The following is a 72,089-nucleotide window of genomic DNA, read 5'->3' as shown; positions in this document are numbered from 1 at the left end:
AACACTCTAAGTGTGAAGAAATTAATGAAGAATTTGATTCTCAGAACCCTACGACAATTGTACACGGTGTCTGAAGTCATCATTCTTATACGGTGGGTCATGCCAGCACCAAAGTTGAAAATCTTCATTTTTGAAATTCCTCAGTTTTGAAATTCTTCAGTTTTTCAAATTCTTCAACTTTGCAAAATCTTCACTATTTCTGTTGTTTTTCTTCATTGGCTATATATATATGGGTTTATCTCCTCTACAGCATTCACTTATGGCTATTTCTTCAAGTTGCATTTTCTGCTAAGTGAATGTGATCGGACCCTTCCCCCTTTATGCTATACTCAACCCAATCTATTCACAAATTCTTCATGTGCGTTCTATTTGAAACTCATTCAAAATCTTCACTGTGTCCTTGTCAGCTGAAGAATTTGTGAACGGAACTTAAAACTTATCTTATCCAAATTTTCGGTTTTGCCGCTCAAACCGTCACGTATCCCACGATAGACTTATCTATTCACCCACGATCTAACACGATCTCCACTTTTCAGTATGTGGGTGACACATGTCATGCGGATGAGAAGGGTCAGGGGCACGTTCGTCCTAAATCTTTGGGCGAACAGTTTTTAACTGCGACTATAAATACCCCTCACCCCTTCCTCACTTCCTTTACTCCACTCGACCGCTCTCTCTCTCGCTCGAGCTTCTCAAACCCTAGCGCCACCACTACTCCATCGTCGCCGGTGAGGAAGAGCTTCACTGCCTCAACCTCGTCGCCGTCGTACTCGCGCCGGTCGTGGAAATCTTCACTCTGCCGCTGCCGTAGCTGTCTTCCTCCGCCGAGTTAGGGCATGGAAGATCTACACCAACGAACTTCACTGTTCTACTTCTCAGTTCATCATGTTCTTCATCAAGGGTAATTAAAAGTTACTTTTACTGCCCTTTTTGATTCAAATTTTCACTACAAAATCTTCGAAGGTGTTTTATTTTTCAAATCCTCACACACAAAGCACCTCACTAGTCATCTGTTCTTGATTCGTTTCTCTAAGCATTATTTTTCTTCAAGATTCCTCAATTGTGTGGATCCTCGATCTATACAACTCTGGAACCTAAGACAAAGAACACTTAGTGAAATTCTTCAAGTCTCATCTAGTCAAATTCCTCAAACTTGTTCTTTTTGAAAAACCTTCTGGGAACGCATATGACCTCTCCAAATTCCTCGCAACTATACTCTGTTCACAGGTACTCATGTCCACTGCTGAATCACTAGGTTCTCATCAACTTAACTCATTTGTAGCGTTCCTCGAAGAAAAGTTGCATACTTCTTCAGAGAATTCGATTGTTCAAATTCCTCATCTGAAGAATATGGCAGACGGTAAGAAGCCGCAGAAAGGAGGAAAGAAGCCTGAGGTCATGACTGCTTTTGAGATCCCTGAGGACATCTATGCTGACTATTGCACACCTGATGAGGCCGAGTTTGGAAAGGAAAACAAAACTCAGTGCAAGGTGCGCATACAGAGGATTGAAAGGAGAGATGGGCAAGAGAATGGAGGGAGCATAGATATGTAACTCCGAAGTATATGAAGAAATTCGCACTAAATCCTCCATGCCCAAGAGCTCCATTGGCACCTGGTCAAGAAGCTGACCCCACCAGCATCAAGCGTGGTGAGGATTTTCCTGAAGAATGGGCAAAACGCCAAGCCAAGTTGGCGTGACAAGCCAAAGAAGCAGTGAGGAAATTCAATGAAGACTCTGCTGCTGCTGCTGCCACTGAGGCCTCTGTCAAGCCTAGAAAATCAATGGCAAAGAAGCCCGCTCACAAGCCAACTGCTTCACCAACTATGCCCTCACGGCCAAGTTCCTCAGCAATGCCCTTACGGCCAGAATCTTCAAAGCCCTCACGACCAGATTCTTCAAAGCCCTCACGGCCAGTTCCACATGCTGCTCCTGCTCCTCCAAAATCCTCAGCTCCTCCCCCAAAGTCCTCAGCTGCTCCGGCAAAGTCCTCAACACCTATACATCTGGCCACGTGCCAAAGAACTACATGCATCTCTATTGCCTCTGGTGCCTCAGCGAGTTCCTCAGATGCACCAAAATCTTCATCAGGTCCCACTCTGCTAAAGACAAAGGCAATGGCTGGTCGAGGTCCTCGGGCAAGTCTAAAGAAGAAACAGGTTGCCTTCCAAGTGCCATCTGACGATGAAGCTGATGATGATGGACTTGCATAAATCATCAGAGACAGACAAGAAAGGGCCGCTAGAGCCAAAGGCACAAATGTGCCACTGCTTTTGGATCCAAGGGCGATCCTCGATTACATTGATCTCTCGCACAAGGATCCAAATACTCCTATGCTTGATTTCAATTTGACTCCTGGTCAAAGTCACTTGCTGACCCATTTCATCACTGAAGAGAAATGGAAATTTGAGAAGGCCAGGCAGATCAAGAAGGCTCAGTTCAGGAAAGAGAAGTTCCTGAAGAAAAACATTGTCAATATGACAACTGATGAACTCCTCGAGATCCAGTCTGAAACCAAAGCCCTCAGCGATGATTTCAATGCTTACTATGCCGATTGGCAAGGAGCCAAAGTCAGGTTTGTTAAACTGACTAAGAAGTTCACCAATGTTGCAGCCCCATCGCAACAAGAAATTCCTCAAGCTGAAGCTTCTGCTCAGCCAACTGAAGAACATGCCAGCACCGCTGATGACTTTTAGGCTGCTGATGAAAATGCTAGTTCCAGGGCTGATGACTCCATTCCAGCCGCTGAAGAAATTGCCAGGGCATCCACTAGTGGTGCGCCTGAAGAAACTGAAGAAGTCAGGGCAACGCATCAGTTGCACCTTGTCGGGGAAAACTGATCCTCGAACACCTATGGGGCCGGCGGACCGGACCCCTTTCGGTTCGGCGGGGGGCGGAGATCACACGAAGAGCAGATCGAGGCGAAGCACACGAGCAGTTTACCCAGCTTCGGAGCTCTCCGGAGAGATAACACTCCTACTGCTGCTTGTCTGGTTCTATTATCCTGTGTTCTTGCTCTAGAGAGAGCGTAGTGTCTTTCTGGGTTACGAATGAGTCGAACCAACTGAACCTCCTCTATGTTGCGCATGGGCCTCCTTTTATACGCTAAAGGGGTCACCGACAGGTGGCAACGCAGAGAAGGGCACAAATGTAAAAAGTGAGGTGGTTGGTACAGTTACTTGTACAGTGCACCCTACCTAACTCTGACGGCAGGGGACAAGGGCATTAAATGCCCGTCTGAGTCGCCCAAATAGTGCCGAAAGGGACCGTTAGGGGTGTCACCGTTCACCACGATGGCGATCTTGTCAGCTTCGCATGCCACAGCGCACCGCTGGCTGCACAGCCTCCCGCCACGCGCGCCTGGAGAGGCCCCCAGAACGACACGTTGGCGGATGAGCTGGAGCGTGGGCGCAGCGTGGCCGCCTGCCGCGGCAAGCGCCTTGCCGCTGCTGCTATCTTGTCGGGTCCGGAAGCTCGTCGCGCACCGGGCTTCGAGGTACCTTGGTTGGTCTTCCCGGCAAGCTCCTCTTGTTGGGGCCTTGTTGCCTTGCCGGAGCGCGTGGCGCGTCGCGACAAGTTCTTCGAAGAGCCTTGGTTGGCCTTCCCGGCAAGCTCCTCTTGCCGGGGCCTTGCCTCCTGAGCTTAAATACTTTATTCTTGAATGGCTCCAAGGGAACCATGGAGGATCTTGGTGTTCGCCCAGCAAGCCTTGCTGCGGGGTGTTGCAACTGCCCGTGCACAAGTTCGGGCTACTAGGGTACCCCTATTCTAGTACACCGACAGGAGCCCCCGGGCCTGGGCCAGACACGGTGCCGAGCGCTGTTGGGCCAGGCCCAAGACAGGGCACGGGCACACGCGGACTGGGCCACACCGAATCTCGCTCTGTATCCACCGCGCTCTCCCATAACGGCACGCGTTGAATGCGGCATCGTAGGAGAGATCGTGGGTGGTTGTTTATTCGGAAGGGCGAAACGTCCGCCCCGTCCCTCTTTATAAGCAGAGGAAACAGGGGCAGTTCGTTCCCCCTCGCTGGTTGCTGCTACTTCATCTTCAAGAAACTCCGCCGCTCCCCCCTTCTTTTCGAAGCCGAGAGAGCAGCGCTCCGCCCCCCATTGCCACCAGCATCACCACGTCGTCGACCTCCCTCACCACCTCCGCCATGGCCCCGAAAGCCGACAAGGGAAAGGGCGTGAAGTCGGCCGAGGCGCAGCGGCTCGCGGCGCTGCGGAAGGAGCGGGCGATCTTCTCCCCTCAGCTCGGCGTGCAGGAGCTGAGGGAGTACTTCTACCTCTTTGGGCGACGGAGACGCGGGCGCATCCACGCACGAGGGTACTCCCAGCCGCTGCTTCGGAGCGGGCTCCAAACGGGTACCCATTCTTCGCGCTATTCTTCTATTGCGGGCTCTGCCCGCCCTTCTCGGAGTTCTTCTGTGATATCATGAACACATATGGATTCCGGCTTCTTGACTTCACCCCCAACGCTGTCCTGACCATGGCAGTTTTCGCACATTTGTGCGAAAACTTTGTCGGAGTCCACCCTAGTGTTGCCCTTTTCCGCCACTACTTCATACCTCGGGTAGAGAGAGGAGAGCCGCTTGCCGGAGGGATTGCCTGGATCTCGAGGGTCGGCAAGAAGGAGGCGTACTTGGAGGGTGAGCTCCGCAGCAAGTGGGATGAGTGGAGAGCGGAGTGGTGCTGGATCGTTGAGGAGAATCCGCAGCCCTTCACCGCCGTGCGCCAAGCTCCAATAGTGCGCGGCAATGACTGGAGCAACGTGGCCCCGGAAGATGAGAGGCTGAAGATCGCCATCACTAGGATTCTTCACCTCAGGCTTGCTGGGCTTACTGTAGGTGCTGTCGGGGCAGATTTCCTCCGCCGCCGCATTGCCCCCCTGCAGGAGAGGGGGAGGCCCGCCTGGGAATTCAAGAATTCGGCGGACATCATGAGGCTGCGGCCGGGCCTCAACTACAACTTCACCGTCTTGGAGCTGGATGCAATGCTCCTGGAGTTGTTCAAACGCGACCCCCAGCACCCATTCACGCTGCCGAGGGGCGTAGTTCCATTGTGCAACAATTCTTCGCTTGACCGGATCCGCGCCATGATGCCGTTGTGCGATTCACATGGAATCGTTCCAACCTGGCAAGAGCCTGCGGATCACGTCGTGCAAGCGTTCTTCGACAACTTGGAAGAGGTGCCGGTCCACGCTAATGAGCAGAAAAGCCTCACTCGTGACACCACCGACGAGGAGCTGCAGCGCATCGCCACTAGGGCGGAAGAGGTTGCGGCCGCAGCTGCCGTAGGCGTGTTTGGGTTCACTGTGGAGGAGGCGGAGGCTGCAGAGGCGGCAAACCTTGCCGAGCGCGCGGAGTTCATTGGCGAGGAAGAGCTTGCCGGTTCTGAAGCCGAGCCGAGCGAGGCCGGCGAGGAAGAGCTCGAGCCCTCAAAAGGCTTGCCGCAGGCGGAGCCCCCGGCCCCGCCAAGAAGGCGTCTTCGCAGGGCCGCAAACGTAGCGGGGCGGCAGCCGGCTCAACAGCCGCCAAGCCGTGCGACACGCTCTGCCGCGGCAAGTCATGTTACCGTGGGAGCGCCTCACGCAGCAGCGACAACTGGAGCAGGATCTTCCCGGGCCACCGCCACCGCCCCCGCCAAGCGGGCAAGGGATCCTACTCCTCCGCCTCGCCGCACCAGAGGGGAGCCGGACTTCGATCTTTCCGCGCTCAGCTCCGACGAGGAGGAAAAAGAGTAAGCTTCTTTGGTGCTCTTATAGTTCTTCAATTTTGCTGTTTTTATCTTGTATCTGACTTGCTTCAATATGGACTCCTTTCTTTTCAGGACGCTGGCCCAGAGAGCAGCAAAGAGGGCCAAGGCCGCGGTGATCATCATCGACGATGACCCCACCGTGTCAATAGGGGGTGGATCCGAGGCCACCTTGACGGACCCGGCAATCACTCCTCAAAGCAGCGCCCAGCGTAAGTTCATAGTTTTTTCTTTGCTGTCGGGCGCGCATGAGTGCTTTTTCCTTTGTTTGATATCCCGCTTGTTGATTTGTGCAGGAGCAGAGCAGTCACATCAGGAGCGCCCGAAAGCTGGTCCCAAAGTGCCACCTGCTTCGACTGCGCCGCCAAGGGAGGAGTCCCCGGCAAGGGAGCGCTCTCCGGCAAGGGGGAACTCTCCGGCAAGGGGAAACTCTCCGGCAAGGGACCGCACCGTTGATCCTGCGGCGACCGAGGCTGCAACTGCAGATCTTGGCACAGGTAATCCTCTTGCCCAGAATCTTTCCCTTGGGTTCTTCTTCTTCTGATTTTCTTCCCTTGGATTGTGGATTGATTTCTCTCCCTTCTTCGTTCTTCAGACCCATCTGCGGCTGGGCCAATGGAGACAGAGGGCGCCGGCGAGGAAGGGGCCGGTGTTGACGAGGCTGCCGGCGAGGAGGCCGCCAAGGCTACCGCTGCGGAAGCCGGCGAGGGGTCGGGCGATCGCACTGACGAGCCTGAGGCCGCAGGAGCGCCAGGCGCTGCACCGACCGCCGATCCCTCTGCCGCTTCTGCGGAGCCGGGCTCTGAGAAGCCCCGGCCCGGCGCCTACTTGAAGGTCGGCGACAATATCTTCATCAAGCTACCCTGGGCGTCGAGCTCCAGGGCGCCGGTCGAGGGGGAAACTTTCGACGGGGAGGTGCTCGCCTCTGCTGGACTGTCGTTGGTCGACACGCCCAGCAGCAACAGCGGCGAGCCTGAGGAGGAGCAGCTGCTGCGGAAGCTGCTGTCACTCTACCGCGCCCGGCAAGCCAAGCTGGCCTCCCGGGAAGCGCTTGTCGCGAAGGCGGGAGTTGACATGGAGAAGCGCGCGGAGGAGCTCCGGGGCCACAATCAAGAAGCTCTCCGGTCCCTGGCGCAGGAGCGGGAGCGACTCGACGAGGAGCGCACGGCCTTCCTTCTCGAGAAGGCCGAAGCTGAGGAGGAGCAAAGGCTGGCCGCCGAGAAGCAGTCCGCGCGGGAAGGTGAACTAGTGCAGCGGAAGGCCAACCTCGACAGCTACGAGGAAGAGCTCGCCGAGCGCGAGCAAGCACTTGGCGGGGCGCTCAAGGAGGCAAAGGACGCTGCGGCAATTGCAGAGGCCGCCAAGAAAGAGCTGGAGGAGAAGGTGGCGCAGCTGGAGGCCAACATTGGGAAGAGCGGCGAGGAGCTTGCCGCGCTCAAGCGTGAGCGTGAGAAGGATGCTGCCGCCCACGGTGAGCTGCAAGGTCTTCTCGCTGAGAGGGGCAAGGAGCTCAGCGCCGCCAAGGATTCCAAAGCAGACCTGGAGCTGAAGCTGGCCACGCTGACGCAGACGCTGGAGGCCGCCAAGGAGCGGGAGAAGACCTTGTCGGAGAAGGTCAAGGCTGACGCGGCGCTGCTGGAGAGCATTGCAGTTACCCAGAACTCGTTCAGAGACACTGTGGAGCACTGGACCGAGGGTCTGGTGAACATTGCCGCAGTCATCAACGAGGAGCTGGCGCAGCTGGGGATGGAGGACTTTGGGTATCCTTCCGACGAGAGTCTTCAACCCAGCGCCAAGCTCAGCCTGTTCTTCAAGGGCGTGGCGACGGCACTCCAGCGGCTCCGGGAGAGGATCCCGAAGCAGCTGGCCGACGAGTCGCGCAAAATCTGCGCCGGGGTTCTCCAGAAGGTGCTGATGAAGGTGGCCTTCCGCAATCCAGGCCTCAGCTTCACCAACGTCCTCAGGTCCTTGCCGCCTGACGCCGATCTGGATGCACTCAAGGCCCTTGTCGCACCCATTGTGGACAAGGTGAGCGAGATCAAGAGGGTCGAGGGCGGACGCATAGACTAGGCCGTCCATTTCTTCTTTTCCCTTGCCGCTGCTAATCATGTTATGAAAACATTCTGTTAGAGCTGCGACAAGTTATCTTGTAATATAACTTTATTTCTGTTATCAATTGCTATGTTATTTCCTCTACTAGATTCCTTCCTTTGTATGTTTTTACCCTACGCTTCTAGGGAACTTGTCGGCGCAGGCACCCGAGCCGCGAGCGCTGAGTGCGGAACTTCAGCAGCCTGCTGGCGGCGCTGCTTCCGACAAGAAACCTTGTCGCGACTAGATGCAGCACACTTAAGCTGTTGAGCGGACTCGAAACAAAGTAAGGGCGCAACTAGCCACGAGTTGGTTCCTCCGCGCACAGGTTTTCCATACAAAGCAGGGTTGTTCGAGGAAGATAACTCAAAAATTTAAAAACTGATTGCTCAAACTTTGGCAACTTAGCTTTTCTGTCGTTTGCTTCCCGGCAAGGCAAGACTTTGCTTGAACGACGCCTGGTCCATACCACAATCTTCTCCTCCCCCCCGGCAAACTTGTGTGCGAGGGAACCTTCTTTTCCTTTGTTGAAAAAAGAAGAAAGAAGAGAAAATAATAATATGGAGCTCTTCGGCTCGTTACTGCTTACCGGATGTAGGTGCTGCACAAAGTGTCAGATAATTGCAGGCAAGAAAGAAACTAATGCACGAAATGGACAAGTTGTGCGGAGCACATGGGGTTTTACTTATGCACGGGATCTGCGTCCGGCTTTGTACAAAGGATTACATGCAACAGCGGCAAGACTTGTACAAAAGGTGGTTGCCGGAACGGGTTCCGGCAACCGCGCCCTACGGGAAAAACTTATGAAGATGTTCTATGTTCTAGGAGTTGCTCACCGGAACGCCATCTTCGGTCTCAAGGCGGACAGCGCCGGGCCTTGTGGCTCGTTTCACCCGATAAGGGCCTTCCCACTTCGGCGTCAACTTGTTGGAATTCTTGGCGGACTGAATGCGCCGAAGAACAAGGTCGCCTTCCTCGAAGCTTCTGGCCTTAACTTTGCGGCTATGGTAGCGGCGCAAAGCTTGCTGGTATCGAGCAGCTCGTATAGCAGCCTGAAGACGATCTTCCTCAAGGAGCAGCGCGTCGTCTTGTCGCAGCTGCTCTTGCTCAAACTCATCATAAGCGAGCACTCGAGGCGATCCGTATACGAGTTCCGTGGGGAGAACTGCCTCTGCTCCATAGACTAGAGTGAAAGGTGTCTGGCCAGTGGCTCGATTTGGCGTCATTCTGATCGACCAAAGAACCACCGGCAGCTCCTCGATCCAGTTTCTTCCGCACTTGCGCAGCCTGTCGAAAGTTCTGGTCTTAAGCCCGCACAGCACTTCAGCATTTGCCCTCTCTGCTTAACCATTGCTTCTCGGATGAGCAACAGAAGCGAAGCAGACCTTGGCGCCGAGGTCTTGGACGTACTGCATGAAGGTGCGGCTCGTGAATTGTGTGTCGTTGTCGGTGATGATCCTGTTAGGGATCCCGAAACGGTAAACAATTAACCTGAAGAACTTGACTGCTGACTGTGCTGTCACGTTCCTCACTGGCTGCACTTCCAGCCACTTTGTGAACTTGTCGATTGCGACGTACAAGTACTCAAAGCCCCTGACAGCTCGGGGGAAGGGACCGAGGATATCGAGCCCCCAGACCGAAAATGGCCAGGATAAAGGGATCGTCTGGAGAGTTTGAGCTGGCTGGTGTATCTGTTTGGAGTGGAACTGGCACGCTTCACACTTGGTTACTTGTGCAGTTGCATCCTGGAGGGCTGTCGGCCAAAAGAAGCCTTGCCGGAAAGCTTTGCCGGCAAGTGCCCTTGCGCCTATGTGGTGGCCACATATGCCTCCATGTATCTCTGCCAACAGCTTTTGTCCATCTTCCCGGCAAATACACTTCAATTTCACATCGTTGAGTCTTCTTGTGTACAGTATGCTATCGACAAACTGGTACATACTTGACTGCCGGGCTACTCTTTCCGCTTCTTCTTGCTCTTCGGAAAGTTCTCCTGTCTGAAGGAAATGGACAATTTGCTGTGCCCATGCTGGAGCTTGTGGCTCGATAACAAGGACTAAAGGCACATCTGCTGTTGCGGGAACATCCGCTTCTACGGCAAGGACTTGCGGCCCTGCTGGAGCTTGATGTTCCCCGGCAAGCTTGCCGGAGCAAAACTTGTCGGGAGCGTCTGCTTCAACGGAACAAACCATAAGGTTTGCCGGAGCAGACTGCCCCTCAGCATTCTTGGTGTTGATCTTGGGGACTTTCTTAGCGGCGGCTTCGGGGAGCTCTGCCGGAAAGTAGTCGCCAGAAATCAACTTCCTCTTCTTGCTTTGTCCAGTTGAGGGTGTTACGGATGGTTGAGTCAACTTGAGCACAAAGATCCCTGGTTCCACAGGTAACCTTAGTGCGGCGCACTTTGACAGGCCATCAGCAATGTCATTCTGAGCTCTCGGGATATGTTCCATCTGTAGGCCGTCAAAGTGCTCTTCTAGCTTCCTCACTTCATCAACATATGCTTCCATCAATGGACTCTGGTAGTTCTTGTTCACTTGGCGGACGACAAGCTGTGAGTCACCCCCGACAATGAGCTTCTTGATCCCAAGGTCTGCTGCGACTCTGAGACTGGCAAGCAATCCTTCATACTCTGCAGTATTGTTGGTTGCTTGCTCCTTGGGAAAGTGCATCTGGACTACGTACTTAAGGTGCTCTCCGGTGGGTGCGAAAAGCAGCACGCCCGCACCAGCGCCTTGCAGCGAGAAGGCACCATCAAAGTACATCAGCCACTCTCTGCTTGCCTCTTTGACGGGGATGCTCATCTCTGGAATTTCTTCATCTGGGGTTGGTGTCCACTCTGCTATGAACTCTGCCAATGCTCTGCTTTGGATAGTTGAAGTGCTCTCAAATTTGAGGCCAAAGCTTGACAGTTTCAGCGCCCACTCGACAATCCTGCCTGTTGCTTCTGGATTTTGCAGTATCCTCTTTGGCGGAAAGCGAGTGACGACTGTAATTTCATGTGCTTGGAAGTAATGGCGCAGCTTTCTCGAGGCCATGAGGAGGCCGAAAAGCAACTTCTGCACACCAGAATACCTTGATCTAACCCCCTGCAGAAGGGAACTGACAAAGTAAACTGGACGTTGCACCATTCTCTTCTGCATCTTATCATGCTCCTGCGCAGATCCATCTTTGTTGGGACCAGAGCTTGTCGGCGAAGCCCCCTGCTTGTCGCTGGGTGCATTTGCATGGTTGCTGGCTCATCATCTGCCTCTCTCTCCGCCACTAACGCAGCACTAACCACTTGATTGGTTGCCGCTATATACAGCAGCAACTTCTCTTGCGGCTTAGGTGCGACAAGTGTTGGAGTGGAGGACAGGTATCTCTTCAAGTCCTGCAGCGCAGCCTCCGCCTCCGGAGTCCATTTCATTGGACCTGCCTTTTTCAAAATTTTGAAAAATGGCAGGGCGCGCTCAGCAAACCTAGAGATAAACCTGCTGAGAGCAGCCACGCAACCGGCAAGCCTTCGTACATCCTTGACGCACTTTGGTGCTTCGATCTGCTCAATGGCCTTGATCTTGTCGGGATTGGCTTCAATTCCCCGCTGAGACACGAAGAACCCGAGAAGCTTGCCGGAAGGGACTCCAAACACGCACTTCTCGGGGTTAAGCTTGAGGTTGATCTTGCGCAGATTTGCAAATGAAGATCTGATGGTATCCTGAGTATGCATCAAGAAATGAAAGCAAATCACATCCGGCTGTGGAGTCAACAATCTGGTCAATGCGCGGCAAGGGAAATGGGTCTTTGGGACAAGCTTTATTAACATCAGAGAAGTCAATACAAAGTCTCCATTTCCCGTTAGCCTTGCGCACAACAACAGGATTGGCCAACCACGTGGGATGGAGCACTCCTTTGACAAGGCCTGCTGCTTCCAACTTCTTGATTTCTTCTGCGATGAATTCTTGGCGCTCCACTGCCTGCTTCCTGACTCTCTGCTTGACGGGCCGCGCATGAGGACATACGGCAAGGTGGTGCTCAATTACTTTCCTGGGAACACCGGGGATATCGGACGGTTGCCATGCAAACACGTCGACATTCGCCCGCAGGAAAGCAACGAGCGTGCTTTCCTATTTGGGGTCAAGAGTGGCGCTGATGGTGAAGGTACCACCGGCGCCATCCTCCTTGGCGGACACCTTCTTGGTCTCAGGTGGAGCTGCCATTGCCTTCTTACACTTGCCGGTGGAGCTCGATGGTGCGTCCTCGACGGTAGCGCAGCACTCCGAAGAGGCGCGCTTGCCGGAGTGGGCATCAGAGCTCTTGCCGGACTTGGTCTTCTTCTTCCCACCGGGAGCTTCAGCGGCAAGTGTCTTGCGTTCTGCTGCGGCTGCTGCTTCCCGGTAGATCTTGTCGGCACAGATAAGAGCATCCTTCTTGTCACCAGGGACAGAGATGACGCTTATCGGGCCTGGCATTTTCAGTACGTTGTACGCATAGTGAGAGGCTGCCATGAACTTGGCGAGTGCCGGACGGCCAAGGATTCCATTGTAAGGTAATGGAAAGTCGGCAACGTCAAACGTGACCCTCTCAGTCCTGAAGTTCAGCTCGCTGCCAAATGTTACCGGCAACGTGATCTTTCCCTTCGGCTTGCTCCTTCCCGGGTTGATTCCTTGAAATGTACCGGTCTCTTCGAGCTCGCTGTCAGGGATCTGGAGTTTCTAGAGCACCGCGGAGGAGATCAGATTCAAGCCGGCCCTGCCGTCAACTAGCATCTTTGTGACCTTGAGGTTGCGGATTGTTGGTGAAACCAACATCGGCAAGCACCCGACCGCAGTTATGCGATCAGGGTGGTCCTCAATATCAAAGATGATAGGCGTGCTGGACCATTTCAGAGGCTTGCGTGACTCGACGGGTGGTTCTGCTGCATTAACTTCCCGCACCCATTGCTTGAGCTGGCGGTGCGAGGTGTGCAGAGAAGCACCACCATCAACGCACAAGACCTCCGTGGCTTTCTGGAACTCCTGCTCATCAGTCTCCTTGTCATCCATGTCTTCATCGTTGTTGTCATCTTCATCCTTGTCGCGGCCGCGGGGAGGTCTGTCTCCTTGCCGCTGCTTGGCCTTGCCGCGGCGTCCTCCTCGGCCGGGACGTTTCTTGCCGGATCCCCCAGCACCTTCCTGGGCCTTCTCTTTGTCGCGCCGCTCGTATTCAGCTTTCTATTGCTCAACAAGCTGCTCGACTTTCTTACAGTTCTGGAGATCATGGCCCTTGGTGCGGTGGATTTTGCAATACTGCTTGTTGGTGCCGTCCTACTTGTCGGCGACCGCCACCTCCGCGGCAACCCCCTTGCCGGAGTCACCAGCTTTGGCTTCCTTGGCGCCACCACCGTTGCCGGACTGCTCAACAACTAGCACCTCTTTGCCTTTCCTCCTTCTGTTGTTCCGCCGCCGGTTTTTCCTTGCCGGGGCAGCATCTTCACTGTCAGATCCTCCCGTTCCTACATTCTCTCCGGGGAGTCTCCTCCCTTCCTCAGCGCGTGCACACTTGTCGGCCAGTGCATATAACTCACTGACGTCCCTGATCTTGCACATCGCCATTTCCTCCCGCATCCTGCGGTTCCGCACGTTCTGATGGAACGCGCTGATCACCGCGGCAGGGTGGACGTCTGGGATGTTGTGCTGCACACTGCTGAATCTCTGAATGTACTTGCGCAGGGGCTCTCCTTCCTTCTGGGCGAGCAGATGAAGATCACCCTCCTGGCCATGAGGCTTGTGTCCGCCTGTGAAGGCGCCGACAAACTGATGGCACAGATCAGCCCAAGAAGATATGGAGTTGTCCGGCAAGTGCATGAGCCAGGACCTGACGTTGGGCTTGAGTACCAGCGGGAAGTAGTTGGCAAGGATCTTGTCATCTCGTCCCCCGGCAGCCTGCACCGTGATGGTGTAGATGCCGAGGAACTCTGATGGATGTGTCTTGCCGTCGTACTTCTCCGGTACGTCTGGCTTGAAGTTTTTCGTGCTAGGCCACTGGACTTGCCGCAGCTCACGAGTGAATGCAGGGCAACCTACCGCGTACGGCAGATCGCCTGGTTCCCCTGGCGCATGCATGTCAACAGAGGGCCCAGTGCGCTTGTCGGATTGACGTCGCGCTTCTCTTCGGCGCTCGATGCGAGTTCGAGCGTCTTCTTGTTGTCGATCATGAAGAACTTGGCGATGATCGCGACGAGCTCGTGGATCTGACGATGCGGTGGAGTCGCTGTCGAGGTGGATCCGGCGAGTCGGCGACCTTGGCCTTCGGGGTGGTGATTGCATGGTAGTTGCACCTCCACCCGTTTCGTCGCCACCGGCTCGCGCCCGGCAACCCTGCCGCGGCGGCGACACGCTCGGCCGCCGTGGAGTGTCGCCGTTGGCGTAGCCGATGAGACTCTGAATGGTGGCCCTACATTCATCGATCTTGTCCGACGTCAGAGGGTAATCTAGGAGAAGTTGAGCTCGCGCCAAAGCTTCTGCTGGAGTGGTGGGTGGCAGGGGCGGACGACGCGAGGAGCGGGACGTGCTCGAACTTCTAACTATGTTAGAAGGAGCAGTATCCCGTCCAGACGACCGTGCCCCGCTCGTGCCAACATGCTGGCGTGCATGCTGGTCTTGAGCGCCCCGAGATCCACCAGCTTGATCTTGGCCTATCATGCGTATGGCATTGCTAGTGCCATGACGCTGTTGATCTTGCGCCTCTTGAGAGTGGCGCGGAACATGTACAGTCGCCGAGGTTTGTGCAGCCTTGTTCTTGGATCTGGCGGCATCATGAGCTTCCTCGTCGACGCCCATTCTTCCGCCGGCATCCATTCCACCACCCGTTTGTTCCAACGGTGGCGGAAGTGACGTGGACGGAGCGGTTGACGCCGAACTCTTCTTCTTCGGTGGCATGTTGATGAAGGGAATGAAGATCTAGCTCATGTGAACTCCGGATGAGGTTCACACAATCTCGACGCCCCCTACCTGGCGCGCCAAAGATGTCGGGGAAAACTGATCCTCGAACACCTATGGGGCCGGCGGACCGGACCCCTTTCGGTTCGGCGGGGGGCAGAGATCGCACGAAGAGCAGATCGAGGCGAAGCACACGAGTAGTTTACCCAGCTTCGGAGCTCTCCGAAGAGATAACACTCCTACTGCTGCTTGTCTGGTTCTATTATCCTGTGTTCTTGCTCTAGAGAGAGCGTAGTGTCTTTCTGGGTTACGAATGAGTCGAACCGACCAAACCTCCTCTACATTGCGCATGGGCCTCCTTTTATACGCTAAAGGGGTCACCGACAGGTGGCAACACAGAGAAGGGCACAAATGTAAAAAGTGAGGTGGTTGGTACAGTTACTTGTACAGTGCACCCTACCTAACTCTGACGGCAGGGGACAAGGGCATTAAATGCCCGTCTGAGTCGCCCAAACAGTGCCGAAAGGGACCGTTAGGGGCGCCACCGTTCGCCACGATGGCGATCTTGTCAGCTTCGCATGCCACAGCGCACCGCTGGCTGCACAGCCTCCCGCCACGCGCGCCTGGAGAGGCCCCCAGAATGACATGTTGGCGGATGAGCTGGAGCGTGGGCGCAGAGTGGCCGCCTGCCGTGGCAAGCGTCTTGCCGCTGCTGCTATCTTGTCGGGTCCGGAAGCTCGTCGCGCACCGGGCTTCGAGGTACCTTGGTTGGTCTTCCCGGCAAGCTCCTCTTGCCGGGGCCTTGTTGCCTTGCCGGAGCGCGTGGTGCGTCGCGGCAAGTTCTTCGAAGAGCCTTGGTTGGCCTTCCCGGCAAGCTCCTCTTGCCGGGGCCTTGCCTCCTGAGCTTAAATACTTTATTCTTGAATGGCTCCAAGGGAACCACGGAGGATCTTGGTGTTCGCCCGGCAAGCCTTGCCGCGGGGTGCTGCAACTGCCTGTGCACAAGTTCGGGGTACTAGGGTACCCCTATTCTAGTACACCGACACACCTGAAGAAAATCAACCAGATTCCTCAGCTCCTCTTGCACCTACACCAACTCCGATCCTTCCATCTGCATTATATGTGAAGAAGACCAAGGCTGCAGAGCGAGCTGCAGTGAAGAAAAGGAAAGCATCCAGTGCTTCAGAATCTTCAGCTCCAAAGAAGATGAAGCCTCTGACAAGCTCTATTGAAAATCCAATTGATGCTGTTCCGATTTACACCATGCCATCAAAGGACCTTGTTCCTTTTGATGAGGAATATCTGATCCCTAGCGGACCTACTAAAGAACCTCAATCTGCTGCTTCGTCAGAGCAGGTTGATGAAGAAATTGATGTGGATGCGATCCCTTCAACGCCTGTTACTTCCTCGCCAATGCCTCAGTTCACAACTGAAGAGGCTGGCATTGAAGAAATTGAAAATGAAGACGTGGACATTGGCTGCACAATGCCTGTGATAAATGATGGCTTTTGGGAAAGTCAGCACCCCAATTCTCAACTTCTCACCCCACTGCAACAAATACCTCAGTCTCCTGCACCAACAGTTCAAATGGGCTCTGAAGAAACTCATCCCACTCGTCTGTTCATGAAGACATTCCAGCCGCTAGTGCTGAAGAAGCTGTTGTTGTTGAACCTTTAAACATGCAGACTGCAACTGAAGAGGAACCAGAAATTCCTCAGCTGAAGAACCTGAGATTGCGATTCCTGAGGTTGTGATGCAACTCACTGACACACCAGTGCCCAAGCCAATGGATCCATTCTCAAAGAAGCAAAAGTTCAAGGCTGAAGATTTTTTCAGCGAGCATGTGTTCTTCACAGACTACAACCCCTATGATTCTGCTCGCATAAGGAAGAGGCATTTCTGAACTGCTAGTCAAGAAAATTTCTATTCCTCGGTACTGCTCAACAAAGACAAAGTCTTCGATCATGAACATATTCCTCATGTGGACATGGAGTCTCTACCATGCTTTGAGCGAGTCCTCAGTGTTCTTCACGATGCTGGATTGCTAAATTTCTGCACTGACATCTGTGATTGGAATGAAGAACTCATTCTTCAATTCTATGCGACGATGCCCATCATAGGAAATTCTGAAGATGTGAATTCATGGGTGCTGGACTGGATGTCTGAAAATACTCACTACAAGGCACCAGCTACTGAATTGCTTCGTGTCTTACCACTCAGTCCTCCCCTTGATGGTGCTCGTTGCGTCTACAGTGAACCTGAGCTATCAAATCACTACATGCAAGTGCTGATGAAGCCTTTGAAGCCAGGGCAGGCCCCTCGAACCAAATTCCTTGTCAAGGAATTACTGTATGTGCCTCGGACTGTCTATCGCATTCTGACGAAGACAATGAGTCCTATCAAAGGCCACGACTCAAATGATGAAGAGGTCGTTGGCATCATGAAGAATATGCTTTTCAATATCATTCATGGTGTTCTCGTCAACTTCCATGATTTCTTCATGAGGACTCTAGTGAATATTGCTATGTCACCATTTGAGCTGAAGCCTTATGCACCATGGATTATGAGATTCATCAGTACAAGGTCTTCACTCAATTACAAGGCTGATACTCTGAACCACGGCAGCTTCTTGCCTCCAATTGAAGTCCTCAAACGGACATATTCCTCAGCTGATGACAAAGGCAAGGCAACTGCTGTGATAAATGAAGGCATTCATCCATTGGATGGTCAATTTCGCAAAGCTGCATCCTACTCCACCAATGATGACTCTGCCACACATGACTCTGCCGCCAACACCTCTGCCAAGCAAATTCCTCAAGCCACAACACCGAGGGTGATGACTGATCATGAGTTACTCCTCAGTCTTTATCAGAAAGTTGATCGCAATCATAAATGGGTCAAGCGTCAGTTTGGTTCAATTCTTCACAACATGACCTCAACACACAATGCAGTGAAGAAAAAACCACTACTACCTCCATGAAACCTTCAACCGTACCTGGGCTATTCTATCTCATGTCTACAGCACAGTAGATCTGAAGAAAATGGGTCTCAAGGAAGAATTTGACTGGCCTGCACCTCCACCGAAGAAATTCAAGAAGGTCAAGGTTCCTTCCTTGGTGGCCAGCTCCTATTCTTCATCGCGCGACACTCATGAAAATGAAAACTTGGACGACACTGCGGCAGGCCCTACTACGACAACCGACCCCACAACGCTGGCGCTCCTCCATCAACTTGATATTCTTCAGGGGCGTTAGTCCTCAGTTTCGATCCTTTTGGTCATTCGATGACAAAGGGGGAGAAATTTGAGTTAGTCTTCAAGCGGGTCTATTATATGGGCGTTTTTTTGCTAAGTTACAACTCTCGTTCTTCTGAAACTTTATAGGATCGAGTTGTAATCTTAAACCCGATGGTGCTCTGATACTTTTGATGCACTGTGATCTGATACTCTTGATGCGTTATTCCGCATGTTTGTTCCTCATTAATATTATTGCACACATGCTGAATTTCATCAGGCACCATATTTCATCATGCATTTCAAAATTTTCATATTATATGTCAAATGCGTGTATAAATTACAAGATATAGGGGGAGATCTCCATGATTCAACTATTCAAATGTGCATTGCCTCAAAAGCAAATTCCTCACTATGCACATCTTCAGGGGGAGTTATTCTATATCTTGCAATCAAATTCCTCAATATCAGTACTTACACTTCATATGTTTATCCCCGTTGAAAACTTAACCTATATTGTCATCAATCACCAAAAACGGGGAGATTGTAAGTGCATCTAGTGCCCCTTAGTGATTTTGGTGTATTGAAGACTTATAGGTTAAGGGACTAATGTGTTTATGAGTGTACACAGGTCTACAAGTCTATGAGGAGTTTGATATTTACAGAGAAAGTCGACCCCTAAAAATGAATATCTTCGACTGAAGATTTTGGTATTCCTGAAGACTTTCATGAAGACTTTGAAAGTGAAGAAATTGGTGTGTCCGTGAAGACTTGATATTCGTGTGAGGAATATGAAGCTTGAAGACTTTCGTTTTCATAGTTTTGTTTTTCTCTTTCTTGAGTCATAGGAAACACCGTACTGTTAAAGGGGGTCGAGGAAATACTAAGGAAAAATTTCCATGTGATGCTCAACTCAAAATCCTACACCTACCAATCCCTTCGAGTGAAGCCTTTGGAAATCTCATACAGTTCAGTCATTTCTTCAGTGACAGAGACGAAGTTCTTCTAGTCACTGAGGAATTTGTTCTGACTGAGGAGTTAGGAATTCGCCAGTGCGGATTGCCTACAAAGTGAGGAACATGATAGCCCTGAGGAATTTGAGAGTCAAATTTCCGACCATTGATGTGCTGCGCGCCAGCTGTCCCAAAATATCTTATCCACCTAACGGTCATATCATTGAAGGGCATTTATGTCTTATCATGTCGGGCTGCTCCCTAGGCTATAAATAGCCGCCCCCTACAACCACTAGCTAGTTGGCTGCTCCGAGAGAAACTGACACTTGTCATTTGAGAGCACCCCATCCTCCAAGGACTTTGAGTGAAAATCATCGAGTGAGGAAAAACCCAAACCCAAACACCTACAAACCCAAAGTGATTGAGGTTCACTGAAGAGATTGATCCCGCATGGATCCGACGCTTGTTACCTTTGAAGACTGTGCTTCTTCCAGACGGTTAGGCGTCATCGTCTAGAGCATCCAAGAGGAATTGTGGATCGGCGAGTGACCGAGTTCGTGAAGGTTTGGAAGTCGCCTGAAGACTTACCACGAGTGATTGGACGAGGTCTGTGTGACCTTAGTTCAAGGAGAATACGGTGAGGACTTGGTGTCCTGAGCTGCGTGCTCAGCGACTGGGTGTCCGGGACTGTGTGTCCTCGAGTTTAAATACTCAGCCGCTGCAACTAGACATACAATTGAGACAGCAGTTGGAACTGGTCTACCAAATCATTGTCTTCACCAACCTTACTGGTTCTATTTCCTCAACTCTTTCATTTCCTCATTACTGTGTTGAGTGATTGTTCATATCTGTGTTTGAAGACTTTGACTGAAGACTTTCTCAATTTCCTCAGTTCAATTTCTTCAGTCTGTTTGTCTTCATCTTGTGTTATCCTGTGATTACGCTTTCTGTACTCTGTGCTTGTCTTCATTTCATCATGATGACCATGCCTGTATTTTGTTATGCTTACTTATGAGTACTTATTCCGTTGCTAGTAGTTCTTCGCTAAGGAATTTCCTCGTCGGCAAATTCCTCAGTGAAGAATTCATAAAAATTGCCTATTCACCCCCCTCTAGTCGATATAACGCACTTTCATACACCAAACTCGGCTGGACTGGATCAGAAATATCGGTCGGACCAATTCAGTTCATATGTGACCGTTAGACAATTTCGGTGGGACCGACATGCATCTCGATAGGACCGATATTATTGGGGTTAGGGCATAACGTAAACTCGGTTGGACCAATTACTCAAACTCGGTTGGACCGACTTTGGTAATAAGCAAACCAGAGAGTTGGTCAGGAAAACTCGGTGGGACCGATTCGCTCGTCTCGGTGGGACCGAAGCGTTACGAAAAGGAAATAGAGAGTGTGCATTGCAGACTCGGTGGGACCGATCGCTCATTTCGGTTGGACCGAAATGTTACGGACGGAAACATATAGTTTGCAATCCCATCTCGGTGAGACCGAGATCCCAATCGGTGAAACCGAAAAGACTAGGGTTTCTGGTAGTGTCTATGTCAAATGAACTCGGTGGCGCCGGATAGATCTTATGGATGGGGCCGAGTTTGACTTTAGGTTTGGGACATATGTGGATATGAGAAAGTGGTTGAGGGCTTTGGAGCATATCACTAAGCATGTTGAGCAAGCAAGCCATTAAGCAACACATCATCCCCTTTTAATAGTATTGGCTTTCCTATAGACTCAATGTGATCTTGTATCACTGAAATAGAAAATGTAGAGTCCTGAGCTTTGAAGCTTGAGCCAATCTTTTGTCCTTACATTTCGAGGGGTCCACAATCTTTATCCGTGCCATGCCAATCATTGAACTTTCCTGAAATATTTATCTTGAAATAGCATTAGTTCAATGAGCTATATGTTGTAAATCATTACCAAAACCACCCAGGGATAGTTGCACTTTCAGTATTTTACATCATTTGTGCAATCTTAGTTTAGCTTCTAACATTTAAAGGTTGCTTGTAGGTACGTATATGAGCGGTACTGATCCACACTTTGATCCCTTCTGTGTATGGGGCAATGAGATATTCATGAACAAGCGTCAAGTGATGAAACTAAGAAAGATTGTTAGGCAAAAGAAACGGGTGATGGGAATTATAGCTCTTTATTTACACTTTGTCCAAGACAATAGTGAACTTTAGGGTGGTAAGTAATGTGTTGCCTTTCCCCCTGCCCACAACAAGTTACTCCATTAGACCTCATGATCTGATATTTTTCTCTTTTCAGTGGTTTCCGAAGGTATTTACTGATGATTATCTTGCAAACTACATGACTGGAGCGGAGGCAACTAAGGTTAAAGTATATAATTCATGCTACCATGATAATGCTCTAGAATTCTTCCTGAAGGCGGTGAAGGATGGGCGGGCCATCATCACAAGGGGTTGGACAAAAGTTGTTCGTGCCTATGGCATGCAGGAAGGCATATTATGGGCATTCTGCTTCTTCAACACCATTGGCAGTCAAAATGATTTACACTTCTCTCTTCACATTTACCGCCTATAAATATTGTGGTTCATCATAGTTAATTGCTCTCTAATCCTGTAATTACTGAACATATTGTACTGACAATTATATTTATGGATTCGTTGTTGAACCATTGTGTTGAGAATTTGAATTGAACGTTTCATATTTCAAAATTTCCAATTCGAATAATAAATTACAGCCAAAAAATGTATAGGAGCGAATAAAATAATGTGCACCATTATACTGACAATTATATTTATGGATTCGTTGTTGAATCATTGTTACAAAGAAAACAGTGTGTGCGATGAAAAAAGAAAACATACGGTTCTTTGACGTGAAACATTTGTGATGCCCGACGGCCGCACACACGGTTTTGTCTCATATGCGTGTGTGATTCATTGTAATAGGGCAAACGTTTCAAACCAGTGTGCGTGTGTGATAGGAATACCAATCGCACACAGTTATGAAAATGTACACGTTGGCGTTAGTAGAGGCACCACAAACATTTTACACTCTTGAACCGTGTGCGATAACATACCTATCACAAACACATCGGCAGATTAAATGTTGATGTCCACCTTTTTCAAACAACTATAGCGGCGTAATCGTTTGGGATGTCTCTCTGATTAGAAATGTAACGTCGAGATGTAACGTGTGGGACTGGGGCGGCTTCTCATACGTTTATTCTATGACGAACGTTAATAGCCGCTCGGCCATCCCCGACGGTTTCTGGGTCGTGTGGGAAGGACCCCCCTATCGCCACACTCACTTGGCGACGGCTCCAAATGCCATCGCAAAAAGGGGTTAAAACCGTTTGTATAGGACCTTACGGTACTAGTGGGTGTTGATGCACAAAACAGAGTGTGGCAAAGTTTCAAATTTTTTGGAGCAATTTAAATTGGGCTTTGACTATGGAGTTTGAATCTGGTCCAAATTTGAACCGAATGAAATTTGGAAAATTTGAACTATGGAACCAAATATTATTGGTGGAATGGGTTGTGGGTACTATCGAATAGATGGAGTAATTTTGTGGGTGCAAAAGAATTGTGGAGAATATAGCTCCTTTGCAAATCATATGAACTTGTTATATTTGTAAGCCCGTTAACAGAATGTTCCATTTTGTAAAATCCATAGTAATTGATTTGTGCATCATATGAACTTGTGCCAATGGAGTATTTGAAGATTGTTATGTCTACTACATGCTCATGCCAGTTTCATAAATTGTAAAATTGTAATGCTTGCTTTTATGTGCCTCCCAAGTTAGCATCATGATGTTGTTGTCAGCATGCCCAGTTTTTCACTGTCTGAAATCTGTTATATCTTCTTGCCATGTTCTCTTGATGCTACAATCATATCCATGACTCTTCTGAACATGATTAGTAACCAAGGTTTGTTGTTTATGTTATGCTCTATCATGCCATACCTTTTGATGCTATGTTGTTGCCCTGTAGCATATTTAATTCTTGCCTCCAAGTGTGCATCTTAAATCCGTTTCTACCACACCGTGAATTACACTAAGTCTGAGAATCTATTTTAACTTTGCAACTCTCCTTGATGAATCCCACTGATCTAGAGGTCATATGCTCATGTTCAGTAAACATCATTTGTTATGTGCAACTAGTACTTCGATGCCATGCTTTTACTTGCCATGTATAACCACTGTAGTATATTAACTCTGCTCATGTATGTGCTCTGTTTTTCACCAACTCATAATCTGCAATAGGTTGTGGTGTTGCATCTCCATGGAGTTGGTCCCTGATCGCCCCTCCGTTGTTCGATAAAAGGTGTCCATTTGTTGTATGTCGAGTTTTTTTCATAGGATGATGGTTGATTCATTTGTTGAGTTGTGTATTCATCCATATGTATAAATCTTATATTCATTTTGTATTCATATTATGTATAAATATTGTATTCATCTTGTCGTTAAAACATAACCCTGATATATAAGTGATTTTGAGGCATATGAAAACATGAGAGAGGGGGTCGTTAAAACATAACCCCGATAACTTCTACATGAGGGGGGGGTCAACACAACCTCGATAACTTCGACATGAGGGGGGTCGTTAAAACATAACCCCGATAACTTCGAAGTGAGGGGGCTCATTAAAACATAAACCCGATAACTTCGACATGAGGGGGGTCGTTAAGACATAACCCTGATAACTTCGACATGCGGGAGGGGGGTCGTTAAAACATAACCCCAATAATTTTTATTTTGAGGCATATGAAAACATGATTTGCACGTCGGACAGGCATGAGAGAGGCGGTCCGCAAAGTATCCTCTCTCGGAAGATATGAAAACTCATTAGACATGAGGGGGGAGTGATGACCCACAAGTATATGGGGTCAATTGTAGCCTTTTCGATAAGTAAGAGTGTTAAACCCAACGAGGACAACAAGGAAATGACAAGTGGTTTTCAGCAAGGTAATGTCTGCAAGTGCTAAAATTGTAAGTAGCAAAGTAGTTTGATAGGAAGATGATTGGTAACAAGCAAGTAACAGTAGTAGTAACAAAAGTGCAGCAAGGTAGCCCAATCCTTTTGAGGCAAAGGACAGGCCAAAACGATCTCTTATGATAAGCAAAGTGTTCTTAAGGGTACACGGGAATTTCATCTAGTCACTTTCATCATGTTGGCTTAATTCATGTTTGCTACTTTGATAATTTGGTATGTGGGTGGACCGTTGCTTAGGTGTTGTTCTTAGTTGTACAAACCTCCTACTTAAGATTAACCCCCTCGCAAGCATTCGGAACTACGAGAAAAGTATTAAGAATAAATTCTAACCATAGCATTAAACTTTTGGATCCAATCGGTCCCTTACAGAATAGCGCATAAACTAGGGTTTAAGCTTCTGTCACTCTCGCAACCCATCATCTAATAACTACTCCATAATGCATTCCCTTAGGCCCAAATATGGTGAATTGTCATGTATTCGACATTCACATGACATCACTAAGGGAATCACAACATACATATCATCAAAATATCAAACACATATCAAGTTCACATGATTACTTGCAACATGATTTCTCTAGTGACCTGTGGAACAAAAGTAACTACTCACAAATGATAACCATGCTCAAGATCAAAGGGGTATTAAATAGCATAATGGATCTGAACATATAATCTTCCACCAAATAAAGAATATAGTAATCAACTACAAGATGTAATCAACACTACTAGTCACCCGCAAGCACCAACCTATAGTTCCGGTACAAAGATTGAACACAAGATATGAACTATGGTTTGAGATGAGATGGTGTTGTTGAAGATGTTGATGAAGATAGCCCTCACCAAGATGGGAGAGTTGTTGGTGATGATGGTGACGATGATTTCCCCCTCCGGGAGGGAGGTTCCCCCAGCGGAAGCGCTCCACCGGAGGGTAAAAGTGCTCCTGCCCAGGTCCTGCCTCGAGCCGGCGGCGCTTCGTCCTGAAAGTCATGTCCTTATTTTTTCTAGGTCAAACTGACTTATGTACCGGAAGAGGGGCAACAGAGGTGGGCCTGGGTGAGCACGACCTACCTGGGCGCACCTAGGCTCCCTAGCGCGCCTAGGTGGGTTGTGCCCACCTGGTGGGCCCCCTCTGGTACTTATTGGCTCCAAAAATCCTCATTTATTCCATAAAAAATCCTCGTAAAGTTTCAGCTCATTTTGAGTTGTGCAGAATAGGTAGCCTGACATAGCCTTTTCAAGCCCAGATTTCCAGCTGCCAAAATTCTCCCCCTTTGTGCATACCTTGCATATTATGAGAGAAAAGGCATTAAAATTATTCGAAAAAGCATTATTATGCAATAAAACAACATAACTAACAGTAGGTAAACATGATGCAAAATGGACATATCAACTCCCCCAAGCTCAGACCTTGCTTGTCCTCAAGCGAAAACCGAAATCGAAAAACATGTCCACATGCTTAGAGAGAGAGGTGTCGATAAAAACAAAAATACGGACATGGCAACATCATGTAACTTATTATAACAGCAACAAACTTTAAGATAAAGCTTTTATCACAGAACTTTTATCATAGACTTCTCATGAGCAAGAACAATTCATCACAACATCGAAGTATAAAGCATAAACTCCATTGGAAACCAACAAACTATGTTCTCAGTCAACTTTGCAACTACAATGCATCATCTTTTCAGGAAGGGTCCCGTATCGGAGCATTTAGGCAAGTCCACATACTCAACCATCATTTAGTCTTCTATGATTGCTAACACTCACCGCGTACACATGAGCAAAACGTGTCAACCGGACACATAGAAAGATGGGGGCTTATAGTTTCGCCTCCTAACGTATTCACCTCAAGGGTGATGTCAACAATAATAACTCATGCTACCCATATTCAACTGGATATATGTGCCTAGATCTTTCCTCACCACATGATGCTTGCCAAAGGAGAAAATAAAAAGTAATAGAGAGAAAAACTTTGACTCTTGCATGAAAGTAAATACATGAAAGTAAAAGATAGGCCCTTCGCAGAGGGAAGCAGAGGTTGCCATGCGCTTTCTGTTTGTATGCTCCACCCCTTAGTGCAAGAGAACGTCACGTTATATTGGCCATTATGATGGCAACCTTTATTATGCAGTCTGTCGCTTTTAATCTTCGTCATCACAAGTTCGTACAACACTCAATTTTCCCTTACACTAAATGATCTCACACTTTTAGAAGCAATTTTTATTGCCTTATTGCACCAATGACAACTTACTTGAAGGATCTTACTCAATCCATGGGTAGGTATGGTGGACTCTCAAACAAAATTTGGGTTTACGGGTTTAGATGCACAAGTAGTATCTCTTCTTAGTGCAGAATTTTTGGATAGCAAAGATAGGGGCAAGCACCACATGTTGAAGGATCTATGACAATATAGCTTCTATGTGAATATGAACAAACATAAATTATTACATTGTCTTCCTTGTCCAACGTCAACAATTTTCGCATATAATATTTTGATGGGTGCTTACAATTACAAAAGATTTCCAGGATAGTGTATTTGCATGTGAATCTTCTCTTCCCTTATTAATTCTTTCATGACTTGCATCATTGACCAATGCTATGTTTGTCAATCTACAATAAGGTTTACTACTTATACTTTTCCTTGTGTAATGTCATCACCTACTAAAATTAGCATATGATCTTTTTCATTTATTTCCTTCCTTTTTATTGAAACAAGAAAGTAAAGAAAGCAAAACTCAAACTAAATATTATTATATATCTCGCACACGATTACAAAGATAGATCACTAAGCAAACTCTCTAAAAGAAAGGATCAAACTAAACTTTTATTCATCTAAAGCAAGAGGTAACTATGGATCGAACTAAGAAAAGTAAAGGCAAAAGATAGTGGAGATGATACGATACCGTGGCACCTCCCCCAAGCTTGGCGAAAGCCAAGGGGAGTGCCCATACCCGATACTCAATTTTATTTTGGTGATGAACAAGGAGGCGGTGGTGGTGAAGTAGTAGATTTGTCTTTCTTCCTTAGCTTACGCTTGAGGATGCAATTCTCTTCTTTCAGTTCACTGATCTCCCACTCAAGTTCCAATACCTTTTTGCATAAATCTTGCTTGTTTTCCTGCAAAAGACGAAAGGGGATAAATTGGATCTTAGGCTTATTTGCCTTGTTGGGAAGACTCGACTTCTTAAATTCAACATGCATGTCCACAGGTTGGGGCAATGGGGCTTCATCTTCGTCTGAGCTCGTCTCCTCCTTCCGCTTAGGATCATAGTCTTCTTCTTCCTCCGAAGTCTAGCTACAGTGCTCCACATCCCCATAGACCTTGGGGTTTGCAACGTAGCTCTCACCCTCCGAGTCTTGGGACGACATAATTTTAGATTTGTTGGGAAAATAGCGAGAAAAGAAAACAGGAGATTTCTCCGCGATACGGAGGTCAACAGGTTCGGGGGTATATAAATATTTTTTTATCTTGGGAAACAAGCAGAATGGAAGAAAAACGGAGTCCGGAAAGTACCCGGGGTGGGAACAACCCACCTGGGTGCGCCTGGCTTGCCAGGCGCACCCTGGTGTCTTGTGCCCACCAGGGTCACTTTCCTAGTAGTTTTTTATTTTCCTTATTTTTTAAATATTCCAAAACAGACAAAAAATATTTTTGCGGATTTTTCTGAGTCTATTTACTTACCGTATCACGTACCTCCCTTTTTTCATGATTCTGGAGTGTTCCAGAAGAAACATGTGCTCTTCCGTGTCATGGTTTGAATAATATTTCTTTCAACATTAATAGGCATACCTGAGATATAATGTTTTATTCGCTGCCCATTAACAACCTTCGGGTTAGTACCTTCGACATTATTTATTTTTATAGCTCCAAATCAATAGACCTTCTCGATAACATAGGGTCCTTCCCATTTGGAGAGGAGTTTTCCTGCAAAGAATATGAAACGAGAGTTGTACAAAAGAACATATTCTCCAACCTTGAACTCACGCTTTTGGATTCTTTTGCCATGCCATCTTTTAACTTTTTCTTTGAATAACTTTGCATTTTCATAAGCTTGGGTTCTCCATTCATCTAATGAGCTAGTATCAAATAACCTCTTTTCACCAGCAAGTTTGAAATCATAGTTGAGTTCTTTAATTGCCCAATATGTTTTATGTTCTAACTCAAGAGGCAAATGACAAGCTTTTCCATAAACCATTTTATAAGGAGATGTATCCATAGGGTTTTTATATGTTGTTCTATAAGCCCAAAGTGCATCATCTAGTTTCTTAGACCAATTATTCCGGGACCTATTGACAGTGTTTTGTAAAATTAATTTTATTTCCTAGACTAGTGATGATAAGGTGATGCAATTCTATGGTTAACATCATACTTAGCAAGAATTTTACGGAAAGCACCATGAATAAAGTGTGAACCACCATCAGTCATTAAATATCTAGGGACTCCAAACCTTGGGAAAATAACTTCCTTAAGCATTTTAATAGAGGTGTTGTGATCAGCACTACTGGTTGGAATAGCTTCTACCACTTAGTAACATAATCAACAACAACAATGATATGAGTATACCCATTAGAGGAAGGAAAAGGTCCCATGAAATCAAATCCCCAAACATCAAATGGTTCAATAGCAAGTGAATAATTCATAGGCATTTCTTGACATTCATCACAAGATAAGACGAACTTACAGGCATCCTTGAAGAGAGTAGGCCAATAAAAACTAGATTGCAATACCTTATGAGTGGTTCTGTCTCCCGCGTGATGTCCTCCATAAGCTTCGGAGTGACATTTCCGTAGGATTTGTTCCTGTTCATGCTCAGGTACACAACGTCTAATAATGCCATCTACTCCTTCTTTATAAAGATGTGGGTCATCCCAAAAGTAATGTCTTAAATCATAGAAGAATTTTTTCTTTTGTTGGTATGTGAAGCTAGGTGGTATATATTTAGCAACAATATAATTAGCATAGTCAGCATACAAGGTTTACTATTAGAAACATTTATTGCAGCAAACTGTTCATTAGGAAAGCTATCATTAATAGGTTGTGGGTCATCAAGAATATTTTCGAGCCTAGACAAGTTATGAGCTACGGGGTTCTCTACTCCTTTTCTATCAGTGATATGCAAATCAAATTCTTGTAGTAAAAGAACCCACCTAATGATTCTAGGTTTAGCATATTCTTTTCCATAAGATATTTTATAGCAGCATGATCAGTGTCAAAGGTAACTTTAGAATCAACAATGTAGGATCCAAATTTATCACAAGCAAACACCACTGCTAAGAATTCTTTTTCAGTAGTAGCATAATTTCGGTGAGCATTGTCTAGAGTTTTACTAGCATAATGGATAACATTCAATTTCTTATCAACTCTTTGTCCTAGAACAACACCAACAACATAATCACTAGCATCACATAATCTCAAAAGGCAAGTTCCAATCAGGTGGTTGAACAACAGGTGCAGAAATTAAGGCTTTCTTTAGTATTTCGAAGGCTTCCAAGCAATCATCATCAAAAACAAAAGGAATATTTTTTGGCAAAAGATTTGTAAGCCTAGAAACTTTAGAGAAGTCTTTGATAAATCTCCTATAGAAACCAGCATGACCAAGGAAACTACGAATACCTTTGATATCTTTAGGACATGTCATTTTCTCAATTGCATCAACCTTGGCTTTGTCCACCTCAATGCCTCTTTCAGAAATTTTATGGCCCAAAACAATACCTTCGTTAACCATAAAGTGGCACTTCTCCCAATTCAAGACAAGATTTGTTTGTTCACATCTCTGCAAAACTCGATCAAGATTGCTTAAACAGTCATCAAAAGACTTGTAAACAGAAAAGTCATCCATGAAAACCTCACCAATCTTTTCACAAAAATTAGAGAATATAGTAGTCATACATCTTTGAAAGGTAGCAGGTGCATTACATAGACCAAAAGGCATATGTCTATAAGCATATGCTCCAAAAGTACAAGTAAAAGTGGTCTTTTCTTGATCAGGTTGCGAAAGAGGTATTTGTGAAACACCAGAATATCCATCAAGGAAGCAAAAAAGTGTGTGCTTAGATAGTCTTTCTAGCACTTGATCAATAAAAGGCAGAGGGTAATGATCTTTTTATTGGAAAAAATTCCCTAGAGGCAATAATAAAATGGTTATTATTGTATTTCCTTGTTCATGATAATTGTCTATTGTTCATGCTATAATTGTACTAACTGGAAACCGTAATACATGTGTGAATACATAGACCACAACATGTCCCTACTGAGCCTATAGTTGACTAGCTCGTTGATCAATAGATGGTTATGGTTTCCTGACCATGGACATTAGGTGTCATTGATAACGGGACCACATCATTAGCAGAATGATGTGATGGACAAGACCCAATCCTAAGCATAGCACAAGATCGTGTAGTTTGTTTGCTAAAAGATTTTCTAAATGTCAAGTATCATTTCCTTAGACCATGAGATTGTGCAACTCCCGGATACTATAGGAATGCTTTGGGTGTACCAAACATCACAACGTAACTGGGTGGCTATAAAGGTGCACTACAGGTATCTCCAAAAGTGTCTGTTGGGTTGGCACGAATGGAGACTGGGATTTGTCACTCCATATGACGGAGAGGTGTCTCTGGGCCCACTCGGTGATGCATCATCATAATGAGCTCAATGTGACTAAGTAGTTAGTCACGGGATCATGCATTACGGAATGAGTAAAGTGACTTACCGGTAACGAGGTATTGGGATACCGACGATCGAATCTCGCGCAAGTAACATACCGATTGACAAAGGGAATTGTATACGGGATTGATTGATTCCCCGACATCGTGGAACATGTGGGATACAACATGGGTATCCAGATCCCGCTGTTGGTTATTGGCCAGAGAGCTGTCTCGGTCGTGTCTGCATGATTACCGAACCCGTAGGGTCTACACACTTAAGGTTCGGTGACGCTAGAGTTGTTATGGGAATTAGTGTGCAATTACCGAATGTTGTTCGGAGCCCGGATGAGATCCTGGATGTCACGAGGAGTTCTAGAATGGTCCGGAGGTAAAGATTTATATATGGGAAGTCCTATTTTGGCCACCGGAAAAATGTTCGGGATTTTTCGATATTGTACCGGGAAGGTTCTAGAAGGTTCCAGAGTGGGGCCCACCTGCATGGGGGGACCCACATGTACGTGGGTAGTGGGGGTAAGGCCCCACACCCCTGGTCAAGGCGCACCAAGATCCCCCCTTAGAAGGAATAAGATCATATCCCGAAGGGATAAGATCAAGATCCCTAAAAAGGGGGATACCAATCAGTGGGGAAGGGAAATGATGGGATTTCTTTCCTCCCACCTTTGCCAACGCCCCAATGTACTTGGAGGGCAAGAACCCAGCCCCCTCCACCCCTATATATAGTGGGGAGGCGCATGTGAGCTTTACCCCTTGCCCCTGGCGCAGCCCTTCCCCTCTCCAACTCCACCACCTCCTCAGTAGTGCTTGGCGAAGCCCTGCCGGAGAACTGCAAGCTCCACCACCACGCCGTCATGCTTCCGGAGCTCTCCCTCAAATTCTCCTCTCCCCTTGCTGGATCAAGAAGGAGGAGACGTCCCCGGGCTGTACGTGTGCTGAACGCGGAGGCGCCATCCGTTCGACGTTAGATCGGATCTTCTGCGATTTGAATCGCCGCGAGTACGACTCCCTCATCCGCGTTCTAGTAACGCTTCCGCTTAGCGATCTTCAAAGGTATGAAGATGATCATCCTCTCCCTCTCTTGTTTCCAGAATCTCCATAGATTGATCTTGGTGATGCGTAGAAAATTTTTCATTATTGCTACATTACCCAATAGTGGCATCATGAGCTAGGTTTATGTGTAGATTCTATGCACGAGTAGAACACAAAGTAGTTGTGGGCGATGATTTGTTCAATTTTCTTACTGTTACTAGTCTTATCTTGATTCGGCGGCATTGTGGGATGAAGCGGCCCGGACCGACCTTACACGTACGCTTACATGAGACAGGTTCCACCGACTAACATGCACTTGTTGCATAAGGTGGCTAGCGGGTGTCTGTCTCTCTCACTTTACTCGGATCGGATTCGATGAAAAGGGTCCTTAAGAACGGTAAATAGAAATTGGCATATCACCATTGTGGATTTTGCGTAGGCAAGAAATGCTCTTGCTAGAAACCCATAGCAGCCACATAAAACATGCAACAACAATTAGAGGACGTCTAACTTGTTTTTGCAGGGTATGCTATGTGATGTGATATGGACAAAAGGACGTGATGAATGATATATGTGATGTATGAGATTGATCATGTTCTTGTAATAGGAATAATGACTTGCATGCCGATGAGTATGACAGCCGGCAGGAGCCATAGGAGTTGTCTTAATTTATTGTATGACCTGCGTGTCAATGTAAACGCCATGTAATTACTTTACTTTATTGCTAACTGTTAGCCTTAGTAGTAGAAGTAATAGTTGGCGAGACAACTTCATGAAGACACAATGATGGAGATCATGATGATGGAGATCATGGTGTCATGCCGGTGACGAAGGTGATCATGCCATGCCTCAAAGATGGAGATCAATGGCGCAAGATGATATTGGCCATATCATGTCACTTTATGATTTACATGTGATGTTTGTCATGTTTACATCTTATTTTCTTAGAACGACAGTAGCATAAATAAGATGATCCCTCACTAAAATTTCAAGAAAGTGTTCCCCCTAACTGTGCACCGTTGCGAAAGTTCGTTGTTTTGAAGCACCACGTGATGATTAGGTGTGATAGATTCTAACATTCGCATACAATGGGTGTAAGCCAGATTTACACATGCAAAACACTTAAGTTGACTTGACGAGCCTAGCATGTACAGACATGGCCTCGGAACACAAGAGACCGAAAGTTCGAACATGAGTCGTATAGTAGATACGATCAACATGAAGATGTTTACCGATGATGACTAGTCCGTCTCACATGATGATCGGACACGACCTAGTTAACTCGGATCATGTATCACTTAGATGACTAGAGGGATGTCTATCTGAGTGGGAGTTCATTAAATAATTTGATTAGATGAACTAAATTATCATGAACATAGTCAAAAGGTCTTTGCAAATTATGTCGTAGCTTGCACTTTGGTTCTACTATTTTAGATATGTTCCTAGAGAAAATCTAGTTGAAAGTTGATAGTAGCAATTATGCGGTCCATAAACTAAGGATTGTCCTCATTGCCGTGCAGAATGATTATGTCCTTAATGCACCGCTAGGTGTGCTCAACCTCGAACGCCGTCTATGGATGTTGAGAACATCTGACATACATATTTTGATGACTACGTGATAGTTTAGTAATATTAAACGGTTTAGAATTAAGGCGCCGAAGACGATTTTTGAAACATCGCGGAACATATGAGATGTTCCAAGGGCTGAAATTGGGATTTCAGGCTCGTGCCCACGTCAAGAGGTATGAGACCTCTGACGAGTTTCTTAGCCTACAAACTAAGGGAGAAAAGCTCAATCGTTGAGCATGTGCTCAGATTGTCTGAGTACTAAAATCACTTGAATCGAATGGGAGTTAATCTTCCAGATGAGATAGTGATGTTTCTCCAAAGTCACTGCCACCAAGCTACGAGAGCTTCGTGATGAACTATAACATATCAAGGATGGATATGATGATCCTTGAGCTATTCGTGATGTTTGACACCGTGAAAGTAGAAATCAAGAAGGAGCATCAATTGTTGATGGTTAGTGAAACCACTAGTTTCAAGAAGGTCAAGGGCAAGAAGGGATACTTTATGAAATGGCAAATCAGTTGCTGCTCTAGTGAAGAAACCCAAGGTTGAACCCAAACCTGAGACTAAATGCTTCTGTAATGAGGGGAACGGTCATTGAAGCAGAACTACCCTAGATACTTGGTAGATGAGAAGGCTGGTGTAATGCCCCGGATACAACTTTCCATATTTGTAACTCCAACTCTTGCCTTTTCCGGAGATGCGATATGATATTTCCTTCATGGTTGGGTTTTTGTCTTTTGTTTTGCATTTTGTTCATGTCATGCATTTCATCATCGCATCATCCGCATTGCATCCGCATGTTTTCATAAAACCTCATAGCCGTTCGTAGTTACCGTTTCTATCTTAGTCTTCGTTGACCTGTTGTCAGACCGCTTGTCCTTGTTGACCTTCTCTCAGACCAATTGGACCCCTCTCTTCTCTCTTTCTCCGAGACCAACAAAACCCCCTTGTCCCCACGGCCTTTCGTCGGACCCAATTGTCTTTGTATTCCCCTCCCGTCTAAATGCCCACCCTCTCTGCACAGCCACCGACCCTTCTTGTCGTGTCTGAAATTTTCCCGGACCCGACCCGGGCAGTCGTGACCAATGGGTCCGGATCATCCCTAAACATCCGTAAAATATCTTCGTTTTATTTATTGGACTCCCTAGCCTATTTTATTCTCGACCACCCGATTACAATCGGACGGACCAAATAGCCCCTAATCTAACCTACCTGCTATATATTTACAGCTGAAACCCTAGCCTTGTCCCATCCATCCATCTAATCCTCCCCGCCGCCGCCACCCACTCTCCCTTATTCCTCGGGTGCTTGTCCCATCACCGCTGATTCCCTCCTTCATCGGGATCCCCATCCCACCAACCACCACAGCCCGAGCTCCACCTTGTTTTCCCCACTAGACCAATCCATCCCAGCCATCCCGATCCCCATGAAGGCCCTCCTCGCCACCGCCCGCAGCCTCCCCTCCTTGCTACACGAGCTGCACGAGCGCAGCAGCCGCTCGGGCACCAGGCCCCGCTCTCGTCTGGATCGAGACCACCGGTGAGTCTCCCTCCTCTCGCTTTCTTTGCTTCCTCTGGATGCCTCTCACCTACTCCCTGTCTTCTCCAGGAAGCCCGCAGGAGCATCCATGGTCGTCCCCGTCGGTGCTGCCTGCCTCGCCTCCTACCGAGCGCCTACCTCACCTGCGGCCTCCTCCTCGTCGCCCCGCACCTTCCCGAGAGCCACCTCTGCCTCAACTAGTGCCATCCCATCCGCGCCTCCTCCTCTGCTTCGTCCAGGAGACAAGGTACGCGCCTCGTCCCGCCCCTGCGCGTTGACCACCACGGCCGCCGCGCCGCCCCTCCGCGATGAGCTTCGTCGCCTAAACTGCGTCGTCGCCTGCCATAGTCCCTATCGCCGTCGTCTTCAACAGTTCCTGACGAGGACGGCGCCCTCCTGTTCGTCTCGAGTGCCAAGTCCCTCGCCTCTGCCCAGATCCTTCCTAACGCCGCCGCCTTCGCTTGCCTCGTCGTCGCCAAGTCCCTCCTGCCGCCGTTCTCCTCCTGCCGTCGCCCGGATCCGGCGCCCCTTCGGCCGTCCTCACCGGATTGAGCAGCGCGCTAGATCCCTGCCCCGCCCGTTCGTCCTAGGCACATTGACCGCCTCCCTCACGTGCGTGCGTGCGGGTACACGTGCGCTCCTCATCCCTTCGTCGCTTCGGGCCACATCTCCACCGACCTGGGCTTGGCCCATGATGAGCAGTCCCTCCAGCCCTTCTCCTATACACTGTTGGCCCAGCCAGATTCGGCCCATATTTTTTTTTCATGCGCTGTGAATTTAGCTAATTTCCAGAGACTGCAGTTTTGCAGAAAAACCCCTGTTCTTCATGCATTTAATAACTCACAAACCGTGCATCGGATTAAAATGTTTTAAACATGTAAAATGCTTAGAATTTTGTGTAGATTAATAATATGCCACTTTCATCCATGTTAAATATGTTTAATTTGCTGTTTGCATTAATTTGCTAATATGCCATGTTAAAATGTTTTATTTCATAACTAAATAACCGTAACTCTATTTTAAATAAACTTTATATGTAAATGGGGTGGAAAAATGCCTAGTTTAACATGGTCCAGTTTTTTCCCTGTTTAACAACCTTAAAATATGTTTTAGGGCAGAACAGTACCAAATCTAAAATATGCACACGGGGATTTTCTGGAATTGTTGTTTGTTGTTCCGGCCTCATTTAAACTTGCCTAGATAGGTAGTTTTCTTGTGCTTCACCCCTTGCCATGTTTAATAACATTTAATGTTGTTGGGTACATAACCGAGATCAAACTAAATAATTGCATGTGGTGTTTTGTCAATATGCAACTCGTTGCATATTGAGCTCCACTTAACTTGTAGTATGGTTTGTTGCATTTTGCCATGCCATGCCTCATTAAATCGGACATGCATCATACTTGATTGTGCATCATGCCATGATTATGCTTGTGTGTTTACCATGTTGTTTGCTTCTTTCCGGTTTGCTTCTCTCATTAGCTTCGGTTTCGTTCCAGAATTGTGAGGATTCGTTCGACTATGTTCGTTTGTCTTCTTCATGGACTCGTTCTTCTTCCTAGCGGGATTTCAGGCAAGATGACCGTCACCTTGGATCTCATTACTATCATTGCTATGCTAGTTGCTTCGTTCTAACGCTATGCTGAGCTACCTATCATTTACTCTTCAAGCCTCCCAGATTGCCATGTCAGCCTCTAACCTTTTCACCCTTCCTAGCAAACCATTGCTTGGCTATGTTACCGCTTTTCTCAGCCCCTCTTATAGCGTTGTTAGTTGCAGGTGAAGTTGAAGATTGCTCCATGGTGGACAGGATTATGTTGGGATATCACAATATCTCTTATTTAATTAATGCATCTATATACTTGGTAAAGGGTGGAAGATTCGGCCTTATGCCTGGTGTTTTGTTCCACTCTTGCCACCCTAGTTTCCGTCATACCGGTGTTATGTTCCCGGATTTTTGCGTTCCTTACGCGGTTGGGTGATTTATGGGACCCCCTTGACAGTTCGCTTTGAATAAAACTCCTCCAGCAAGGCCCAACCTTGGTTTTGCCATTTGCCTCACCTAGCCCTTTTTCCCTTGGGTTTCCGGAGCCCGAGGGTCATCTTTATTTTAACCCCCCCCCCGGGCCAGTGCTCCTTCAAGTGTTGGTCCGAAACGGGTAGACTGCGGGGCCACCTCGGGGCAACTCGAGGGCTGGTTTTACTCGTAGGCTGACCTATCCAGTGTGCCCTGAGAATGAGGTACGTGCGACTCCTATCAGGATTTGTCGGCACATCGGGCGACTTTGCTGGTCTTGTTTTACCATTGTCGAAATGTCTTGTGAACCGGGATTCCGAGTCTGATCGGGTCTTCCTGGGAGAAGGTATATCCTTCGTTGATCACGAGAGCTTATCATGGGCTAAGTTGGGACACCCCTGCGGGGTATAAACTTTCGAAAGTCGTGCCCGCGGTTATGTGGCAGATGGGAATTTGTTAATGTCCGGTTGTAGATAACTTGACACCAGATCCGAATTAAAACGCATCAACCGTGTGTGTAGCCATGATGGTCTCTTTTTGGCGGAGTTCAGGAAGTGAACACGGTCTTTGGGTTATGTTTGACGTAAGTAGGAGTTCAGGATCACTTCTTGGTCATTGCTAGCTTCACGACTGTTCCGCTTGCTCTCTTCTCGCTCTTATTTGCGTATGCTAGCCACCATATATGCTTAGTCGCTGCTGCAGCCTCACCACTTTACCCCTTCCTTTCCCTTTTAAGCTTTGCTAGTCTTGATACCCATGGTAATGGGATTGCTGAGTCCTCGTGGCTCACAGATTACTACAACAACAGTTGCAGGTACATGTTTTGCTATGATCATGACGCGAGAGCGATGTTTGCTTGTCTTGGAGCTCTTCTTCTGCTTCTTCTTCGATCAGGGGATAGGTTCCAGGTCGGCAGCCTGGGCTAGCAGGGTGGATGTCGTTTGAGTTTCTGTTTATGTTTCATCCGTAGTCGGATGTTGCTCTTATGTACGGTGATGTTGTATTCGTGTGGCATTGTATGCCTCTTGTATGTATCCCCATCTATTATGTAATGTTGATGTAATGATATCCACCTTGCAAAAGCGTTTTCAAGATGCGCTTCTATCCTTGGTGGGACCTTCGAGTTCCTTTAGGATAGGGTCGCATCTTGGGCGTGACAGCTGGCAAGGTCGACCGAAGTATATTGGATATACATTATAATGTGTACTTTACTAGTACTCCTAGTAGCACCAGGGTATTAAAATATCGGTTCGGTTGCTAAGTGTTAGTAACTCGAAATAAAAAGCTACGGAATAAACGGAGACTAGCTGTAGGTGATATGACGATATGTGTTGGAAGTGTTTCCAAGGTTGATGTGATCAAGCATCGCATGCTCCCTCTACCATCAAGATTGGTGTTAAACCTAAATAATTGTTATTTGGTGTTTGCATTGAGCATAGACATGATTGGATTATGTTTATCGCAATATAGTTGTTCATTTAAGGAGAATAATGGTTACTCTATTTGTTTGAATAATACCTTCAATGGTCTTGCACCTAAAATGAGTTTATTAAATCTTGATCTGGTGATGCACATGTTCATACCAAAAGATATAAGATAGTAATGATAGTACCATATACTCGTGGCACTGCCATTTGAGTCATATCGGTATAAAACGCATGAAGAAGCTCCATGTTGATGGATCTTTGGACTCACTCAGTTTTGAAAAGTTTGAGACATGCGAACCATGCCTATTGGTATGTATGCATGAAGAAACTCCATGCAGATGGATCATTTGGGCTCACTTGATTTTTAATCACTTGAGACATGCAAATCATACCACATGGGCAAGATGACTGAAAAGTCTCGTTTTCAGTGAGATGGAACAAGAGAGCAACTTGCTGGAAGTAATAAATTTGATGTGTGCAATCCAATGTGTGCTGAGGCACGCAGTGAATATCATTATGCTTTTACTTTATAGATGATTTGAGTAGATTTTGAGTATATTTACTTGATGAAACACAAGTCTGAATTATTGAAAGGTTCAAGTAACTTTAGAGTGAAGTTGAAGATCGTCGTGACAAGAGGATAAAATGTCTATGATACGATCATAGAGATGAATATCTGAGTTATGAGTTTGGTATACAATTAAGACATTGTGGAAATTGTTTTACAACTAATATCGCCTGGAACACCATAGTGTGATGGTGTGTCCGAACATCATAGCTGCACCCTATTGGATATGGTGCATACCATGATGTCTCTTTTCGAATTACCACTATCGTTTATGGGTTAGGCATTAGAGACAACCGCATTCACTTTAAATAGGGCACCACGTAATTCCGTTGAGATGACACCGTATGAACTATGGTTTAGAGAAACCTAAGCTGTCATTTCTTAAAAGTTTGGGGTTGGGTCGCTTATGTGGAAAAGTTTTGGCCTAATAAGCTCGAACCTAAAGCGGATAAATGCATCTTCATAGGACACCCAAAATAGTTGGGTATACCTCCTATTTCAGATCCGGAAGCAAAAGCGATTGTTTCTAGAAATGGGTCCTTTCTCGAGAAAAAGTTTCTGTCGAAAGAATTGAGTGGGAGGATGGTGGGGACTTGATGAGGTTATTGAACCGTCACTTTAACTAGTGTGTAGCAGGGCATAGGAAGTTGTTCTTGTGGCGCCTACACCAATTGAAGTGGAAGCTTATGATAGTGATCATGAAACTTCGGATCAAGTCACTACCAAACCTCGTAGGTCGACAAGGATGCTTACGACTTCAGAGTGGTACGTAATCATGTCTTGGAGGTCATGTTGCTAGACAATAATGAACCTACGAGCTATGGAGAAGCGATGGTGGGCCCGAATTCCGATGAATGGCTCGAGGGCATAAAATCTGAGAGGATCCATGTATGAAAACAAAGTATAGACTTTGGAAGAACTACTTGATGGTCGTAAGGTTGTTGGGTACAGATGGATTTTAAAAGGAAGACGGACAATGATGGTAAGTGTCACCATTAAGAAAGCTCGACTTGTCGCTAAGATGTTTTTTGACAAGTTCAAGGAGTTGACTACGATGAGACTTTCTCACTCGTAGCGATGCTAAGAGTCTGTTGCAATTATATTAGCAGTTACTGCATTATTTATGAAATCTTGTAGTTAGGATGTCAAAACATTGTTTCCTCGATGATTTTCTTGAGGAAAGGTTGTATGTGATACGACCAGAAGGTTTTGTCAATCCTAAAAGATGCTAACAAGTATGCAAAGCTCCAGCAATCCTTCTAAGGACTGGAGTAAGCATCTCGGAGTTGGAATATATGCTTTGATGATCAAAGATTTTGGGTTTATACAAAGTTTATGAGAAACTTGTATTTCCAAAGAAGTTAGTGGGAGCACTATAGAATTTCTGATGAGTATATGTTGTTAACATATTGTTGATCAGAAATGATGTAGAATTTCTGGAAAGCATATAGGGTTATTTGAACAGTGTTTTTCAATGGAAAACCTGGATTAAGCTACTTGAACATTGAGCATCAAGATCTATAAGGATAGATCAAAACGCTTAATAGTACTTTCAAATGAACACATACTGTGACAAGATTTTGAAGGAGTTCAAAATAGATCGGCAAAGAAGGAGTTTTTGGCTGTGTTATAAGGTGTGAGTATTGAGTAAGACTCAAGACCTGACCACGGCAGAAGAGAGAGGAATGACGAAGGTCGTCCCCTATGCTTTAGACGTAGACTCTACAATATGCTATGCTGTGTACCGCACCTGAAGTGTGCCTTTCCTATTGGAAATATGCCCTAGAGGTAATAATAAATTAGTTATTATTATATTTCCTTGTTCATGATAATCGTTTATTATCCATGCTATAATTGTATTGATAGGAAACTCAGATACATGTGTGGATACATAGACAACACCATGTCCCTAGTAAGCCTCTAGTTGACTAGCTCGTTGATCAATAGATGGTTACGGTTTCCTGACCATGGACATTGGATGTCGTTGATAATGGGATCACATCATTAGGAGAATGATGTGATGGACAAGACCCAATCCTAAGCCTAGCACAAAGATCGTAGTTCGTATGCTAAAGCTTTTCTAATGTCAAGTATCATTTCCTTAGACCATGAGATTGTGCAACTCCCGGATACCATAGGAATGCTTTGGGTGTACCAAACGTCACAACGTAACTGGGTGGCTATAAAGGTGCACTACAGGTATCTCCGAAAGTGTCTTTTGGGTTGGCACGAATCGAGACTGGGATTTGTCACTCCGTGTAAACGGAGAGGTATCTCTGGGCCCACTTGGTAGGACATCATCATAATGTGCACAATGTGACCAAGGGGTTGATCACGGGATGATGTGTTATGGAACGAGTAAAGAGACTTGCTGGTAACGAGATTGAACAAGGGTATCGGGATACCGACGATCGAATCTCGGGCAAGTACAATACCGCTAGACAAAGGGAATTGTATACGGGATCGATTGAGTCGTTGACATCGTGGTTCATCCGATGAGATCATCGTGGAACATGTGGGAGCCAACATGGGTATCCAGATCCCGCTGTTGGTTATTGACCGGAGAACGTCTCGGTCATGTCTACATGTCTCCCGAACCCGTAGGGTCTACACACTTAAGGTTCAATGACGCTAGGGTTATAAAGGAAGTTTGTATGTGGTTACCGAATGTTGTTCGGAGTCCTGGATGAGATCTCGGACGTCACGAGGAGTTCCGGAATGGTCCGGAGGTAAAGATTTATATATGGGAAGTCCTGTTTTGGTCACCGGAAAAGTTTCGGGTTTTTCCGGTAACGTACCGGGACCACCGGCAGGGTCCCGGGGGTCCACCAAGTGGGGCCACCAACCCCGGAGGTCTGCATGGGCCAAGTGTGGGAGGGAACCAGCCCCAGGTGGGCTGGTGCGCCCCCACAAGGGGCCCAAGGCGCAAGGGAGAGTGGGAGGGGGCAAACCCTAGGGCAGATGGGCCCTAAGGCCCACCCCAGGCGCGCCTCCCCTCTCTCCCCCTCTGGCCGCCACCCAGATGGCATCTGGGGGCTGCCGCCACCCTTGGGGAGGGAACTCTAGAGGGGGCGCAGCCCCCTCCCCTCCCCCTATAAATACTTGAGGCCCGGGGGCTGCCCAACACATGAGTTTCTCCCTCTATTGGCGCAGCCCTACCTCTCTTACTCCTCCTCTCCCGCGGTGCTTGGCGAAGCCCTGCAGGATTGCCACGCTCCTCCATCACCACCACACCGTTGTGATGCTGCTGGATGGAGTCTTCCTCAACCTCTCCCTCTCACCTTGCTGGATCAAGGCATGGGAGACATCACCGGGATGTACGTGTGTTGAACGCGGAGGTGCCGTCCGTTCGGCACTAGGATCTCCGGTGATTTGGGTCACGACAAGTACGACTCCTTCAACCCCGTTCTCTTGAACGCTTCCGCTTAGCAATCTACAAGGGTATGTAGATGCACTCTCCTTCCCCTCGTTGCTGGTTTCTCCATAGATAGATCTTGGTGACACGTAGGAAAATTTTGAATTTCTGCTACGTTCCCCAACAATGGTATTAGAGCTAGGTCTATTGCGTAGATTCTTTGCACGAGTAGAACACAAAGTAGTTGTGGGCGTTGATCTTGTTCAATATGCTTACCGTTACTAGTCCAATCTTGTTTCGACGGTATTGTGGGATGAAGCGGCCCGGACCGACCTTACACGTACACTTACGTGAGACAGGTTCCACCGACTGACATGCACTTGGTGCATAAGGTGGCTAGCGGGTGCCAGTCTCTCCCACTTTAGTCGGAACGGATTCGATGAAAAGGGTCCTTATGAAGGGTAAATAGCAATTGACATATCACATTGTGGTTTTTGCGTACGTAAGAAACGTTCTTGCTAGAAACCTATAGCAGCCACGTAAAACATGCAAACAACAATTAGAGGACGTCTAACTTGTTTTTGCAGGGTATGCTATGTGATGTGATATGGCCAAGAAGAATGTGATGAATGATATGTGATGTATGAGATTGATCATGTTCTTGTAATAGGAATCACGACTTGCATGTCGATGAGTATGACAACCGGCAGGAGCCATAGGAGTTGTCTTAATTTATTGTATGACCTGCGTGTCATTGAACAATGCCATGTAATTACTTTATTTTATTGCTAACCGGTAGCCATAGTAGTAGAAGTAATAGTTGGCAAGACAACTTCATGAAGACACAATGATGGAGATCATGATGATGGAGATCATGGTGTCATGCCGGTGACGATGATGATCATGGAGCCCCGAAGATGGAGATCAAAAGCAGCAAAATGATATTGGCCATATCATGTCACTATTTGATTGCATGTGATGTTTATCATGTTTATACATCTTATTTGCTTAGAACGACGGTAGTAAATAAGATGATCCCTCATTAAAATTTCAAGAAAGTGTTCCCCCTAACTGTGCACCGTTGCGAAAGTTCGTCGTTTCTAAGCACCACGTCATGATCGGGTGTGATTGATTCTTACGTTCACATACAACGGGTGTAAGACAGATTTACACACGCGAAACACTTAGGTTGACTAGACGATCCTAGCATGTACAGACATGGCCTCGGAACACAAGAGACCGAAAGGTCGAGCATGAGTCATATAGTAGATACGATCAACATGAAGATGTTCACCGATGATGACTAGTCCGTCTCACGTGATGATCGGACACGACCTAGTTGACTCGGATCATGTGATCACTTAGATGACTAGAGGGATGTCTATCTGACTGGGAGTTCATAAGATGAACTTAATTATCCTGAACATAGTCAAAAGATCTTTGCAAATTATGTCGTAAGCTCGCGCTTTAGTTCCATTGTTTAGATATGTTCCTAGAGAAAATATAGTTGAAAGTTGATAGTAGCGATTATGCGGACAGTAGAAAGCTTATGTCCTTAATGCACCGCTCAGTGTGCTGAACCCCAAAGGTTGTTTGTAGATGTTGCGAACATCGGACATACACGTTTTGATAACTACGTGATAGTTCAGTTAAATGGTTTAGAGTAGAGGCACCAAAGACGTTTTCGAAACATCGCGGAACATATGAGATGTTTCGAGGGCTGAAATTGGGATTTCAGGCTCGTGCCCACGTCAAGAGGTATGAGACCTCCGACGATTTTCTTAGCCTGCAAACTAAGGGAGAAAAGCTCAATCGTTGAGCTTGTGATCAGATTGTCTGAGTGCAACACTCACTTGAATCGAGTGGGAGTTGATCTTCCAGATGAGATAGTGATGTTTCTCCAAAGTCATTGCCACCAAGCTGCTAGAGCTTCGTGATGAACTATAACATATCAGGGATAGATATGATGATCCTTGAGGTATTCACGATGTTTGACACCGCGAAAGTAGAAATCAAGAAGGAGCATCAATTTTAGATGGTTGGTGAAACCACTAGTTTCAAGAAGGGCAAGGGCAAGAAGGGACACTTCATGAAACGGCAAATCAGTTGCTGCTCTAGTGAAGAAACCCAAGGTTGAACCCAAACCCGAGACTAAGTGCTTCTGTAATAAGGGGAACAGCCACTGGAGCAGAATTACCCTAGATACTTGGTAGATAAGAAGGCTGGCAAGGTCGATAGAAGTATATTGGACATACATTATGTTAATGTGTACTTTACTAGTACTCCTAGTAGCACCAGGGTATTAGATACCGGTTCAGTTGCTAAGTGTTAGTAACTCGAAACAAAAGCTACGGAATAAACGGAGACTAGCTAAAGGTGAGCTGACGATACGTGTTGGAAGTGTTTCCAAGGTTGATATGATCAAGTATCGTACGCTCCCTCTACCATCGAGATTGGTGTTAAACCTAAATAATTGCAATTTGGTGTTTGCGTTGAGCATAGACATGATTGGATTATGTCTGTCGCAATACGGTTATTCATTCAAGGAGTATAATGGTTACTTTGTTAATTTGAATAATACCTTCAATGGTCTAGCACCTAAAAGGAATGGTTTATTGAATCTCGATCGTAGTGATACACATTTTCATGCCAACAGATACAAGATAGCAACCTGTTGGAAGTAACACATTTTGATGTGTGCAGTCCAATGAGTGCTGAGGCATGCAGTGAATATCGTTATGTTCTTACTTCACAGATGATTCGAGTAGATGTTGAGTATATTTACTTGATGAAACACAAGTCTGAATTATTGAATGGTTCAAGTAATTTCAGAGTGAAGTTGAAGATCACCGTGACAAGAGGATAAAATGACTATGATATGATCATAGAGATGAGTATCTGAGTTACGAGCTTTGGTACGCAATTAAGACATTGTGGAAATTGTTTCACAATTAATACCGCCTGGAACACCATAGTGTGATGGTATGTCCGAACATCATAGTTGCACCCTATTGGATATGGTGCGTACCATGATGTCTCTTATCGAATTACCACTATCGTTCATGGGTTAGGCATTAGAGACAACCGCACTCACTTTAATAGGGTACCACGTAATTCCGTTGAGACGACACCGTTTGGAGAAACATAAGTTGTCGTTTCTTGAAAGGTTTGGGGCTGCGACGCTTATGTGAAAAAGTTTCAGGTTGATAAGCTCAAACCCAAAGCGGATAAAATGCATCTTCATAGGACACCCAAAACAGTTGGGTATACCTCCTAATTCAGATCCAAAAGCAATAGGGGTTGTTTCTTGAATCGGGTCCTTTCTCGAGGAAAGGTTTGTCTCGAAAATTGAATGGGAGGATGGTGGAGACTTGATGAGGTTATTGAACCGTCACTTCAACTAGTGTGTAGCGGGGCATAGGAAGTTGTTCCTGTGGCACCTACACCAATTGAAGTAAAAGCTTATGATAGTGATCATGAAGTTTTGGATCAAGTCACTACCGTACCTCGTAGGGTGACAAGGATGCGTACCACTTCAGAGTGGCACAGTAATCCTGTATTGAAGGTCATGTTGCTAGACAACAATGAACCTATGAGCTATGGAGAAGCGATGGTGGGCCCAAATTCCGACAAATGGTTAGAAGCCATGAAATCCGAGATAGGATCCATGTATCATAACAAAGCATGGACTTTGGTGGACTTGCCCGATGATCAGCAAGCCATTGAAATAAATGGATCTTTAAGAAGAAGACGGACATGGACGGTAATGTCACCATCTATGAAGCTCGACTTGTGGCGAAGAGTTTTTCACAAGTTCAAGGAGTTAACTACGATGAGATTTTCTCATCCGTAGCGATGCTTAAGTCCGTCGGAATCATGTGAGCATTAGCTGCATTTATGAAATCTGGCAGATGGATGTCAAGACGAGTTTCCTTACCAGTTTTCGTAAGGAAAGGTTGTATGTGATACAATCAGAAAAGTTTTGTCGATCCTAAGGATGCTAAAAGGTATGCTGGCTCCAGCGATCCTTCTAAGGACTGGAGTAAGCATCTCGGAGTTGGAATGTGCGCTTTGATAAGATGATCAAAGATTTTGGGTTTATACAAAGTTCATGAGAAACTTGTATTTCCAAAGAAGTGAGTGGGAGCACTATGGAATTTCTGATGAGTATATGTTGTTGACATATTGTTGATCAGAAATGATGTAGAATTTTCTGGAAAGCATATAGGGTTATTTGAAAGGTGTTTTTCAATAGAAAACCTGGATCAAGCTACTTGAACATTGAGCATCAAAATCTATGAGGATAGATCAAAATGCTTAATAATACTTTCGAATGAGCATATACCTTGACATGATCTTGAAGGTGTTCAAGATGGATCAGTCAAAGAAGGAGTTCTTACCTGAGATGTAATGTATGACTTAAAGCTCGACCACGGCAGAAAAGAGAGAAAGGACGAAGGTCGTCCCCTATGCTTTAGACGTAGGCTCTACAGTATGCTATGCTATGTACCGCACCTGATGTGTGCCTTGCCACATGTCTGGCAACAGGGTACAAAGGTGATCAAGGAGTGGATCACCAGATAGCGGTCAAAATTGTCCTTGGAGTAATAAGGATTTATTTCTCAATTATGGAGCTGATAAAGAGTTCGGCGTAAAGGGTTATGACGATGCAAGCTTTAACACCTATCCGAATGACTCTGAATAGCAAACCGGATACGTATAGTGGAGCAACCATTTGGAATAGCTTCAAGTGGAACTTGGAAGCAGCATTTACAATATGACATAGAGAATTGCGAAGTACATACGGATCTGAATATTGCAGACCCATTGACTAAAACCTCTCTCAAGCAAAACATGATCAAACCCTAGAACTCATTGAGTCTAAATCACATGATGATGTGAACTAGTTTAATGACACTAGTAAACTCTTTGGATGTTGGTCACATGGCGATGTGACATATCAGTGTTAATCACATAGCGATGTGAACTAGATTATTGACTCTAGTGCAAGTGGGAGACTGTTGGAAATATGCCCTATAGGCAATAATAAATTAGTTATTATTATATTTCCTTGTTCATGATAATCGTTTATTATCCATGCTATAATTGTATTGTTAGGAAACTCAGATACATGTGTGGATACATAGACAACACCATGTCCCTAGTAAGCCTCTAGTTGACTAGCTCGTTGATCAATAGATGGTTACGGTTTCCGGACCATGGACATTGGATGTCGTTGATAACGGGATCACATCATTAGGAGAATGATGTGATGGACAAGACCCAATCCTAAGCCTAGCACAAAGATCGTAGTTCGTATGCTAAAGCTTTTCTAATGTCAAGTATCATTTCCTTAGACCATGAGATTGTGCAACTCCCGGATACCGTGGGAATGCTTTGGGTGTACCAAACGTCACAACGTAACTGGGTGGCTATAAAGGTGCACTACAGGTATCTCCGAAAGTGTCTGTTGGGTTGGCACGAATCGAGACTAGGATTTGTCACTCCGTGTAAACGGAGAGGTATCTCTGGGCCCACTCGGTAGGACATCATCATAATGTGCACAATGTGACCAAGGGGTTGATCACGGGATGATGTGTTACGGAACGAGTAAACAGACTTGCTGGTAACGAGATTGAACAAGGTATCGGGATACCGACGATCGAATCTCGGGCAAGTACAATACCGCTAGACAAAGGGAATTGTATACGGGATCGATTGAGTCCTTGACATCGTGGTTCATCCGATGAGATCATCGTGGAACATGTGAGAGCCAACATGGGTATCCAGATCCCGCTGTTGGTTATTGACCGGAGACCGTCTCAGTCATGTCTACATGTCTCCCGAACCCGTAGGGTCTACACACTTAAGGTTCGATGATGCTAGGGTTATAAAGGAAGTTTGTATGTGGTTACTGAATGTTGTTCGGAGTCCCGGATGAGATCCCGGATGTCACGAGGAGTTCCGGAATGGTCTGGAGGTAAAGATTTATATATGGGAAGTCCTGTTTTGGTCACCGGAAAAGTTTCGGGTTTTTCCGGTAACGTACCGGGACCACCGGCAGGGTCCCGGGGGTCCACCAAGTGGGGCCACCAACCCCGGAGGGCTGCATGGGCCAAGTGTGGGAGGGAACCAGCCCCAGGTGGGCTGGTGCGCCCCCCACAAGGGGCCCAAGGCGCAAGGGAGAGTGGGAGGGGGCAAACCCTAGGGCAGATGGGCCCTAAGGCCCACCCGAGGCGCGCCTCCCCTCTCTCCCCCTCTGGCCGCCACCCAGATGGCATCTGGGGGCTGCCGCCACCCTTGGGGAGGGAACCCTAGAGGGGGCGCAGCCCCCTCCCCTCCCCCTATAAATACTTGAGGCCTGGGGGCTGCCCAACACATGAGTTTCTCCCTCTATTGGCGCAGCCCTACCTCTCTTACTCCTCCTCTCCCGCGGTGCTTGGCGAAGCCCTGCAGGATTGCCACGCTCCTCCATCACCACCACACCGTTGTGCTGCTGCTGGATGGAGTCTTCCTCAACCTCTCCCTCTCACCTTGCTGGATCAAGGCATGGGAGACGTCACCGGGCTGTACGTGTGTTGAACGCGGAGGTGTCGTCCGTTCAGCACTAGGATCTCCGGTGATTTGGATCACGACGAGTACGACTCCTTCAACCCCGTTCTCTTGAACGCTTCTGCTTAGCAATCTACAAGGGTATGTAGATGCACTCTCCTTCCCCTCGTTGTTGGTTTCTCCATAGATAGATCTTGGTGACACGTAGGAAAATTTTGAATTTCTGCTACGTTCCCCAACATTGCCATGAGTTAGTCAAGGGGTACAAGAGTGATCCAGGAATGGATCACATGACAGCGATCAAACTTATCCTTAGTAACTAGTGGACTAAGGAATTTTCTCGATTATGGAGGTGGTAAAAGAGTTCGTCGTAAAGGGTTACGTCGATGCAAACTTTCACACTAATCCGGATGACTCTGAGTAGTAAACCGGATTCGTATAGTAGAGCAGTTATTTGGAATAGCTGCAAGTAGCGCGTGGTAGCTGCATCTACAAGATGACATAGAGATTTGTAAAGCACACACGGATCTGAAAGGTTCAGACCCGTTGACTAATAACCTCTCTCACAAGCGAGATATGATCAAACCCCATGGGTGTTGGATTCATTACAATCACATAGTGATGCGAACTAGATTATTGACTCTAGTGCAAGTGGGAGACTGTTGGAAAAAATGCCCTAGAGGCAATAATAAAATGGTTATTAATGTATTTCCTTGTTCATGATAATTGTCTATTGTTCATGCTATAAATGTATTAACTGGAAACCGTAATACATGTGTGAATACATAGACCACAACATGTCCCTAGTGAGCCTACAATTGACTAGCTCGTTGATCAATAAATGGTTATGGTTTCCTGACCATGGACATTAGATGTCATTGATAATGGGATCACATCATTAGAAGAATGATGTGATGGACAAGACCCAATCCTAAGCATAGCACAAGATCGTGTAGTTCGTTTGCTAAAAGCTTTTCTAAATGTCAAGTATCATTTCCTTAGACCATGAGATTGTGCAACTCCCGGATACCGTAGGAATGCTTTGGGTGTACCAAACATCACAACGTAACTGGGTGGCTATAAAGGTGCACTACATGTATCTCCAGAAGTGTCTGTTGGGTTGGCACGAATCGAGACTAGGATTTGTCACTCCGTATGACAGAGAGGTATCTCTGGGCCCACTCAGTGATGCATCATCATAATGAGCTCAATGTGACTAAGTAGTTAGTCACGGGATCATGCATTACGGAACAAGTAAAGTGACTTGCCGATAACGAGATTGAACAAGGTATTGGGATACCAATGATTGAATCTCGGGCAAGTAACGTACTGGTTGACAAAGGGAATTGTATACATGATTGATTGAATCCCCGACATCGTGGTTCATCCGATAAGATCATCGTGGAACATGCGGGAGCCAACATGGGTATCCAGATCCCGCTGTTGGTTATTGGCCAGAGAGCTGTCTCGGTCATGTCTGCATGATTCCCGAACCCGTAGGGTCTACACACTTAAGGTTCGGTGACGCTAGAGTTTCTATGGGAATTAGTGTGTAGTTACTGAATGTTGGTCGGAGAACCGGATGAGATCCCGGACATCACAAGGAGTTCCGGAATGGTCCGGAGGTAAAAATTTATGTATGGGAAGTCCTATTTTGGCCACTTGAAAATGTTTGGGATTTTTCGGTATTGTATCGGTAAGGTTCTAGAAGGTTTCGGTGTGGGGCCCACCTGCATGGGGGGCCCGCATGAACGTGGGTAGTGGGGGCAAGGCCCCACACGCCTGGTCAAGGCACACCAAAATCCCCCCTTAAAAGGAATAATATCATATCCTGAGGGGATAAGATATCCCTAAAAATGGGGGATACCAATCGCCGTGGAAGGGAAATGATGGGATTTCTTTCCTCCCACCTTTGCCAACGCCCCAATGGACTTGGAGGGCAAGAAACCAGCCCCCTCCACCCCTATATATAGTGGGGAGGCGCATGGGAGCTTTACCCCTTGCCCCTGGCGCAACCCTCCCCCTCTCCAACTCCACCTCCTCCTTAGTAGTGCTTGGCGAAGCCCTGCCGGAGAACTGCAAGCTCCACCACCACGCCGTCATGCTGCCGGAGCTCTCCCTCAACTCCTCCTCCCCTCTTGCTGGATCAAGAAGGACGAGACGTCCCCGGGCTGTACGTGTGCTGAACGTGGAGGCGCCGTCCGTTTGGCATTAGATCGGATCTTCCGTGATTTGAATCGCCGCGAGTACGACTCCCTCATCCGCGTTCTAGTAATGCTTCCGCTTAGCGATCTTCAAAGGTATGAAGATGCTCATCCTCTCCCTCTCTTGTTGCTAGAATCTCCATAGATTGATCTTGGTGATGCGTAGAAAATTTTGAATTATTGCTACGTTTCCCAACACTTTTCTAGTTCTCTTGTTTAATTTTCTATAATCAATTGCCATTCTATAGCCCATGACAATTATTTGTGGAATGAGTTCATTCTTATCATTAGGAACAACCGATATACCTCCCTTCTTAGGGACACAATGAACAGGACTTACCCATCTACTATCAGGTATACGATAGATTATACCTGCTTTCAGAAGTGTCAATATTTCCGTTCTTACCACTTCTTTCATCTTCGGATTTAACCGGCGTTGGTGATCAACAACGGGTTTAGCATCAGGCTCCATATTAATCTTGTGCTAACATAGAGTGGTACTAATGCCCTTAAGATCATCAAGAGTATATCCAATAGCAGCTCGGTGTTTCCTTAGAACTTTCAATAATCTTTATTCGTCATGTTCTGAAAGGTTAGCACTAATAATAACAGGATATATCTTTTTCTCATCAAGATAAGTATATTTCAAAGTGTCTTGTAATTGTTTTAATTCAAATACAGGATCACCTTTAGGATGAGGAGGACCTCCTAGAGTTTCAATAGGTAGATTGTGTTTAAGCAGAGGTTGTTGTTCGAACAAGATTCTATCTATTTTATTTCTTTCGCGCATATGCAAATCATTTTCATGGTCTAGCAAATTTAAAACAAAAAAGCTAGCCAACTCACCTCTAGGAGGCTCCCCCGATTGGGCCTACGTGGGCCGTCGGATCTGCCCTTCTGGCGTGTCCTGGCCGTCGGATCTTCACCTCGCTATAACAGATTTTTCACTTCGCGGTCGTTTTGACTGACCAATGACGAGTGGGCTCGTCTCGCGTGCTTGTTGGCTGGGTTGGCGGTGGCCGCGTGCATGAGATTTTTGCCCAATCCGCGCCCCGCATCCCGCACTAGCCACCACCCAAACCCTAGCCCTGTTTCCCCTCGATCCCCATAGCCTCGCCCGCCTCCTCCATCCCTCCTCCTCGCCTCGCCACGGCCTCCACCCCGGAGCCTCGCCGCCGCCTGCGATTCCTCCCTCCTGCCCGCAGAGCCCATTGGGCTCGCCAACCCTAGCCCCAATCCACATCCCCCACGCCCCTCACTGGTCCCTCCTCCTCCTTCCCTCGTCCGCCGCCTCGCTCCCTCGGTCTCCTCCCTCGTTGCCGTGGCCTTCGGTCTAGGAGCCCTGCCGCCTACTGCTCCTCCTCACCACCTCGCCTCTTTCTCCTCCTCGCCTTCCCATCGCTCGCGCGCAGGTCACCACCGTCGGAGAACATGGGAGTGCGGGTCTTCAAGTTGGGGTGGTCAGGAGGGCTTCCCAACCTGACGTCGCCTCCTCCTCCTCGCAGCGTCGTCGCGCGTGCACCTTCTTCTCCTCCCTCCTTCCTCCCTCGTCACTACTTCCACCAGTCCCCTCCCTTCCTCGTCTGTGGCCGCTGCTGACCCATCCTCCGGCCTCCGCGTCTCCGCCCAGGCGGCAAGGCCCCCAGCCCCCCTCGGGCCTCGGCCCCTCCGTACAGCCCGCTTCTGCCTCGTCCAACTCGCTACTTAGCTCCCAAGGTAATTTCAATGGTGATACCTGACGCTGTATGTGTCTGACTGTCTGTTCACTGTCTTTCTATGGCGATAGCTTGATATATGGCTGATGTATGTTCAGTCTTCGTTTTTTCCCTCTTGGTGAATGGTGATATATGCATGGTGATAGCTGCTACTGTATGTGTATATGTTGTGGTATTCTTTCTTATTGTTGTATGTGTATGTATGTATGTATGCAGTGAGCATTCCGTTTCTGTCCTCCTTCGTTTTTGTTGGATGCATGCGTCCAGTTAGATTTTTCACAGCATATGTATGAACGACTTAGATTTTTGCAGAGCATATCATATGTGTAATGAGTTAGATTTTTGCGGAGGGTATCTATGCGATTCATCTCCCTCTGCTACTTGATTAAATGGATGAATCCAGTTAGATTCTGAATGTGATGAACGTCTTATATAATATGCCACACATGGTGCAGCAGGCTCGGAGGGCAGCGGACGCGGCAGGCTCGGCAGGCAGCGGGCGCGATGGTCAAGGCCAGGGGCGCGGATTGGGGAGATGCGCACACGAGGAGCGACGGCGACCGCGTCTGCCGCCAACATCGAGGTGAGCTTCACCCAATCTCTCTCTTACTCTCTCTGTGCGGCCTCCTCCCCTTGGCCCCTGATTCATTGATGAGGTATGCCAATATGCCATGGTTGTGTGTTCGCAAACCCTTCCCTCTTATCACTATCAAATAGTGTCAAACAGAGCATCTTATACTTTGTTTCTACGTGCAGATTAGCTCTTCGTTCTTTCAAGCCCTATGTTGCTTACTCAAATGTTTGTGGCAATTGTATCCTTGTACCATGAATATTTGTACTTAGCAGATCAATATAAACATATTGGCTATCTATTTACCAATTCAGAATTTAAAGCACTTTATTTTATGGCCTTGAGTAAAAGTTCAGTCGTTGTTGGCTGGAAGACATCTTCAATACGCCGTCAACACGAGCTTCCCAAGGTAATGATCTAAGAGGAAGTGAGTTGGATATGAGATGGGGACAGAAGATCCTGCAACGATGTTGTTTCTTTGTTCTCCTGCTCAAGGTTTGCCCTTTCCTACTTACTGTCATGGTGGTTGGTTCACTGCTCGTTTTATTGTTTTGGAGTTAGCTGCCTGTCGTGTTTTGATTTGCCTCGTGCTGCTTATATTTCGTGTTTGCGTGTGGGAAGGATGTGTGCTATAGATTTTGTGTGTGCATCCGAGATACCTAGAATGGTTGAGAACTGAATGTGTTGCCCTATTTAATTGGCATATTCAACTTAATTAATACGCCTTTTAGCCGTGGCTTCTGCCCAAACTTTTGAAAGTGCAGATGATCACTCTATCGGGTAATGGTGTTTTCTATTGCAATTTGTCAGCTATACTACATGCTGCCCCTGTTTCTTTTGCTCTGCTAAAAATGTGTGCTTACTTTCAATCTTATTAAATCAATAGACTTGTGGGCGTATAGTATTTCTGTAATCTCTGTGCCTTACCGGTTTTGTGATTTCAGCTCAGGTGGATGAGCCCCGTCCTGTGTTATTCCCCTTGGTTTCTGAAGCTCCCAGGATTTAATAATGAGTTGTCTTGGGCTTCATTGGACAAATGATCTACCTCGAGCAATGATACAGGTAAGTCTTTTATTTTAAACACTGAAAGATTAGGTTATCAAGCGCTAAAAATCTGAACTATGGTAATTGGCAGTGTAGGTTGGCGTTGAAGCCTGATGGCGTTTTTCTTGCAGCAAATATTGGCGGGAAGACTCTAAAGTGATAATCTTAAATTTGCCATTTACCGACATTTTCCAGTTTCTTGTTTGACTTGCCTTTTCTTGGATGCGATGATAAGGGAACTAAGAATTGCGTGCACTATTGCTCAAATCGAACGTAAGGGAGGCATCAGTCCTCGAATGTTGCCTTTAGAACAAGTATGATTCCTTTATAATATGAGATTTTGCCCTTCCAGGAGTTGATGTAGATCGATATACAGTCAAGTACAATACTGGCGTGTATAAAAAAACTTGATTTTTCCTGGGATTGAACTTTGAACTAATAAATCTAGACTATGGAGGTAATGTGCTTTGCATTATTATAGATCGTATATGCTGCTCTTACTTAATTATACTTTCTAATTACATGCTGCCCCTGTTTCTTTTGCTGTGCTAAAAATGGGTGCTTACTTTCAATCTAATCGCATCAATAGACTTGCGGGCGTATAGTATTTCTGTAATCTCTATGCCTTACCGGTTTTGTGATTTCAGCTCAGGTGGATGAGCCCCGTCCCGTGTTATTCCCCTTGGTTTCTGAAGCTCCCAGGATTTAATAATGAGGCATCAGTCCTCGAATGTTGCCTTTAGAACAAGTATGATTCCTTTATAATATGAGATTTTGCCCTTCCAGGAGTTGATGTAGATCGATATACAGTCAAGTACAATACTGGCGTGTATAAAAAAACTTGAATTTTCCTGGGATTGAACTTTGAACTAATAAATCTAGACTATGGAGGTAATGTGCTTTGCATTATTATAGATCGTATATGCTGCTCTTACTTAATTATACTTTCTAATTACATGCTGCCCCTGTTTCTTTTGCTGTGCTAAAAATGGGTGCTTACTTTCAATCTAATCGCATCAATAGACTTGCGGGCGTATAGTATTTCTGTAATCTCTATGCCTTACCGGTTTTGTGATTTCAGCTCAGGTGGATGAGCCCCGTCCCGTGTTATTCCCCTTGGTTTCTGAAGCTCCCAGGATTTAATAATGAGGTGTCTTGGGCTTCATTGGACAGATGATCTACCTCGAGCAATGATACAGGTAAGTCTTTTATTTTAAACACTGAAAGATTAGGTTATCAAGCGCTAAAAATCTGAACTATGGTAATTGGCAGTGTAGGTTGGCGTTGAAGCCTGATGGCGTTTTTCTTGCAGCAAATCTTGGCAAGAAGACTCTGAAGTGATAATCTTAAATTTGCCATTTACCGACATTTTCCAGTTTCTTGTTTGACTTGCCTTTTCTTGGATGCGATGATAAGGGAACTAAGAATTGCGTGCACTATTGCTCAAATGGAACATAAGGGAGGTATCAGTCCTCAAATGTTGCCTCTAGAACAAGTATGATTCCTTTATAATCTGAGATTTTGCCCTTCCAGGAGTTGATGTAGATCGATATATAGTCAAGTACAATACTGGCGTGTATAAAATAACTTGAATTTTCCTGAGATTAAACTTTGAACTAATAAATCTAGACTATGGAGGTAATGTGCTTTGCATTATTATAGATCGTATATGCTGCTCTTACTTAATTATACTTTCTAATTTCTATAACCTGGTGTGTTCACATAGAAATTAGTGTGTTTACATAGAGATCATAGATGCTTTCCATGATGATGTGTTGTTTATTGTCCAAGGACTTGATAAACTAGCAGAAACCATAGATGCCAAGTTTCTAATGACGAAGACTTTACGCTGGTTCATGTTTGCATTGGAGCTAAAGTTTTGTTGTTATTTAGTGTGTTTTGTATTATATCCAATACCGTTCCGTACTTCCATTTCTCCTGGATGATTAAGATGATATTTTTTCTAACTGAATTAATTTGTCCCCTATTTCAGAAGTAACGCTCAAAAGCCTGAATAGAATTCCTTGGGAAAGGGTAGATGTTAGCTTCAAGAGAAGTAGACAATGGATTTTTGCCCACAGCACCATTCAGGTATGTTATGAACCCCATTACCTTGGTAATAGTTTTCCTTGTGTTACTTAATTATCCCCTGGTATATTCTGTTGTCTCCATACATGTTAATCCGATAACATATACGAAGGCAGTGTAGGTAATGGCATAGCAGATTTTAGTTTCATGATCTTACTTAAATGTAGTTCTGGGGATAGATAGCTTTACACTATCCATCATGTGCATGGCTGTCGAAGTACATCATCGTTATGATGTGTATGGTTTCTCTATTTTCAGCCCTACTGCTCCTGAGCCCAAATCCCATGACCATGCCCCCACCTCTCCTTTGTTAAATGAAGGGAGTCTGGTTGCTAAAAAGTGAGTTTTCTTAATCAGTATGTATGGCCCCTCTGCACATGCTGTTTCTTCGTATTTATGAGGCCCTCAAGCTTTGTCAGTTTTCTGATGGATATGGAATTTTAATTTCATAGTCCCAACAACGGTGGATACTGATCGAGCTATCTATTATTTATTGTCAATCTGTAATACTTTTGTCAGCTTCTAGCATGTCGTTGCTCTGCCAGAGTGCAATTTTCTCTGCATGGCATACACCAGTTACCATTAGTTGATATGTTTGTTGAAGTTTTATTGCAAGTTAAATAAATGTGTAGTGTGGCATACTGATTATTATAGTTTGATAATGTCAGGCGCCGATGGCTTTAGATATGTAAATAAAATATGGTGATTGTCACCGGCATGTAGTGTGGCATACTAATCAAATGACTAAGCATTTAATTATTGTTCTGTTATGTTATTGATTTCACCGGCTTTATGTCGGCCGATTAGTTCTGAAGGATTCCACATCGGCTAATTTAGATTATGTTACTAGAGTATTAGAAGAAGTTCCTGATATATGTATTTAGAGCATTTGCTGAGATTTGATGCAAAATATTGATGACCAGGCATTATACTGCGCATAAGCACAATTTTTAGTTTTTCTTTTTATTGTTGCAGCAGCTTTTCTATAGCAATAGCCAAATAGTGTGACATAACACTATTCCATTTTCACAGGCCATAACACATCTTTACATGTAAGTTTGTTCTCTAGATAGTTCTCTTTCCAAGATTTTCATATCATATTTGTTGTGGGATCTGACTGCTTTACCATATTTTCCTGGTGTGGACGATGTTATAGAGTGAGCTACCATCACTTCTCATTACTGACTGTAATCAATATATATATAGATGTGTTTATGCCATAAAAGATGGATATTTGTCGAAGCCATTGTCGTGTCATGTAATTACCTGGAGATCAGCTATATAGTTTTGTTCGGATTGTAAAGTGGAAACTACAACTCCCATGTGATTGTCATTTGATTATTTACTTCCTCAAGTAGTATGGATATGGTGCTGCCAGGATATTAAGTATATTCATGAATTTGTATAAACCACGTTCTACGATTCACTTCTGTTATGCATATTTACTTTCCAGTTTTAGGACTGAAAGCCATCCATTGTAATGAACTTGGTTGTATGGGCATTACCTATTTGACTTAGGCTTGCTTCATCACATATAGACTGCTTTTCTTTTCCCCACTCCTTGTATGACCTAAAACTATCATGTATATGAGGCAAGTTATTAGCAATTTTTCACATTTTCTTACTTGCAATATTGTGCTTGCCTATTTCAGGTGTTCCAAGACCCAAATCATTGGAAAAACAACACATACAACACTTTTTTCTTTTGAACTTTGGTTACCCTTATACAAGCCCCCATTCATTTTGTTTATATGGTGGTTAGAATAGTAACCATATGTGCTTGCTCGATACTGATAAATGGAATATTTTCAAAGCACGTATGGTGTGGATATGTTCGCAATTTGGCGCAACGGCAGATTACTAAAAAATACACATTTTTTCAACATGACATGGTCTTGAAATGGGACTCTACTACCAAATTAAAATGTGTAGGTATATCTCATTGTAGATGACAAGTCTCTATTTTTTTATTAAAGGGGTTTAAATTTGTTATCATATATGCTTGCCCGCTACTAAAACAACTAAAACATGGAATTTCTTTTCATGCTGAACATGGATTTAGTGGGTCTCTATGCTATTTGTTACCCAGCCGATGAACCGAGAAAGAAAGGAAGGGGATAGACAGTCTTTGCTCGCTCCGCCCCCACCGCTTCTTATTCAGCTCCTCACGGGCCACAGGCATCGCTCTACGTGAGTTGGGCTAAATAATATATGGGCTATCCTAATACCTTCTGATCCCTATATTTCTGTATATTCACAACAAAGACATGTTTTTTTAGGTTTCTTATCTTTTTCCCTCCTTTTTTGCAGGAAAAATATGCATGGCCAGGTTTCTCATCATGATAACCATGTTTCCAAACTTGCTAAAAAATACAACCATGCCAACTTTACTCTCTCATCATAGTGCCCTTATTTTCAAACTGAGCATATTCATATTATGCACAGTTCCCTTTTTCCATACTATTATTTAACAACGTAATAAACATGTTTAAAAAATAGCATGATTTAGTTGAAGGTTCTTGCAGCATGAAACTATTTTCATCGGCAACATGTCTTCAGCAGGTCTCTGCGCCATTTGGTGCAACAGGTCAACTAGTATTGTTCTAAAGGATCAGTAGGAGGTACAACAATAGAAGCGAGACCAATAATTTCATCCTTACTAGGCAAATATTTCTTATGAGGTTTTCTACTAAACTTGGAAAAATTAAATTCATGAGATTCATCACCATAGCTAACACCGACAGTTTGTTTCTCACAATCTATTTTAGCATTGAAGGTGTTCAAGAAAGGTCTACCAAAGATAATGGGACAAAAGTCATCTTGTGGGGAACCAAGAACAAGAAAATAAGTCGGGTATTTTATTTTCCCACACAAGACTTCAGCATCTCTAAGAATCCCAATTGGTGATATAGTATCTCTATTGGCAAGTTTAATAGTAACATCTATGTTTTCTATTTCAGCAGGTGCTATTTCATTCTTAATTTCTTCATATAAGGAAAAAGGAATGGCACTCACGCTAGCACCTATATCACATAAACCATGATAACAGTGATCTCCTATCTTGAGTTCTTGACTGAGACAACAGGCACGCCAACAACTGGTCTATGTTTATCTTTTTCATCAGGTTTGGCAATTCTAGCAGCTTCATCACAGAAGTAAATAACATGCCCATCAATATTATTGACAAAGAGATCTTTAACCATAGCGACACTAGGTTCAACTCTGATTTGTTCAGCTGGTTTAGGTGTTCTAATATAACTTTTGTTGACCACAGTTGAAACTTTAGCATGTTCCTTCATCCTAACAGGGAAATGTGGTTTTTCAATATAAGCAGTGGGAATAACTGGATCAACATTGTAAATGATAGTTTCTTTGTCGGTGTACAAAACTATGAGTACTTATGTACCACTTACTTGTGCACGAATAGTCGCAGCCACGCCTACGGTAGGGCTTGGCGAGGCAGAGGAAGATAAAACACAAAGACTGCCAAGACAGTTACTCGAAGAACAAGGAGCGGAAGGCGAGCTGGACCTCCCCCGGCAAACACCCTTACCGGGGCAACCTATGCAGCACCAGCAAGCCCATCACCCTTGAGGCTGAGAGTTCTGACACCATCGACAATGTTAAAACCAAGATCTGAGAATGCATGCTTGATAGCATACAGATCCTCATAAAGATTGAAAGCCTACGAGTCCACGTGGGACCAGAGGACGAAGACCCCCAGCAAGATCCTTGCCAGGGATAACTGCAAGGCCCCCGACAAGCCTTGCTGGGGACGATCGCTGGGCCGCGGCTAGGCCCGCGCCCGATAATGACTTGCCACCTCACCACCACTCCAGTGCGACGACCAGTGTGCCAACTAAGCAAGCGCCCGTGTGGCAGCCTGTAGATCTTCATGGAGGCTCTACCATCCCACCAACAAAGAAGCTAGTTAGCCAGTGTGGCACTACATGCCTCGTCAGCCTGGACACGTGTCGAGGCAAGGAGGAGCGGCGACAGACGGGATGGCTTCTATTGCCGTCCCCGATAAAGGAAAAGGGCACGTAGGCAGTGCATTAAATGCATTTGTCCTATGGTGACGAGCGATAAGCACGTACAGTGTAGCTTGCCACCTCCTGTGTGCCACTGTGGCAACCCCTTTACGTATAAAAGGAGGCCCGAGGCGTACAGAGACAAGATTCAAACTTTTGGACCGTGCTTGCACGGCAGCTCGTTCAAAAGCTCAAGAACACATATATCCAGACAAGCAGGACTAGGGTATTACGCATCTTTGTGGCCCGAACCTAGGTAAAAATCCATGTGCGCTGACTGTTAGACCTACTATTCGTGCAGCTAATCCCCCGCCGAACGTAGAAGGGATACTTGTGATCCCATAGGTGTTCGTTTCCCTGACATCTTTGGCGCGCCAGGTAGGGGGAATTAGTTGCAAGAATCTGTTCTATTAGTTAGTGTAGTAGTTTCTTCATCACCATGGCGCCGAAGAAGAAGATGATCGTAGTGGCTGTCCCGTCTGGAGCCGCCCCGCCCATGCCCGCACGGACGGGTGATGTGGCAGACGCCAGTGGTGGAGGAGATCAAGATCGTCCACGCCACCCAGATACGACAAGCCAGGCGAGCGGTGTCGTCCGCAGTGGTGACAGCGGCCCGCACGCCGCCGCGCCCAAGGATGGAGCCGTGCTACCCGTGGGTGGTGCGGGGACCTCCAAGGGTAGAAGGACGCCCCGCCAGCGCATGTGTTGCAGTCTTCCCAGCTCGTGCGCGATGAACAACGCCGCGACAGTGAGGACCCTAGGCGTCGCCATGGCAAGAGCCCTCTGCGTCACTCTCATGACGCGCAGGGCCGACATGCATGCCATGACGCTGGCGAAAAAGGTGTGTGGCCACGGAATCGTGACGGGACTCCTTCTAACATAGTTAGAAGTCTTAGTTCCTCCCATTTCTTGCACCTGTCGCTGCCACCCACACGAGCAGAAGCACTGTCGTGAGCGCAGCTAGTCCTCGACTTTCCTCCTGCTCTGGAGAAGCAAGAAGAGTGGACGGCTGCCACTCAAAGCCTTATTGGACATGCCAACATGGATGGACACCGGGAAGCAAGTCCGGCGCGGCACCGGACCATCGAGCCGGCACGCGTTGACAGTGGAAGGGTTGGAGGCGCCGCAGCCACTATGCACTCCCCTCCATCGCGGCCAGCCCGTCGGATTGACGCCCATGACAACGTGTCCACGGTGTCGTCTGACCCACGGACGCATAACGACCAACGTCAAGTTCTTCGAGAGAGGCTCAAGGAAGATGCCCGGACTACCATCGAGCACCGACAGGAGGCACATCATCAATCTGATAGGCGTGATGGGCTTACTGCGTACACGCCTGCGCCAGGGGACGCTAACGACTTGCCTTATGCGATAACTTGTCGAGCGTTCACCCATGAGCTGCGGCAGTTCCAGTGGCCCAACACCCACGTGTTCAAACCGGAGGTCCCGAAGAAGTACGAGGGCAAGACTCATCCGTCTGAATTCCTGAGCGTCTACACCATCGTGATGCAAGCCGCCGGAGCACGAGACGACAAGGTGCTCGCCAACTATTTCCCGTTGGTGCTCAAGCCCAACGTCAGGTCATGGTTGATGCATTTGCTAATAGACTCCATCTCCTCTTGGTCCGATCTGTGCCACGAGTTTGTTGGTGCCTTCACGGGCGGCCACGTAGCTCCTGGCCAGGCAAGCGATTTGCATGTGATCCCTCAGAGGGATGGAGAATGTTTGTGCAAATACATACAGAGATCCAGCTGTGTGCAGTACAACATCCCCGATGTTCATCCCGCCGTTGTCATCAGCATGTTCCATCAGAACGTGCACAACCGTAAGATGCGTGAAGAGCTGGCGATGAACAAGGTTACAGATGTTGCCGAACTGTACGTTCTGGCCGATAGATGTGCCCGAGCTGAGGAAGGAAGAAAGTACCCCGACGAGGATGTCGACGCGGGAAGTGACTCTGAAGACAAAGACGTCGTCGCCCCGACAAAGAAGGGTCGACGATGTAATAGGAAGCGCAAGGGAAAGACCGTGCTTGCCATCGAGGAATCCGACAACCCCGGCACCGCCAAGAAGGTCAAGGTTGATGACCCCGACAAGGAGATTACCAGGTACAACGCCTGCCGGGCCTTGGCGGCTGCTGTCGGTGTCAAAACCAGCGGATCTCTGGTAGGGGGTCCCGAACTGTGCGTCTAATGTTGATGGTAACAGGAGGCGGGGACACGATGTTTACCCAGGTTTGGGCCCTCTCTATGGAGGTAATACCCTACTTCCTGCTTGATTGATCTTGATGAATATGAGTATTACAAGAGTTGATCTACCACGAGATCGTAATGGCTAAAATCCTAGAAGTCTAGCCTATGTGATTATGATTGCCTCTACGGACTAAGCCCTCCAGTTTATATAGACACTGGAGGGAACTAGGGTTGTACAAAGTTGGTTACAAAGAAAGGAATTTTCATATCCGATCGCCAAGCTTGCCTTCCACGCCAAGGAGAGTCCCATCTGGACACGGGAGAGAGTCTTCTGTCTTGTATCTTCATGGCCCAACAATCCGACCCACGTTACATAGTCCGGCTGTCCGAGGACCCCTTAATCCAGGACTCCCTCAGTAGCCCCTGAACCAGGCTTCAATGACAAGGTGTTCGGCGCACAGATTGTCTTGAACATTGCAAGGCGGGTTCTTTCTCCCAATACTCCAAAATAGTCTTTGAACACAAAAATCGTGTCCGGCTCTGCAAAACAAATTCCACACACAACCGTAGAGAGTATAATATTTCACGAATCCAATCTACTGACAACTTTTTGTAGCGTGACATCATGTCACCGCCTGACCATTATTTGAACCGTTTTTAGCCTACCGCTCCATATTTCGAGATGCGGTTTTATTGACACGTCTTGTCAAAGCAGAGATCGTGTCCCCTTATTTCGGGATTCTCATCAATACGGGCGTGGGTAACCCAACCGTGCCACCTGCACGACCCTTGGGGAATAGGCGAGCTTTTAGGGCGAGTGGGGAGGCACTTGATATTCGCTGCCTTTATAAAGAGATAAGAATTCACCTCTTCCACCCATGCCTTCTTTCTCTCTGCCTCCACCATTCTCGAGCTCCAGCGCCCAAGTTCTCATCTTTTCCGCCAAAAAAAGCACTCCAACCATGTCCGGATCCAGAGCGCAGGGCAAGTGGATGGCCTCCTCCGTCAAGGAGAAGGACATTACGGCGCTCCAGGAGGCCGGGTATTTGGCCAAGGAAGTCACCCACCGGCTTCCAGCCAAGGGACAGATCGTCCCCACCCCGGAGCCCCATGAGAGGGTAGTATTTATTCCCCACTTCGTCCACGGGTTGAGATTTCCTCTTCACCCGTTCGTCCGCGGACTCATGTTCTACTATGGGATGGTTTTCCATGATCTGGCCCCCAACTCCTTCCTTAACATCTTGGCATTCATCGTTGTGTGCGAGGCCTTCCTCCGCATTCCACCCCACTTCGGATTATGGTTAAAGACCTTCAATGGGAAGCCGAAGGTGGTGAGTAGCCATCACGCAGAGTGCGGAGGCACCATGGTGAGCAAGATGCCTAACGTCACAAGGCCCGAAGGCTCCTTTGTGGAGATCGTCAAAGGGTGACAAAAATTGTGGTTCTACATCACAGAGCCACGCGGCACTACCTGGGCCGCGGCTCCCGAATTCCAGTCCGGAGCCCCGATGTGGCTCACCTCCTGGCCAGAGAAGGGCTTGGATTGGGCTGCGTCAGACGAGCTGACAGCACTGCAGACACGCATCCAGAGCACGGTGGACTGGAACATCAAGCTTGTCAACATGATCCAGGTAATGCTAGTTCGCCGGATCCTTCCATGCCAAAGCCGGACCTGTAATTTGTGGGAGTTCGATCTGGCCAAGCACCAGACCCTGCAACATTTCTTTGGCATCACGCACGAAGGCATTTAGAAGGTGCTCTTAAAGGCCAGCGAGACGTGGCCGGTTACAACCAAGGAACATGGGCACGACTTGGCCCATCCCGCTAGTCCAGTAAGTTTTTCCATGTTTTCAAGGTGTATCCTTTACTTGCATACTCGAGGAAGACGCCTAATCCTCCCTACTGATTCTCTCAAGGCTGGATAAAGAAGGCATAGCCGATTCACTATTCGGCTCCACTGCCCGAAGACCCAACAATTCCACTTCTGACGAAGATGCTGGTTTCGGCGGCCTATCAAGCGCCAGAGAAGAAGGCCAAGAAGAAGGCCAAGGGGACCAGAGGTGGCCTCCGTACTAAGGGCACTTTGGACATGACGTTTGAAGACGCCAAGACTCACTCCTCCACCGTCGAGGATGACAAGGAAGAGGAGGAGGAAGAAGAAAGCCATTCCCCCCTGAGGGAGGGAGAAAGAAAAGGACGGCCTCCACGCGTCTGGAGGCCGAAGCGTCCAAGAAGGGGAAAGCTTCCCTCCCGGACAACTCCATAGCGGCCATCGACAGCAGCTCGGAATGGCGCCCCAGGGACAAGCCCCTGGCCAAATCATGAGTAATCAAAAACCCGGACATATTCATATATCCGACCTTGTCTACTTCATAGTCTTAACATGTTGAATCATGCATTTGCAGTCCAGCTCGGTCCGACCTCAAGCGGTCCTCATCTTCGGGAGATTCGCTGGACCCAAAGGCGATGGACAACGAGTCCCTTCCAGCGGCCTCCTCTCCCAAGGCCATGGATGGCGCCGAGGCGTTGTCTCGAAGGATCCCAGGCCAGGGAGAGACTCAGGAGGCCATCAGGGCGGTGCTGGACGATGAAACTTCAGCCGCCGGACACATGGGGGAGAAAATCTCCATGGATACTGACGATGGGGGCCATATCCAATTCGACCCCCAGCCGAATACAATTACGGAGACCTATACGGCTCCGGAATCAGGTAAGCAACCTCTTTCGAAAGAAAGTGTGCCTATTCCGTCGGTGACCTCTATCCAACCAGAGGCGCCGGGCACTCTAATGGAAGCGCTGCAAAGTGCTTCCATTGTTGAGGAATGATACGTCTCCAACGTATCTATAATTTTTGATTGTTCCATGCTATTATATTACCTGTTTTGGATGTTTATGGCTTTATTTTATACATTATTATCATTTTTGGGACTAACCTACTAACCCGAGGCCCAGCCCGTATTGCTGTTTTTTGTCTATTTCAGTATTTCGAAGGAAAGGAATATAAACGGAGTCCAAACGGAATAAAACCTTCGGAAGCATGATTTTTGGAACGAACGTGATCCAGAGGACTTGGAGTGCAAGTCAAGAAGCAGCCGAGGCGGCCACGAGAGGGTAGCCCCCCCCTATAGGGCGCGCCCCCTGTCTCGTGGGCCCCTCGGGCGGCCACCGACGTACTTCTTCCTCCTATATAAGCCTACATACCCCAAAAACATCCGAGGAGCAACCGAAACACAATTTCCACCACCGTAACCTTCTGTATCCGCGAGATCCCATCTTGGAGCCGTCGCCGGCATTCTGCCGGAGGGGGATTCCACCACGGAGGGCTTCTACATCAACACCATAGCCCCTCCGATGAGTTATGACTAGTTTACCATAGACCTTCGGGTCCATAGTTATTAGCTAGTTGGCTTCTTCTCTCTTTTTGGATCTCAATACAATGTTCTCCCCCTATCTTGTGGAGATCTATTCGATGTAATCTCTTTTTGCGGTGTGTTTGTCGAGATCCGGTGAATTGTGGGTTTATGATCAAGTTTATCTACGGATAATAATTGAATCTTCTCTTAATTCTTTTATATGATTGAGTTATCTTTGCAAGTCTCTTCGAATTATCGGTTTGGTTTGGCCTACTAGATTGATCTTTCTTTCCATGGGAGAAGTGCTTAGCTTTGGGTTCAATCTTGCGGTGTTCTTACCTAGTGACAGAAAGGGTTGCAAGACACGTATTGTATTGTTGCCATCGAGGATAAAAAGATGGGGTTTATATCATATTGATTGAGTTTATCCCTCTACATCATGTCATCTTGCTTAATGCGTTACTCTGTTCTTATGAACCTAATACTCTAGATGCATGCTGGATAGCGGTCGATGTGTGGAGTAATAGTAGTAGATGCAGGCAGGAGTCGGTCTACTTGTTGCAGACGTGATGCCTATATACATGATCATGCCTAGATAGCATCATAATTATTCGCTTTTCTATCAATTGCTCGAAAGTAATTTGTTCACCCATCGTAATACTTATGCTCTTGAGAGAAGCCACTAGTGAAACCTATGGCCCCCGGGTCTATCTCTTACCATATTTGCTTCCAATCTACTTTTATTTGCATCTTTATTTTCTGCATCTATATTATAAAATACCAAAAATATATTTATCTTATCATATTATCTCTATCAGATCTCACTTTCGCAAGTGGCCGTGAAGGGATTGACAACCCCTTTATTGCGTTGGTTGCGAGTTCTTTGTTTGTTTGTGTAGGTTCGTGGGACTTGTTGAGAAGCCTCCTACTGGATTGATACCTTGGTTCTCAAAAACTGAGGGAAATACTTACGCTACTGTGCTGCATCACCCTTTCCTCTTCAAGGAAAACCAACGCAAGCTCAAGACGTAGCAAGAAGGATTTCTGGCGCCGTTGCCGGGGAGGTCTTTGCTCAAGTCAAGACATACCAAGTACCCATCACAAACTCATCTCCTTCGCATTTACATTATTTTCCATTTTCCTCTCGTTTTCCTCTCCCCACTTCACCTTTGCCGTTTTATTAGCCCTCTCCTTTCCAATCTCCTCTCTTTTCCGTTTGCCTTTTTCTGTTTTCTTGTGTGTTGGATTACTTGTTGCCATGGCCGAGTCAAGAAGAGCTAAAGGTGTGCTTCCAAGTTCTAGTGCCTTGGATAGCCCCTCCATCCTCTCTAAACTCCTTAATAATAATGTTTTAGAAAGACCTATCGGGATTACCAATGAGAATCTAAATAATTTTTATGAAGGGGACTCCGGAATTTTTCGTTACTTACTTGATGAGTCTTTAAAAGATGCTTGGGATAGGTTATTAAGAATTCGGGCTAGCCATGTGCCACAATATCAAATTGAGGTTTACTTAAAAAGTTTCTACGTTGGCTTACCCGCTTCTTTCAAACAAGTTCTAGATTCTATATTTGAAGGGGATTTTCTTGAAGGGGATGCTATAGATACCTATGAAAGAATGAAAACTATATTTGGGCACCCCATGAATGATAAGGTTGAATCTACCACCCTCTTATGCTTTTATCAAAATGAAATTATCAAAGAAATGAAGGCTAGCTTAGATGCAAATTTCCGTAACGTGCCTAATCTTACTTCCTCCATTAATGGCAATGTGATCACCCAAAATAGAAGAATGAATGCCATAGAAAGGAAATTCGCTCTTTTCTTTCCAAGTGCCAAAGATGGCACTACTTAGATCTATCTTCGCTTTTATGCCGAGCTAGGGGCGTTAAACGATAGCGCTAGTTGGGAGGCAACCCAATTTTCTTTATGTTTTTTTCTTTTGTTCCTGTTTAGTGTTAAATTTTGTTTCTACTTTATTTTTAGATGTGTTTTCATGCTTTATTTAGTGTTTGTGCCAAGTAGAACCTATAGGATAACCTATGATATGAGTTGATTTGATTCTGCTGAAAAACAGAAACTTTGTGCTCACGATAAAAAATTCAATAAATCACAGGAAGGAGCTTTTGCATTGATTCTTTTTTCTTCTGTTGAATAAACAAATTGTTTAGGACGTCCTATTTTGGTAGGATTTTTGATGTTCCAGAAGTTTGCGTTAGTTACATATTGCTACAGACTTTTCTGTTTTTGACAGATTCTGTTTTTCGTGTGTTGTTTGCTTATTTTGATGCATCTATGGCTAGTATGTAAGGGTATGAACCATAGAGAACTTGGAATAAAGTAGGTTTAACACCAATTTAAATAAATAATGAGTTCATTACAGTAATTATGTGGTGGTTTTGTTTTCTTTCACTAATGGAGCTTATGAGATTTCCTGTTGAGTTTTGTGTTGTGAAGTTTTCAAGTTTTGGGTAAAGATTTGATGGACTATGGAATAAAGGGTGGCAAAAGCCTAAGCTTGGGGATGCCCAAGGCACCCCAAGATATTCAAGAATAGCCAAAATCCTAAGCTTGGGGAAGCCCCCGGAAGGCATCCCCTCTTTCGTCTTCGTTCATTGGTAACTTTACTTGGAGCTATATTTTTATTTGCTACATGATATGTGTTTTGCTTGGAGCGTCGTGTATTATATTAGTCTTTGCTTGTTAGTTTACCACAATCATCCTTGCTGTAACACACCTTTTTGGAGAAGCCTATTTGCTTAGGATTAAATAGAATACTCTATGTGCTTCACTTATATCTTTTGAGCTTGATAGTTTTGGCTCTAGTGCTTCACCTATATATTTTAGAGCACGGTGGTGGATTAATTTTGAAGAAATTTTTGATCTCTCATGCTTCGCTTATATTATTTTTAGAGTCTTTTAGAACAGCATGGTATTTGCTATGGTTATAAATTGGTCCTAGAATGATGAGCATCCAAGTTGGGTATAATAAAAACTATCATAGGAAGTGAATTGGATGCTATGATCAACTTGATACTTGATGATTGTTTTGAGATAGGGGGTTAGTGATATTAAAGTCATGCTAGTTGGGTGATTATGAATTTAAAGAATGCTTGTGTTGCAGTTAGCAAGTCTCATAGCATGCACGTATGGTTAAAGTTGTGTAACAAATTTGAAGCATGAAGTGTACCTGGCTTGTGCATCCTTATGAGTGGCGGTCGGGGACGAGCGATGGTCTTTCCCTACCAATCTATCCCCCGAGGAGCATGCGCGTAGTGCTTGTTTTTTGATGACTTCTAAATTTTTGCAATAAGTATATGAGTTCTTTTGACTAATTTTGAGTCTATGGATTATACGCACTTTTACCTTTCCATCATTGCTAGCCTCTTCAGTACCGTGCATTGCCCTTTCTCACCTTGAGAGTTGGTGCAAACTTCGCCGGTGCATCCAAATGCCGTGATATGATACGCTCTATCACACATAAACCTCCTTATATCTTCCTCAAAACAGTCACCATACCTACCTATTTATGGCATTTCCATAGCTATTCCGAGATATATTTCCATGCAACTTTCCACCGTTCCGTTCATCATCATCATGACATGCATTACTTTTGTCATATTGCCATTGCATGATCATGTAGTTGACATCGTATTTGTGGTAAAGCCACTACGCATAATTTTTATACATGTCACTCTTGATTCATTGCACCATCCCGGTACACCGCCGGAGGCATTCATATAGAGTCACATCTTGTTCTAGTTTCGAGTTGTAATTCATGTGTTGTAATCAATAAAAGTGTGATGATCATCATTATTAGAGCATTGCCCAAAAAGAAAAAAAAGGAAGGCTAAAAAGAAAAAAAGGAAGGCCAAAGAAAAAAAAGAAAAAATAAAAAAAGGGAAAAAAGAAAAGAAAAAAAAGAAAATAAATAAATAAAAGGGCAATGCTACAATCTCTTTTTCCACACTTGTGCTTAAAAGTAACACCTTGTTCTTTATTGAGTCTCATATATTGTGCTTCAAAGTAGCACCATGTTCTTCATGTAGAGAGTCTCATAGGTTGTCACTTTCATATACTAGTGGGAATTTTTCGTTATAGAACTTGGCTTGTATATTCCTACGATGGGCTTCCTCAAATGCCCTAGGTCTTCGTGAGCAAGCGAGTTGGATGCACACCCACTAGTTTTCTTTTGTTGAGCTTTCACTCATTTATAGCTCTAGTGCATCCATTGCATGGCAATCCCTACTCCTCATGTTGACATCAATTGATGGGCATTCCCATAGCCCGTTGATTATCCTCGTCAATGTGAGACTTTCTCTTTTTTTTTCTCCACACAATCCCCAATCATTATTCTCTTCCACCCATAGTGCTATATCCATGGCTCATGCTCATGTATTGCGTGAAGGTTGAAAAAGTTTGAGATTATTTAAGTACGAAACAATTGCTTGGCTTGTCATCGGGGGTATAGAAGTTGGGAACATCTTTGTGTGACGAAAATGAAGCATAGCCTAACTATTTGATTTTGTAGGGATGAACTTTCTTTAGCCATGTTATTTTCAGAAGACATGATTGCTTCTATTAGTATGCTTGAAGTATTGCTATTTCTTTTGTCAATATGAACTTTTATCTTGAATCATTTGGATCTGAACATTCATGCCACAATAAAGAAAATTACATTGAGAATTATGCTAGCTAGCATTCTACATAAAAAATTCTGTTTTTATCATTTACCTATTCGAGGACGAGCAGGAATTAAGCTTGGGGATGCTTGATACGTCTCCAACATATATATAATTTTTTATTGTTCCATGCTATTTATTACCTATTTTGGATGTTTATGGGCTTTATTTTATACATTATTATCATTTTTGGGACTAACCTACTAACCGGAGGCCCAGCCCGCATTGCTATTTTTTTGTCTATTTAAGTATTTCGAAGGAAAGGAATATCAAATGGAGTCCAAACGGAATAAAACCTTCGGAAGCGTGATTTTTGGAATGAACATGATCCAGAGGACTTGGAGTGCAAGTCAAGAAGCAGCCGAGGCGGCCACGAGAGGGTAGGGCGCCCCCCCCCTATAGGGCGCGCCCCCTGTCTCGTGGGCCCCTCGGGCGGCCATCGACGTACTTCTTCCTCCTGTATAAGCCTACATACCCCCAAAACATCCGGGGAGCAACCAAAACACAATTTCCACCACCGTAACCTTCTGTATCCGCGAGATCCCATCTTGGAGCCGTCACCGGCGTTCTGCCGGAGGGGGATTCCACGATGGAGGGCTTCTACATCAACACCATAGCCCCTTCGATGAGTTGTGAGTAGTTTAGAGCAGACCTTCGGGTCCATAGTTATTAGCTAGTTGGCTTCTTCTCTCTTTTTGGATCTCAATACAATGTTCTCCCCCTCTCTTGTGGAGATCTATTCGATGTAATCTCTTTTTGCGGTGTGTTTGTCAAGATCCGATGAATTGTGGGTTTATGATCAAGTTTATCTATGGATAATAATTGAATCTTCTCTGAATTCTTTTATATGATTGAGTTATCTTTGCAAGTCTCTTCGAATTATCGGTTTGGTTTGGCCTACTAGATTGTTCTTTCTTGCCATGGGAGAAGTGCTTAGGTTTGTGTTCAATCTTGCGGTGTTCTTACCTAGTGACAGAAAGGGTTGCAAGACACGTATTGTATTGTGGCAATAGAGGATAAAAAGATGGGGTTTATATCATATTGCTTGAGTTTATCCCTCTACATCATGTCATCTTGCTTAATGCGTTACTCTGTTCTTATGAACCTAATACTCTAGATGCATGTTGGATAGCGGTCTATGTGTGGAGTAATAGTAGTAGATGCAGGCAGGAGTCGGTCTACTTGTTGCGGACGTGATGCCTATATACATGATCATGCCTAGATAGCGTCATAATTATTCGCTTTTTTATCAATTGCTCGACAGTAATTTGTTCACCCACCGTAATACTTATGCTCTTGAGAGAAGCCACTAGTGAAACCTATGGCCCCCGGGTCCATCTCTTATCATATTTGCTTCCAATCTACTTTTATTTGCATCTTTATTTTCTTCATATATATTGTAAAATACCAAAAATATATTTATCTTATCATATTACCTCTATCAGATCTCACTTTCGCAAGTGGCCGTGAAGGGATTTACAACCCCTTTATTGCGTTGGTTGCGAGTTCTTTGTTTGTTTGTGTAGGTTCGTGGGACATGTTGAGAAGCCTCCTACTGGATTGATACCTTGGTTCTCAATAACTGAG

At 46.1% G+C, this 72,089-nt stretch overlaps 1 long non-coding RNA gene across 48 annotated transcripts; it reads left to right on the top strand.

The window, feature by feature from the left end:
- Positions 1-51,878: 51,878 nt before the first annotated feature.
- Positions 51,879-57,775, top strand: LOC123135203 (uncharacterized). Of its 48 annotated transcripts, XR_006465880.1 has the most exons (11): positions 51,879-52,542; positions 53,000-53,124; positions 53,298-53,607; positions 54,057-54,174; positions 54,253-54,429; positions 54,509-54,613; positions 54,804-54,904; positions 55,238-55,355; positions 55,434-55,651; positions 56,150-56,247; positions 56,503-57,775. It is a non-coding gene; the product is annotated as an uncharacterized lncRNA (long non-coding RNA). The 48 variants fall into 48 exon arrangements; XR_006465916.1 differs by lacking the exon at positions 54,509-54,613 and having other exon boundaries at positions 54,062-54,174; positions 54,253-54,312; XR_006465917.1 differs by lacking the exon at positions 54,509-54,613 and having other exon boundaries at positions 54,062-54,174; positions 54,248-54,312.
- Positions 57,776-72,089: the final 14,314 nt, after the last annotated feature.

Source organism: Triticum aestivum, chromosome 1B, assembly GCF_018294505.1.
Source record: "Triticum aestivum cultivar Chinese Spring chromosome 1B, IWGSC CS RefSeq v2.1, whole genome shotgun sequence".
NCBI classification, from domain to species: Eukaryota; Viridiplantae; Streptophyta; class Magnoliopsida; order Poales; family Poaceae; genus Triticum; species Triticum aestivum.
Note: the sequence above shows the minus strand (reverse complement) of the source record. Positions and strands in the feature narration are given on the sequence as shown.